The sequence below is a fragment of the Staurois parvus genome, unplaced genomic scaffold (assembly GCF_062004578.1).
Source record: "Staurois parvus isolate SC_StPar_1 unplaced genomic scaffold, SC_StPar_1.0 ptg000811l, whole genome shotgun sequence".
Taxonomy (NCBI): domain Eukaryota; kingdom Metazoa; phylum Chordata; class Amphibia; order Anura; family Ranidae; genus Staurois; species Staurois parvus.
Genome location: NW_028318607.1, coordinates 731220 through 803308, shown reverse-complemented (window position 1 = coordinate 803308; position 72089 = coordinate 731220). Strand labels below are relative to the sequence as shown.

Below are 72089 nucleotides of genomic sequence, written 5' to 3'. Positions count from 1 at the left end.
AGGGCTTTTTTTCTCAGAGGTGCAGGAGCTCCACCCTTCCGAGTCCCCCCTTGTCTCCGCCTCCTATCCACCTCCGAGCACCGTTCCTTGTTTCCACTTCCTACCGACCTCCGAGCACCATTCCTTGGTTCCACTTCCTACCGACCTCCGAGCACCATTCCTTGGTTCCACCCCCTACCCACCTCCGAGCACCGTTCCTTGGTTCCACCTCCTACCAACCTCTGAGCACCGTTCCTTTGTTCCACCTCCTACCCACGTCCGAGCACCGTTCCTTGGTTCCACCTCCTACCCACCTCTGAGCACCATTCCTTGGTTCCAACTCCTACCCCCTCCGAGCGCCGTTCCTTGGTTCCACCTCCTACCCACCTCTGAGCACCGTTCCTTTGTTCCACCTCCTACCCACCTCTGAGCACCGTTCCTTTGTTCCACCTCCTACCCACCTCTGAGCACCGTTCCTTGGTTCCACCTCCTACCTACCTCCGAGCACCGTTCCTTGGTTCCACTGCCTACCCACCTCCAAGCACCGTTCCTTGGTTCCACCTCCTACCCACCTCCGAGCACTGTTCCTTGGTTCCACCCCCTACCCACCTTCGAGCACCGTTCCTTGGTTTTCACCTCCTACCCACCTCCGAGCACAGTTCCTTGGTTCCACCTCCTACCCATCTCCGAGCACCGTTCCTTGGGTCCACCTCCTACCCACCTGCGAGCACCGTTCCTTGGTTCCACCTCCTACCCACCTCTGAGCACCATTCTTTGGTTCCACCTCCTACCCACCTCCAAGCACCGTTCCTTGGTTCTACCTCCTACCCACCTCCGAGCACCGTTCCTTGGTTCCACCTCCTACCCACCTCTGAGCACCGTTCCTTGGTTCCATCTCCTACCCACCGCCGAGCACTGTTCCTTGGTTCCACCTGCTACCCACCTCTGAGCACCGTTCCTTTGTTCCACCTCCGAGCACCATTCCTTGGTTCCACCTCCTACCCACCGCAGAGCACCGTTCCTTGGTTCCACCAGCTACCCACCTCTGAGCACCCTTCCTTGGTTCCACCCCCTACCCACCTCTGAGCACGATTCATTTGTTCCACCTCCTACCCACCACCGAGCACCCTTCCTTGGTTCCACCTCCTACCCACCTCTGAGCACCGTTCCTTGGTTCCACCTCCTACCTACCTCCCAGTACCACCCCTTATAGTGAATACAGAGCCAAGTATCATTTTGTGGTGATAAGTCATTTGTATGGGATTTCCTAATGATAACAAGAAAGGCAGTAAAATACCCCCAGCAGCAATATACCCCCAATCCCCTCGTCTCTCCAGCAATAATAGATCTCCCAGCAGCCATAAATCCCTCCCACCCATCAACATAGATTCTCTCCAGACCTCCCCAGCAACAATAGATCCGTTCCAGCAAGAATAGACCCTCAATCCCCCCCATCAACATAGATTCTCCCCAGCAACAATAGACCTCCCCAGCAACAATGAATGCCCCAGTGACAATAGAACTCCCTCAACAACTATGAATCCCTCCCACCCATCAACAAAGATTCTCTTCAGCAATAATGGATCTTCCAGCTGCCAACAAAAATAGACCTCCCCAGCAACAATGAACGCCCCAGTGACAACAGACCCCCCATCAACTATAAATCCCTCCCACCTGACAACATAGATTCTCTCCAGACCCCCCAGCAACAATAGATCCACTCTAGCAACAATAGACTCTCAATCCCCCCTCCCCCGTCAACATAGATTCTCTCCAGCAATAATAAATCCTCCAGCAGCCAGCAACACTAGACCTCCCCAAGCAACAATGAACACCCCAGTGACAATAGACCCCCCCGAACAACTATAAATGCCTCCCACCCATCAACACAGATTTTCTCCAGACCTCCCCAGCAACAATAGATCAACTCTAGCAACAATTGACCCCCAATCCCCCCCTCCCCGTCAACATAGATTCTCTCCAGCAATAATGGATCCTCCAGCAGCCAGCAACAATAGACTTCCCCAGCAACAATGAATGCCCCAGTGACAATAGACGCCCCCAGCAACTATAAATCCCTTCCACCCGTCAACAAAGATTCTCTCCAGACCTCCCCAGTAACAATAGATCCACTCTAGCGACAATAGACCCCAATCCCCCTCTCCCCGGTCAACATAGATTCTCTCCAGCAATAATAGACCCCCAGCAGCCAGCAACAATAGACCTCCCCAGCAACAATGAACGCCCCAGTGACAATAGACCCCCCCCAGCAACTATAAATCCCTCCCATCCATCAACAAAGATTCTCACCAGACCTCCCCAGCAACAATTGATCCCAAAAGCCAGCATCAATAGATTCTCTAGCAGCTAGCAGCAATAGACCCCTCCCAGCAATGATTGATCCCCATCAACATAAGACCCACCCCGGCAAAAATATACCCCCAGCAGCAACAATAGACCTCCCCAGCAACAATAGACCCCCCTGCAAAAATAGATCCCCTCCAGCAGCCAGCATTAATAGACCCTCCGGCACCCCTTATCATTACATACATTCAGTGTTAGAGGTGCTGCTGCGTTCCCCCCTTTTCCCACAGAAGAAAAGCCCTGGTTGAAAGTAAATCTAAAGGAAATTAAACAAGAAAATTGTATAATGTATGGCCAGCTTTAGGAATCAGGAAAGTCCTAAAGATAAAGAGATCTCTGCTGAAGGACTTAGAGTGCCTCCTAGATTCTAAGGTTTTAGAAAGAATGAAGATAGAAGAGAATGGAACACATGGTAAAAGGGGAAGAGGAGGAAACTGAAGACAGGATGATGGATGAAACCAAAGAGTCCTTGGAGGAACGGGAGAAAGGGTAATTATGACCAGCAGTTCTCATTATACAGTATAATAAATATTCATCTCTGAGAAATCAGGGGGACTCCCGAGGGAGATCTGCCTCTCCCTCTTTTTTAGAAAAGAATGCTCCAGGAAGAATCAGAGAAGAATGGATGAGAAAACAAAGAGAAGGAAAGGCAAGAGAGCAGGGAAGGAGTTCCAACAGAAGAACATTCCATTAGGAGAAGGCTTATAGAACTTGATCGGATGGAATTAAATAAAGATGAACTTAATGTTTCGGATAAAGGGTTAAAACTTGCTTTCAAGAAAAATCTGAATACGTTTTAAACATCTTAGTATACAAAAATATTTTCGCACTTTAAACATCAAGAAATATTTCTGAAAAAGATGGTGAATATATAGAAGTCTTCAAGAATTTCCTACTTGATGACATTGAAAAATTTAAAGTCAGAAAAGTAAATGATCCGGACTATATCAGAAGGGGAATAAAGAGCCTGGAAGAGAAAAAATCATAAGACTGACTGATAAGGTGGGGAGGGGGGGATTGTGGTTTTAAAGAGGGAGGATTAAAAAAAAATGGGGGTGATTGTTGGAAGAAGGAGAAACTTATGTTAATATTAACCCCTTGCCTACCGGGCACTTTCATCCCCTTCCTGTCCAGGCCAATTTTCAGCTTTCAGCGCTGTCGCACTCTGAACGACAATTGCGCGGTCATGCAACACTGTACCATATGACATTTTTATCATTTTTTCACACAAATAGAGCTTTCTTTTGGAGGTATTTATTAACCACTGGGGTTTTTATTTTTTGCACCATAAATGCAAATTGTGAAAATTTAAAAAAAAAAAAAGTTTTCTTTGTTTTTACTATAACATTTTGCAAACAGGTACTTATTCTCCTGCACTGATGTGCGATGATGAGGCTGCACTGATAGGCAGCACTGATGGGAATCACTGCTGGGCACTGAAGGGCAGCACTGTTGATCACTGATGGACACTTTTGGGCTGCACTGATAATCAGTGCCCTGATTATCAGTGCAGATGTCTCCTTTGACAGTTGCCGGTTATCGGCAGTACTTTCCTCACGCTGTGATACTACCGATATCTGGCAAGTGTATTTACATGGTGGTCATCTGTGATTGGACACAGCTGATCACGTGGTAAAAGGCCGCTGTGATTGACCTTTTACCATGTCATGTGATTGGCTGTGTCCAAAGGACACAGCTATCATTGACAGTGCCAAGCGCGCACTGCTGGGGGCGCGTTCTGGGAGGAAGCCATATGACTCCCTCCCAAAACTGGACGACTGCGCTGTAGCCGTCATTCAACTATAGAGCGGTAAGGAAGTGGTTTAAGAAAAGAAAAACCTTCATTGTGTTTCAAGAAAGAACTAAAGAAGCTTATAAAAAGGGGAACCAAACTTATATTATTGAAAGAAAAAGAGGCAAAATATTTAATTCCATTGGCTTTTAGAATACCATTTCTCTTCCACCTCCCTAAAATAAACAAAGATAAGGAAAACATCCCAGGGAGCCTATTTGTTAATGGGATAGACAGGATTTGCACATGGCCGGCGCAATATATAGTTTTTTTATTGATTTATAGATAGACAGCCCCTGGTGGAACAGATGGAAGTGTATTTGAGGGATACCATACATCTGATCCAGATTTTAATTGACTTACAATGGGGGGGCTAATGTATCTTGGCTACAGCTGACGAAAATTCACTTTATATAATTATTAACCATGATGATGCCATTAGATCGGTAATGTGGGCTTTAGATAACTTCTCTAACCTTAGGAGGAAACATAAGAGGTTCATTTCTGAATGCTTACAATTCTGCCTTAGTCAGACCTGTTGTTGATATGATGCACAATTTTACAAGGAATTAATTGGCATTGCCATGGGGGCCAAATTTGCTTCCAGCAGTGTGGCAAACACTTTCATGTCGCATGGAGAGGTGGAGTATATCCAGGGCTGGATTTACATCTCAGCAGCCTATAGGCAGAGAATTCTGAAGTGCCCCCCCCCCCCAAACAAATAAAATAACAATAAAACAGCACTAATCAACACACTCACCCCTAAGCATAAATTGCTTCTGCAAGTTAAAATTCTCCCCAAACAAAAATGCAAAAACTCCTCATCCTCACAGTAGAAATCCCCCTCCCAGCACATATATTTGCCCCCCAATCCCATCTTCCAGCTCAAATCTCCCCCCAATTCCCCACAAATCACCCCTTCTAGCACACATCTTATTTCCTTCAAAAATCCCTTCTTCTAGCATAAATTCTCCCCCCAATCCCCACTCCTAGCACAAATCCTCTCCCCCAAATATTCCCTTCTAGCTCAAATCCTCCTCCCAAATCCCCAGTCCTAGCAAAAACCCTCCCCTAAAATCACCACTACTAGCTTAAATCCTTTCCCCAAATCCCCCCTCCTAGTGTAAGTTCTCCCCACAAATCCCCCCTCCTAGTGTAAGTTCTCCCCACAAATCCCCCTCCTAGTGTAAATTTTCCCTACAAATCCCGCTTCCTAGTGTACATTTTCCCCACAAATCCCCCCTCCTAGTGTAAGTTCTCCCCACAAATCCCCCTCCTAGTGTAAATTTTCCCTACAAATCCCGCTTCCTAGTGTACATTTTCCCCACAAATCCACCCTCCTAGTGTAAGTTCTCCCCACAATTCCCCCTCCTAGTGTAAATTTTCCCCACTACTAGCTTAAATCCTTTCCCCAAATCCCCAATCCTACTGTAAGTTCTCCCCACAAATCCCCAATCCTAGTGTAAGTTCTCCCCACAAATCCCCCTCCTAGTGTAAATTTTCCCTACAAATCCCCCTTCCTAGTGTAAGTTCTCCCCACAAATCCCCCCTCTTAGTGTAAATTGTCCCCACAAATCCCCCCTCCTAGTGTAGGTTCTCCTTACAAATCCCTTCTCCTAGTGTAAGTTCTCCCCACAATTCCCCCTCCTAGTGTAAATTTTCCCCACAAATCCCCCCTCCTAGTGTAAGTTCTCCCCACAAATCCCCCCTCCTAGTGTACATATTCCCCACAAATCCCCCCTCCTAGTGTAAGTTCTCCCCACAATTCCCCCCTCCTAGTGTAAAATTTCCCCACAAATCCCCCCTCCTACTGTAAGTTCTCCCCACGAATCCCCCCTCCTAGTGTAAGTTCTCCCTACAAATCCCCCCTCCTAGTATAAGTTATCCCCACAAATCCCCCCTGCTAGTATAAGTTCTCCCCACAAACCCCCCCTCCTAGCACAAATCCTCCCCCCTAAATATCCACTCCTAGCGTAAATCCTTTCCCCAAATCCCCCCTCCTACTGTAAGTTCTCCCCACAAATCCCCCCTCCTAGTGTAAGTTCTCCCCACAAATCCCCCTCCTAGTGTACATTTTCCCTACAAATCCCCCTTCCTAGTGTAAGTTCTCCCCACAAATCCCCCCTCCTAGTGTAAGTTCTCCCCACAAATCCCCCTCCTAGTGTAAGTTCTCCCCACAAATCCCCCCCTCTTAATGTAAATTTTCCCCACAAATCCACCCTCCTAGTGTAAGTTCTCCCCACAAATACCTCCTCCTAGTGTAAGTTCTCCCCACAAATCCCCCCTCCTAGTGTACATATTCCCCACAAATCCCCCCTCCTAGTGTAAGTTCTCCCCACAATTCCCCCCTCCTAGTGTAAAATTTCCCCACAAATCCCCCCTCCTAGTATACATTCTCCCCACAAATCCCCCGTCCTAGTGTAAGTTCTCCCCACAAATCCCCCCTCCTAGTATAAGTTCTCCCCACAAATCCCCCTCCTAGTGTAAGTTCTCCCCACAAATCCCCCCCTCTTAATGTAAATTTTCCCCACAAATCCACCCTCCTAGTGTAAGTTCTCCCCACAAATACCTCCTCCTAGTGTAAGTTCTCCCCACAAATCCCCCCTCCTAGTGTACATATTCCCCACAAATCCCCCCTCCTAGTGTAAGTTCTCCCCACAATTCCCCCCTCCTAGTGTAAATTTTCTCCACAAATCCCCCCTCCTACTGTAAGTTCTCCCCACAAATCCCCCCTCCTAGTGTAAGTTCTCCCCACAAATATCCCCTCCTAGTATAAGTTCTCCCCACAAATCCCCCCTGCTAGTATAAGTTCTCCCCACAAACCCCCCCCTCCGAGCACAAATCCTCCCCCCTAAATATCCACTCCTAGCATAAACCCTTCGGCCGAATCCCCACCCCTAGTGTGAACCCTCCCCCTTCCCCCTCTTAGCACAACCCCCTCAAAATTATCCTTCCCAGCTACAAATCTCTGACCCTCCCAGTTCTATCTTCCCAGCACAAATCTCAAATTCTGCCATCTAACACATACGCTCTCCCCTCCCCCATTCCTCCTTCTAGCACAAATACCCCCCTCCCCCCATTACACTTCCCCTCCCAACATAACAGTCCCCCTCCTCCAATCTTACAAAAATAGTGCAGAAGTGTAGACTCTTTGTGCCCCCCCCCCCAAGGCCAGCCCCCTTGAACATTGTACCCATGCCCGCTGCAAGTCCAGACGGAACTGTTAGCGAGGAAAAAGCTGCCTGGGATAACAGTGCTCCTCCACACAGCGGATTGCACAGGATCCTCTTAGATCGGACAGAATATGGCTTGATTACCCATCCCCTTCCTCCTCCAAGGACTGCTCATCTTCGGGAAATGTGGGTAGGGGGCGGGTAATTAAGCCATGTACCGTCTGATCTAAGAGGATCCTGTGTAATCCACTATGTGAAGGAGCACTCCACTGACCGGACCGGGGCGAGCATGGAGAGCCCACACCTCCTTCCAGCTCTCTTTTTGCTGACAATTCACTTGTCCGGACTTGCTGCAGGCGTGGGTACAATGCTCATAGGGGGCCTTGGGGGACCTGAGGGAGGGCAACTGAAATCTAGAGGGGTGCAGCCCAAATCAGTAGCACCCCCCTAGGCCTGGACATGTACAGACAGGTGCCCCTCAAGGAAAGGCACCTGTAGGCATATGCCTATAGTGCCTAATGAAAAATCTGTTCCTAAGTATATCAAGAAAGTTTGTCCACCTCAATGTTATCATAGATGCATTGATGACATCATGATTGTATGGGAAGGAGATGAAAACTCTTTGGAATCCTTTCAAATGAAAATGAACAAGAATGAGAAGATTGTAAAATTATCCTGGAAACAATATGTCAAAACCACAGACTTTTTGGAATTGGTCATTGAATGTCAGGGAAGTTCTTATATATAAATATAAATTATTATGATGCTAGAGCTTATTTCAAACCTTTTAATAGGAATGGATACATTCTGCAAGATAGTTGTCATCACAATTTATGGCTGCTAAATATTCCAAGAGGACAATTTATAAGGATGAAGAGAAATTGTATAAGAATGGCCATTTATCTGGAACATTTCAGCAGTAGTTTTACCCTAAAAGGATATGGAGAAGAATTTATTAATGAGGCAATTGTGAAAGTGAAAAATAGAGAGAGAAAACCTCATCAGGGATAAAGCAAAAGAGAGTAAGTGGAAAGTTAGTGAGTGTTGGAATATAATTTTCAACATAAGAAAAAATTTAAATTATTAGAACGCACTGGAAAGTACAAACCAAGGATAAGGTTTTAAAGGCCATGTCCCCAAACTTCCAAAGTTTGTTTATAAGAAACCACTAAACAGCTCATCCACTCCCTCATCATATTACGACTCGACTACTGCAACTCCCTCCTCACTGGCCTGCCTCGCCGCTGGCTATCCCCGCTTCAGTCCATCCTGAATACGGCTGCCAGACTCATTCACCTTTCCAACCGCTCCATTTCCGCCACCCCCCTCTGCCAATCCCTCCACTGGCTTCCGATTGCGCAACGGATCAAATTCAAAATCCTAACACTGACGTACAAAGCCGTCCACCATACTGCCCCGAACTACATCGCCAACCTAATATCCAAGTACCACCCAGCACGCACACTCCGCTCCTCACAAGACCTCCTTCTCTCTAGTTCCCTGGTCTCCTCCTCCCATGCCCACCTCCAGGACTTCTCCAGGGTGTCACCCATCCTCTGGAACTCCCTACCCCAACCCATCAGATTATCACCTACTCTCCTCTCCTTTAGGCGTACCCTGAAAACCCACCTCTTCAGGGAAGCCTACCCCACCCCCTGCTAACTTGCCGACCTCCACCACTCTTCCTACCACTCCATCCCCCACAGCTATCTCCTCCTGTACCACCATCCCCTCCCTCCTAGAGTGTAAGCTCAAAAGAGCAGGACCCTCGATCCCCTCATGTTTTGCATTGTATTGTATTGTTATTGTTCTGTCCCCCATTGTAATGTACAGCGCTGAGTGAACTATTGGCGCTTTATAAATACTGTATAATAATAATAATAATAATAAGAGGGCTCCCATAGAGATAGATTCGTGAAATTAGTTCTGGATCCTCCAAACAGCCCTCCTTTTTATTTTCTAGCCAGGTTGGATCCTTTGCTTGTGTGTAGTAAAATAAAGGAAATAATGAGAACAGAAAGAAAGAGTTTGTAGTATCAGCAATGGGGAAAAAGCATGTTATGAAATATTTTGTTTCTTGCTGCACAGAAGGTGTAGTATGCATGCTTCAATGTCCATGCGGTTTCAATATGTTGGACGCACATCTAGATAGCTGTCCACACATGAGAGAACATATATACAACATCAGTTAAGAATTTTGAAAGCACAGTGTCTCTAAACATTTCAGAATCCACCATAATAAAGACCCAACAGGATTGCAGTTTTGGGCTTTAGAAAGGGTAAAGAGGCACTGGAGAGGTGGGGATTTTATAAGGCAGTTGAGTAAGAGGGAATCTTGGTGGATTTATAATACCAAGGTTTTGGTTTCAATGGCATTCATAAGTTAATTTGATCTCAACTGCTTTATTAATGATTCCTAATGAAGCTGTAGTATTTTTTTCTATTTGTACCTGTGTCCCACAACAATATTGAGAGTCTATATTAATTTTTAGTCTTAGTTTTTAAATAAAAATAATAAAAAAAAAATATTAAAAAATGTCTCTCTATATTTTAATTGTCAATAATATATGTTTAAACATTTTCTATTAGTATATTTTATATATATATATGTTTTTATAACATTTATTGAGAGGTGTGTAACACCCTGCATTAATACTGGTTGCAGGATGTTAATTAAACACAAGATGTAAGTGTTCTGCGGTTCAGTTATGCAGACTCTATTGAAGTAAAGCCTTGTTGGACTTGTATGCTGGTAGCAGGACTTATGCACTCAGACAAAAAGTGAACAGACTACATTTCCCAGGAGAGCAGGCAAAGGGACGGGGGCAAAAATATTGAGAAGCCCAGGAACTTTACAGGAAGGAAGTGGATGGTGAGAGGCATAGGATGGATGTGTGTAGAGAAGGTCATGTGGGACCCCGGAGATCTGGGCTAGATCAGGCAGAGAAGTACAGAAGGACTGCAGATTGCTGGTATTGCTGACAAGCAGGACAGTCAATCCTGCTGGCAGGTGGATCGTAGTGCTGTTATTGGCATTGCTCCTTAACTAGCTGCCGACTGCAGATAGCCGAATGACGGCTGCACTGTGGACGTCATATGACGTCCTCCCAGAACGCGCTCTCCTGCGCGCCCCAGGGGAGGGGGACGGACACAGCTGATCACGTGATGTGGTAAAAGGCCAATCACAGCGGCCTTTTACCACGTGATCAGCGGTGTCCAATGACACGCTGATCAGAGGGAAATGCAAGTGCCGGTTCTCGGCTGCACTTTCCTCACACTGTCAGATCGTGAGGAAAGTACTGCCGAGAACCGGCAGTTGTCAGAGCGGATGATCAGTGCCCTGATGATCAGTGCCCAGCAGTGCCACCCGCAAGTTCCGCCCACCTGTGCCCAGCAGTGCGCCCACTAGCTCCGCCCACCCGTGCCCAGCAGATCACCCACCCGTGCCCAGCAGTGCACCCACCTGTGCCCAGCAGTGCACCCACCTGTGCCACTCTGCAGTGCCACCTACCTGTGCCCAGAACTGCCACCTACCTGTGCCCAGCAGTGCCACCCACCTGTGCCCACCCACCTGTGCTGCCCACCAGTGCCACCCACCAGTGCAGCCCAGCAGTGCTGCCAGTCAGTGCCACCAGTCAGTGCCCAGGGGTTGTGCCAGTCAGTGCCGCCAGTCAGTGCCCAGCAGTGATGCCAGTCAGTGCCGTCTATCAGTACCCATAATCAGTGTCACCTATCAGTGCCACCTATCAGTGCTGCATATTAGTGCCGCCTATCCGTGACACCTCATTAGTGCTGTCTATCAGTGCCGCCTATCCGTGCCACCTCATTAGTACTGCCTATCAGTGCCCTTTAGTGCTGCCTATCAGTGCCCATCAGTGCCGCCTATCAGTGCCCATCAGTGCTGCCTCATCAACGCACATCAGTGAAGGAGAAAAAATACCTGTTTGAAAAATTTTATAAAAGAAACAAAGAAACTTTTTTTTCAAATTTTTTGCAATTTTTTTATTTATAGCGCAAAAAGTAAAGCGCCCAGTGGCGATTAAATACCACCAAAAGAAAGCTCTATTTGTGAGAAAAAAATTATCAAAATTTCATATGGGTACAATGTTGCATGACCGCGCAATTGTCAATCAAAGTGCGGCAGCGCTGAAAGCTGAAAATTGGCCTGGTAAATAAGGAGGTATAAGTGCCTGGTAGGCAAGTGGTTAATGGAGGGACCAAAAAAATACCCCCTCCCCAACTGCGACTACCTCTTATGCTGTAAAGGCTACAGATTGGGTGAGAGGGTACCATACCCAGATCATCACAAGTTGCAAGTGACTGTGTTAATTTCAGTTGATTAGTTCAGTACACCTTACACCGCAGCTTATCACACCGAGGCCCAGACTGTTTAGCAGCCTATTGCTTTAGTGCCTCACTAATATCCTGAAACTGCAGGACTCTGGCTATAGCACATGCCCCCTGTGGACAGGATTACACTAGTATCCCATTCCAAGCCTATTTCAATCCCAAAGGAATCTGCTTCACCAGACTAGTTCACCATTTTTAGTGTGTCAACCTCTGCCGAAGTCTGCTTCCGCCCATTTCTACAATCTTACCTAATTCTTGCCTTCCTTCTTTTGTGTTAAAGAGACTTTACCCAAATTCAACATCACACAAAGGGGGAATCTTTCTGAGATTATACCATTTTAAGGAAATCTTGCTCTTACACAAGGAAGGATCTAAACCCTAATGTGTACCAACTAGGGCCCCATCAAGTGCGCAGAAGATTTGCCATCCTTACTTAAAGAGGTACAAAAAGTGGACACTATTGCTTATAACAAAAGTATTAATCTTCAATGTTAAACCCAGTTACCAGCAACTGAGAACCCAAAAGTGAGTTGGCTTGACAGCTTGAGTTCGCTCCAGCTGACTTGGGGAGAGACATCCCAGAAACTGGAATTGATGTTTACATTCAGATCCTGCAGGACATTTGTGGTTGTTTCAAGTGATACTGTGTTTTAATACTTTGTTGAACCTTTTAGAGTGTTTAACTTTTCTTTTATGCACATCTACTTTCATTCTTTTTGTGCTTGCATTATTTATATTCTGACCTCAATATAACCAGAATATTTGCTCACTTTATACTGTGTGTGTTTTTTTATGGTTCAAAGCTAGGGAGTCCTCTTGGTCAAAGATTCTCAGGAACCCAAAAATATTCAGCGGCTCTCAAGGGGGTAGCATTATAGGTGTATATATGAAATAAAATGTAGCGTGTAGCATCCTCCCACATAAGTGCTAGCAGCAGATAGATTTGATTCTGGCTCACTGTATCCAATGGAACTGTAATTTTTGCTTGTAAATTTACTTGCCCAACTATAATCAGTGTGGCTGCAATTTCTGGGTTAGACAAATTGGGCTCTAGCTCATTGTAGTCAGTGCAGCTGCATATGATTGAGTAGGTCTGTTCTGTGTCTCACAGGCTGCAGGTTTAATTGCTCTCTGCATGTATTTTCAGCACCCTTTGGACAGTTCTGGACAGGGGCAAACTGACCATTTGGAAACTCGGCACTGACGTTACACAAATATGCAGCCTCACAGAACTTGGCTTCTTGCCTTGGGGCCGCATATTTGTGTACCTGTTTTTCTGCTGGGAACACGCCACACAGTGTGCTCCCAGCACAAAGACCACGGTATCACTGAGAGCACCGGGTCCCCATCTAGCGATCGGGACCCGGGACTTCCGATTCTGAGTCACATGATCTCTGTGATAGCCTCTGATTGGCTATCACAGTGATCAGTCTCTGTACAGCCCGGCCCCCTTGTTTTTTTTCTCTCTATGAATGGAGGAGAGAGATACATTGTATCTCTCTAACTCCTGGCATAGAGGGAAAAAAATGTTTGTAAAAAAAAAAAAAAGATAAATAACTAAATATTAAATAAAATAAAAAATAAAGAAAAACTACCTAGATCAAGGTTTGATCTAGTTCAGTGCCAGGGTACGTGTTTGGGTCAAGGTCAGGGTCAAAGGTCAAGGTAAAAAGGTCAGGGTCAAAGATCAGGATTTTTTTTTTTCATTTGGTATCAATGTCCGTTAGTGTCAGTGTCAGTGTGTTTTAGGTAAAAAAAAAAGACAAAAACAAAATGCGCACTATTGTTTCTGGGCTGTACTATGGGTAGAAACAACAAATAACATATACATACATGGTATTGCTGTGATCGCAAGAGCTGGAGAATTTATTTTGGGTTGTTCTTTGGTGGTAGGTTATGGTCGTAACAAGAAACGCACAGCTAAATTAAAAAAAATATTTTTTATTTACTATTTCGGGCCAGTTTTCCTTTGATAATAAAAAAAAAATCAGGAGATATCCATTACCATTTACCACTGATCATCAAGTGCCGTGACTATCAGTGTAGATGTCTCCTTTCACATTTGCCAGTTACTGGCTCTCCTCTCCTCAAGCTGTGGAAAGGAACAGCTAGTATCCGGTAAGTGTGTTTACAGCATGATCAGCCGTGATTGGATACAGCTGACCATATGGTAAAGGGCCGCTGTGATTGGCCCTTTACCTCTCTCTGGGATCAATGTTTACAGAGCACGCCATGTGTGGCATGGGGGGGGGGGGTAGTGTTGAGCGTGGTACTGGGAGGATGTCAATAGAATTCCACCCAGAACTAGAAAACCTCGCTGTAGCCATCATTCAGCTATAACACAGTGGGTAAGAGGTTAAACAATGTTGACTCTAATGCAAGAAGGATAGCAGCAGCACAGTCACTGGGGTCTCTTGCACCGGCCTGTACTCACTAATGTCATTTAATAATTGAATGCCTCCTTCCAATATCTTCCAGACACCACTCTTGTCCTTAGACCAGATCCCCCTAGTTGATCAAGGCACGGTGCTGTTTGATGATCAGCCCTTGATTCAGGTTTGTGCTGACTTTACCAGAGTTTGAGAGCAGCAGAGTTTAGAGGCAGTTAAATGTTCCTCTTCTGAATGCAGAATAATCACGTTCAGGAGAGGAATGTTTTGGCCAAAAGAAGCAGCATGGTATTTCTCCATGTCAGTGGAAAATGCTCTGGTTAATCAAATGAATAAATGTCCAAGCACTAAACTCTTTGTCCAGTATTCTTAAAGCCCAGTACACACTATAAGAAAATGGGGCAATCGATCGTCCGTCTGGTTTTCCTCGATGTTTCACAGCAGGTCGAAACTGAAGAGGTCACTAACTGTACGAAAATTCTCGTATGGCAAAGGCTTTTTTATGTTGTTTGTTGTTTCTGATTATGTGCAGTAGTTTGTATTCGATTTTTCTCGTACAAAAACCGCACACATTAAATCATTAGTTCTGTTCACGTAGTAGAAAAATTTTGTCCCTTTTAAAGCTTTGTTTTCAAAGTCTGAATCAGGTCTCAAATGCCATATGCACACTATACGAAAATCGAACAATTCATGCCATGTATGGAATTTTTCTTCCGATTTTCTCATATTGTGTACCCCACTTAAGGGTCCATGAACAATGGCTTAAAAAAATGCTGCTCCTACAGGAATGTTGCGTTTTGCCTGCAGAAGCAGCTCAATGTTATCCTACGTGTCCATGAACATTAGGAAATTTAGACTCCATGCATACTGGCTTGAAAAAAACCACCAGTGCTATGCTGATTTTGAGCATTTTTTGTACTAGTGTTTAGCGTTTTTATTTCTGTCAGAAAAACGCTCTCAAAAAAAGCAAAGGACAAGGCTTTTTTTTTTCTGGCTGCTGAGCTTACCCCTTCATGCCGGCGCCTCCCGGCCCTTTAAGGGTTTCAGAAGCTGGGAGGCGGGGCGGGGTTTAGGGTCATGTGACCACCGTGACATGCCGTCACAGTGGTCACATGATCGGGAAAGGTCCCGATCGAAAGAGGAGATCGGGACCTTTCCGTGAGTACCGAACATGTGTGCTTAGAGCGCGCAGGGCGCACGCTCTCAGCACATATGTTCTTTTTTAATAGAACGCAAATGTGCAGCCGCTCGGTGTCTAGGCCCAAATGCCGGGAGGCCACACATTTGCGTTCGGCCGGCGTGAAGAGGTTAAAAAACACCTCTGCTACCTAATGGACACATAGGATAGCATTAGTTGCTTCTACAGGCAAAACCATAATTTTTTTAAGCCAGTGTGCATGGAGCCTGAGAGGCATGTTTTAGGTCTTATGTACACATGAACTCACCTAGTCGTTAAAAAAAAACGCTAAACACGGCAAAAACGCGTGTAAACCGGTACAGCATTTAGTGCTTGGACGTTTATTCATTTGATTGACCAGGATAAACACCCAATCGCTAAATTTGGCTAGCGTTTAGCCGCATTTACACGCGTTTTTGCCGGGGTTTTTTTTGGCCAAAATGTTCCTCTCTTGAACTCTATTATTCTGTGTAACAGAAGAGGAACGTATAACTGCCTCTGAACTCTGCTGCTCCTCAACTCTGGTAAAAGCCTATGTGTACATGGACACAATGGACACAATGGTTTTCATTGAGTTGAGTTCAGGGGCTTTGGCAAAAAAATGCCCAAAGCTCCTAAACTTACGTTTAGGAGCAGCAGTGTACATGAGGCCTTACGCTCAGCGTTTAGATGCAGAAAAAAACCTTCTGCTTTGTTTTTATTGGCAGAAAAAAATGTTGAATGCTCCTAAACTCCTGTACAAAAATGCTCTATATTCTTTTCTGCCGAGGGAACTGTTTTTTTAAGACCAGTGAGCATGGACACTTGGTTGCTATGACTTTTTTCCTACCATTAGTATGGCTCATGTGGAATCTCTGGTATGGTTGTTGGACTCAGCTTATTTCTTTAAGCACTTCTTAGCCCGTCCACAACAGGTGCTATTGGATTGTGTTAACGCAGTATGTTCTCTAGTTACACAAGGAAAGTGTAAACCGAGTTTTGTTCAACCCCTACTACAAGGCTGGTTAGACATATTACACCCAGCCTCAGTCAGCCTGCTCCAACCCATTCCTGCTGCCAGAAACCAGCTTGCAAAAGTATTTTCCTCTCTGTCACTCATAGTAACTACAGTTGCAGCCCATTATATTTTGCTTCTTACTTTGTCAGTACTCTGTCTCCACTAGCTGCACTTCTCAAGCCTTTAACCCACTGAAGATTCCCCTTTCTACTCCTTGACCCTTGGCAACCCCTCAGAAATCCTCCTCCCTCCTTTTCATCACCTCTCAGTTCTACTCCTTCTTCAGCTGCACACCATGCTCAGAGCCCTGCAATCACTTGCAGAACTTCAGTGTCTAAACCTAAAAAGAAACTGAAGTTTTTCCAAACTCGCAGAATTCTGCCAGTATCCACTCCAGCCTCTACACCTGCCGATCCATTCCAGTCTGCCTCTAAGCCTGCCAATCTAGTCAAGTTTGCATCTCTATCTGCTGATCCAGGCCCATTCTGCCTCTACATTTGCCGATCCTGTCCAGTCTGCCTCTACACGTGCCGATCCTGTCCAGTCTGCCTCTACGCGTGCCGATCCTGTCCAGTCTGCCTCTACGTGTGCCGATCCTGTCCAGTCTGCCTCTACGTGTGCCGATCCTGTCCAGTCTGCCTCTACGTGTGCCGATCCTGTCCAGACTGCCTCTACACGTGCCGATCCTGTCCAGTCTGCCTCTACGCGTGCCGATCCTGTCCAGTCTGCCTCTACGTGTGCCGATCCTGTCCAGTCTGCCTCTACGCATGCCGATCCTGTCCAGTCTGCCTCTACGCATGTCGATCCTGTCCAGTCTGCCTCCACGCGTGCCGATCCTGTCCAGTCTGCCTCTACGTGTGCCGATCCTATCCAGTTTGCCTCTACATCCATAATTTTGGTCAAGCCTGCCACCATGCCTGTTACTCTGTCCAAGCCCATGCCAACTGAACCTTCTGCTTTTTCATATTCAGAACTTTCAGTAACTTGGCCTTACCCTACTGCAAGTATATCTGCTCAAGCATATCTACGAAGTTGCATCCATCTATTGGATAAACTGCCTCATTCGGCCAAGTGGAGTCCTCAATCATTTTCCAAAGCCACTATGCATCAAGTCCATGTTCCAACCTCCCAGTCTGACCTTATTGAGCTTAGACCTGCTACCCATATCCAGTGTGGTTCAGCTGATCCCCTGCTTACCATCCAGTCTGATCCCATTGATACTGTGCCTTACTTTGCTGATCTTCCGCCTCCTGCCCAGCCTAATGGTTCCGTGCCTGCTACCAAACCTGATGGTTCCGTGCCTACTGTCAAGCCTGATGGTTCCGTGCCTGTTGCCCAGCCTGATGGTCTGCTGCCCAATGCCTGGCCTGCCTCTGATGGTCTGCTGCCTGATGCCTGGCTTGCCTCTGACGATCTGCTGCCCAGCTGCATCTGATGATCTGCTGCCAGGCCTGCCCCTGAATGTCCACTGCCTGGCCTTCCTCTGATGGTCCGATGCCTGATGTTCAGCCTGACCATATCAAGCCTCTACTTCCTGCCCAGGTTGATTCTGCTGACTCTATGCCTGCTGCTTGCCTGGATTCTAGTTAGGCTTCCACCTGCTGATGGGTCTGAAGCTTCTGAGTTTTCATTATTGTCCTGTGCATTTTGTGGGTTGCCTGTTTGGCCTGAGATTCCTTTTATAGTCACATTGTTTAGGTCCCTTTTGCAGCATGTTGCTCCTCTGGCACCAAAACCTGGTCGTCTGGATATATCCTCTGTAATTAATAGCTGCATTTTCCTTCCCGACCCTGGTAGTGGTAAGCTCCCAGGGAGTAGCAGAGTACCATTTGTGCCTTGCCATGACTTGGATGCAATAGCTACAATTCCAGGTGCACTAGGGGACTTGGGTGGGGTAACCAGTGTCTTGGAAAGACCCAGGTGGCTGCTGAAGTGCAGAATAAGTCCTAGGAACCAAGCAAGCTATGCGGTTGTAACAAGACACTCTGGTGTCAGAGTTGCAGTGTTTTCAAATTACCCCATGGCTAAGGTTGCAGACAATCTGTGGTACTCCAGCATTGGGGTGCTGTTGTCTTGAGGGACTTAAAGTATTGAATTTTGCACCTCTCCAAGAATCTGGCTAACAAGACATCCAGCCAGTTACTAAAACCCACTATTGGGGGTATCCAGTCAGTTGTCACTGACCAGTTTCTTTTGAACGGGCATGCTGGAAAACCAGCAGCCGATCGCGATCGGCATCCGATCAGTGCTCTCAGCCAATGGCTGTGAGTGCTGACCATTGTGTTTTGGCGGAGGGCAGTCCTCCTGTCAGAATACAATAGCACAGCAGGGGGATAGCTGTACTAACATTTCTGCTTTTTTTTTTTTATTCAGCCCACTGGGGTGAACGAAAATAACTTAACGTGTACCAGGCATTATCCAGCCATCTGTACAGAGTTAGCTTAGCTAGTTTGTTTAGGTAGTTTATTGTGATCACTCTCCCATCCATTGGGGTCACTGGCTTAGGTTCATGGGGTTTTGGTAATCTTGATGTATTAGATGTGTGTTTATTTTGTTACTTACTGGCATTGTTATAAATAACATTTTTGCGCCTGGTGTCTCTCTGTGGGAGTCCATATGTTTCTGGTCAGTACTTGGTATGTCTTACATTATGTGATCACTATAAAGAAAATAAATATTTATAATGTTTATATATATATATATATATATATATATATATATATAAACACACTCACTGGCCTCTTTATTAGGTACACCTGTTCAATTGCTTGATAACACATGGCAGCAACTCCATGCATTTAGGCATCTAGACGTGGTGAAGAACACTTGCTGAAGTTCAAACCGAGCATCAGAATGGGGAAGAAAGGGGATTTAAGTGACTTTGAAAGTGGCATGGTTGTTGGTGCCAGATGGGCTACTCTGAGTATTTAAAACACTGCTGATCTACTGGGATTTTCACATGCAATCATCTCTGCCATCTCATCACGCCTGCCAGTACATTTGTGAAGCATCACCATAGACTTAAATGGGAGGCATTGAAAGGCTTCAAACTGCTCCTGACTCGACATCAGGCTTCAATTTTGAAGCATCGCAAACGCTTCATGTTTTGATAATGTGAACAGCACTGTGTGCTGCCCATAGTATCATTTGCATAAGCGATTGAGGAACATTAATAACGTCCCTTAAACCCCTGCTTTCAATGCCAGTAGAAACTAGGCCTTTCGCACAAACCAATTACAATACAGTTATTAGGATTTTTTTTATTTACCAAAGTCATGTAGCAGAATACATTTTGACCTAAATTTATAAAGAAATTTTATTTTTATTGGATATGTTTTATAACAGAAAGTCGAAAATATTGTCTTTATTAAAAATGAATAAACCCAATGGGGAGTAAATGTCACCAATGGAAAACTCTATTTCTGAGAAAAAAATGATATAAATTCCTTTTGTATAGTGTTGCATGACTAAGCAATTGCCAGTTAAAGTAGCACAGTGCCAAATAGCAAAAAAAAGGTCTGGTCATGAAGCCTTTTTTTCTTCCTTCCTAAAAAAGTACTAGAAAGTTAGTAGTCCCTATCTGCATACAGTATTTGTTACAGGTCTCAGAAAATCAGCATGCCAGTCAAGCAATTAGACATTTTTAGAATAGAAATAACAGCTTTTTTTTTTTTTTTTTGCTTTTTTTTTTAGGTTTCCTTTAAGCCTGTTTTTGTACTTTCTCTGCAGCACAGCCCTCACCATGCTGTTCTCTCTACCTTTACATGACTATTCTTGATTTCCCAGTAGCCTCATTGGTATACATAGCTTTGCTATTCCTGCATAAGGTGTTTGAAGCATTTCCCCTGCCTTGGTCTAAATTAGTCCCTGTGACTTCGGTTTTATTTAGACATTTGTATTGGCCTTGTCTCTTGTCTTGCTGCATGTATTGTTTGGTCAGTGCTGTTTATTGTCTCACACCATGACTACTGGTATGCTTCCTGCTTAGGAAACATAGCAGTACACTTGCTTGCTATCTGTGTCCCCTTTAAAGTCATAGCTGCCCAGTGTGTTTTGTATTGTTGACCTTGGTTATCTCTCCTTGTCTTTCATCCTGGTTCACTTTTTTTGTTGCTTTTTTTTTATCACGTTTTGGCACTGTACTCTGTTGTTCCTGGGTACGGACTTGTTTTTCATCTGTCTGTGGTTTCCAGGCAAACCTGAGGGCCTGTTATGGTGCGCCCTGGCAGGTTCCACAGACTCTTACGAGGTGTGAAGTCTACTTGGATGTTGGTCTTCACAATAGCTCCTGATGGTGGAGATGGCTAGGAACCATGGTGGTCTCATGGTTGTGACCCTCAGGATAGCCTGGCAGGGGGGTGGCTGGAACAGAAAGGCTAAATTGCCTGTTTGCAGGGCAGTAGACAGGAGAGTGGTCAGGTCAGGCAGATGTCTTGGCACAGTACGTGGTAGGGTACTCAGGCCCAGGCAGGGGTTGAGGCAGGCAGCAGGCGAGACATTAGTCATGTCCAGGCAGGGGCTTTGGAAGGTGGCAGGGGAGAGAGTAGTCAGGTTGAGGCAGGAGTCTTGGCAGGTGACAAGGGAGACAGTAGTCAGGTCCAGGCAGGGCTCATGACAGGTGACAGGGCAGAGAGTAGTCAGGACGAGGAAGGGGTCTTGGCAGGTGGCAGGGGAGAGAGTAGTCAGGTTGAGACAGAGATCTTGGCAGGTGACAAGGGAGACAGTAGTCAGGTTCAGGCAGGGGTCTTGGCAGGTGGCAGGCAAGAGAATAGTCAGATCAAGACAGAAGTCTTGGCAGGTGACAAGGGAGACAGTAGTCAGGTCCAGGGAGGGGTCTTGGCAGGTGGCAAGGGAGAGAGTAGTCAGATTGAGGCAGGCGAGACAGTAGTCAGGTCCAGGGAGGGGTCTTGGCAGGTGGCAAGGGAGAGAGTAGTCAGATTGAGGCAGGCGAGAGAGTAGTCAGGTCCAGGCAGCAGGCGAGAGAGTAGTCACATCTGGGTCAGTAACAAACAGGCAACTGACAGGTAAGAAATATAGCATGTTTAGTTCTCAAGTAGCTGGTGATAAGACAGACACCCTTGTGGATAGAGGACACACCCAGAATCAATATTGGTCTAACGCAACCCTTGTAAGGACCACTTGTATTTTTGCCCAGGTGTACCCTTTCTCATCCCCACAGCCAGACACACGGTATTATTCACAGCCAGGCACACACACATTTTTGCTTGTTGTCTTCAATGACCAGTCTAGAGGATGTTTATTTTTTTTGGAGTTTGATTGTAGAGCTGGGGATAGGGATGGGGAATGTAGTAGGATACTCCAAAATTAGAACTGAGGACATCTAGCTGATCTCTTAGTTGAGCACTGTTGAAGCCCTGGCTGAAAGCAGATAGCAGATTTCCCTTTACATTGTAGCAGCAAGTAGTTTAGGAATGAGCAAAGTTCCTTTTTGCAGTAGTAGTGGTAAAAAGGCTGAGCTCCTCATGATTAAGCCAGTTATGACAGGCTGCAACAGCCCAAAGGTAACGTAGCTGAGCAAAGTCCTTTGCAGTGGGACAAGCTCTTCAGAACACTAGCCAGTGTTCCCTTTCCTTTCCAGATCCACACTTACTATCAAGCACGCAGAATCCCCAAATTCCTCAATGTCTGTATTCAAAAGGCCCAAGGACAGAATGGCTGCCTCTTTCCAATCTTCGAAGTGAAACCCTCCAGTAATACCAAACAAAGCTTTGGCAGACAGCTCCCTTCAGCCAGCTTACTGTAGAATCAGGGTCAATCTCTCTAACGTCAGGCCCTCAGGTTGACCCACCTAGGGCCACATAGCAGCCAGTGTCAAGCAATGCAACCTTGCCTCCAGCCTGGCTTGGTTCAGTCCTCTCCCGGGAAAGACTCTGAACCCATGTGCTCACAGAACATAAATACCACTCCCAGCATGCAATGGGACTGCCCTCACCTGCAATTGGCCCAGGCTGTATCTATATTCGTGCTGTTTATTTGCCTAGCCCCTACCCATGTTCCGGAAGGCTCTCCTGAAGGCGGGCAGAACTAAGACAAACTCCGACAACACCAGAGCAGCATGAGCAGACCTAACTAATCCATCACAGCACTCTGTTAGGCAGAGAGCCCAATTAGATTTTCCTAACAGTCTCTCTGTTAAAGCGGAGTTGCACGCACCTGTCAAAAAATATACAAAAACTGTAGCTGCTGACTTTTAAAAAACAGCCACTTACCTGTCCCTCAGTCCCGCAGTGTGTCCCCCACATCCCGTTTCACCAGATGTTCTGTATTCCAGGAGGCCGGCATCTTCAGTGTGGGCACCCGGCTGTGATAGCTTGCGACTTCACAGTTGGGTACCCACTACGCATACCCGTGTAGCGCTGCGTTTCCTGAATTGTCCTGTAGTCTTCTGGGACCTGTCATGTGTCCCAAAAGACTACAGGGAGGGAGGATACCTTCCTCTTCCGATCGCCTAGGCGATTGGACCAGAAGTGGGAGCGGGTACCTGTCAAATTCGGGTACCCGCTCCCCCCACCCCCCAAAGGTGCCAATCCTTAATGGGGAGTGGGGGAGCAGTCCTTAAAGCGGAACGTCCCCTTTTTGGTGGAGCTCCGCTTTAAGCAGAGAAACACAGCTATACTTACCCTAACTATACAAATTCTAGAACTTTACTAGGAGGGTGCTACACTCACCCCCCACCAAAAATAGGCCATATCTCCACTGGCCTGGCAGCCCCCCTACAAAAATCTTTGTACAAAAATCTAGCAGAGTATCCCACAAACTTGAAGGGGGGAAAGGGAAGTAACATATGTATACACCCAATAAAGGGAAATAAATTAGCAGTGCAAAAACAAAGTATCTGCTGTACACATATATACACAAATTTTAGGTAGTGCCCTACCGAGTGCAACTTTTATGTGCAGCTCCCGCTAAAAATGAAAGTAATTGGTGGGGTGAAATAATCACATGCCTAACTATACCGTAAATTATCTAATACAATTTTTTTTACAGTATCAGCAACGTAGAATATATTACAGTAGAGTAACTTGGTTGTGGCGGAGTAGTTCCATGCAGTCCTGCAGGGAAAGGGAAAAAGAAACACATATGTTATAAACGATATAGGGTCTGAGATTAAAAATCCCATTTCAGCCTTTGCAGATGACACCAAGCTGTGCCGTGGAATAACGTCCTTACAGGATGTCTCCAATTTGCAAGCCGACCTCAATGCTCTGTGTAATTGGGGGACTATGGGGCCAATGAGGTTTAATGTTGATAAATGTAAGGTTCTGCACTTGGGGGCTAAGAATATGCATGCATCATACATACTAGGGGGGTACAACTGGGGGAATCAATGGTGGAGAAGGATCTGGGGGTTCTGGTAGATCACAAGCTTAATAATGACAGCAATGCCAAGCTGCAGGTTCTAAAGGGTTCTAAATCCTCTCTTGTATTAAAAGAGGTATACATTCCAGAGAGAGAGAGATATCATTCCCCCGGTACAAATCATTAGTAATACCTCATTTGGAATATGCAGTTCAGTTTTGGGCACAAATTTACAAAAAGAACATTGGGGAACTGGAGAAGTACAGAGAAGGGCAACCAAACTGATAAGAGGCATGGAGGAGCTCAGCTATGAGGAAAGATTAGAGGAACTGAATTTATTCTCTCTTGAGAAGAGGAGATTAAGGGGGGATATGATCACCATGTATAATACATAAGGGGGATATGATCTCCATGTATAATACATAAGGGGGGGATATGATCTCCATGTATAATACATAAGGGGGGATATGATCTCCATGTATAATACATAAGGGGGGGATATGATCTCCATGTATAATACATAAGGGGGGGATATGATCTCCATGTATAATACATAATGGGGGATATGATCTCCATGTATAATACATAAGGGGGGATATGATCTCCATGTATAATACATAAGGGGGGATATGATCTCCATGTATAATACATAAGGGGGGGATATGATCTCCATGTATAATACATAAGGGGGATATGATCTCCATGTATAATACATAAGGGGGGATATGATCTTCATGTATAATACATAAGGGGGGATATGATCTCCATGTATAATACATAAGGGGGGGATATGATCTCCATGTATAATACATAAGGGGGGATATGATCACCATGTATAATACATAAGGGAGGATATGATCTCCATGTATAATACATAAGGGGGATATGATCACCATGTATAATACATAAGGGGGGATATGATCTCCATGTATAATACATAAGGGGGGGATATGATCTCCATGTATAATACATAAGGGGGATATGATCTCCATGTATAATACATAAGGGGGGATATGATCTCCATGTATAATACATAAGGGGGGATATGATCTCCATGTATAATACATAAGGGGGGATATGATCTCCACGTATAATACTTAAGGGGGGATATGATCTCCATGTATAATACATAAGGGGGGATATGATCTCCATGTATAATACATAAGGGGGGGATATGATCTCCATGTATAATACATAAGGGGGGATATGATTTCCATGTATAATACATAAGGGGGGATATGATCTCCATGTATAATACATAAGAGGGATATGATCTCCATGTATAATACATAAGGGGGGATATGATTTCCATGTATAATACATAAGGGGGGATATGATCTCCATGTATAATACATAAGAGGGATATGATCTCCATGTATAATACATAAGGGGGGGGGGGGGATATGATCTCCATGTATAATACATAAGGGGGGATATGATCTCCATGTACAATACTTTAGGGGGATATGATCTCCATGTATAATACATAAGGGGGGATATGATCTCCATGTATAATACATAAGGGTGATATGATCTCCATGTATAATACATAAGGGGGGATATGATCACCATGTATAATACATAAGGGGGGATATGATCTCCATGTATAATACATAAGGGGGGATATGATCTCCATGTATAATACATAAGGGGGATATGATCTCCATGTATAATACATAAGGGGGGATATGATATCCATGTATAATACATATGGGGAGATATGATCACCATATATAATACATAAGGGGGGATATGATCACCATGTATAATACATAAGGGGGGATATGATCACCATGTATAATACATAAGGGGGGATATGATCACCATATATAATACATAAGGGGGGATATGATCACCATGTATAATACATAAGGGGGGATATGATCTCCATGTATAATACATAGGGGGTAATGATCTCCATGTATAATACATAAGGGGGATATGATCTCCATGTAGAGTTATTCACCCTGAGGTCATCAAAGAGGACAAGGGGGCGCTCTTTACGTCTGGAGGAAAAGAAAACACAGAGGATTGGGAGCTTAGGTCTCCCTGCATGCAGCACACCATTTCTTGCAGTATCAAGAACAGCCGCCCCCACCCCCACAATGTCAGTAAGGCCTCTGTTCCTGGGCTTCTACATTTATATGCCTTCGCCCACACGCCAACTCTTCTGGGAAATGTAGTCCTCTAGTTAGCAGCCTTTTAACAAAGTCTTGCAGTTCAGCCTACAAAATCCATAACGCTTTTCACCAGGATGTGTGCGTCCTGCAGGACACTTTGTGTCTCTTTTAACATCCTGCAATCTGAATAATAGGGTGTTACATTTAAAATCGATTCAACTGCAAATAATTTTTTTTAATTTAATTTGTTTTATTGCTATTTGATTCATTTCTAAACTGCTGTTTTATATATGAAAAAAAATCTATATTTGTCCCAACAGTTTCTGAAAAGTTGCCAGTAGGATGGTTTCCTTTATCAAGGATAATTCCTGTTGTTAGCAATGGTTGCAGCCTCCTGGCACTGAGTACATCCTGTGTTGAAAAATGTGTTCCTACCAGAAGGATTGCTCATCTAGTTTAAAGAGGACCTTGCTGAAAATGCAAGGTGTGCGTACTGCGTAGCACTCCCCCCAGCCAAAAAAATTAAAACAAATAATTTCGAAAAATATAAACATCAGGGGAAAAAAATAAAACGTTCCTTTATTTCTGGTAGGCATTCTTCTGGAATCTTGGAAAAGCCGACGATCCCAAATTCTGCAACATTGCATTCCTAAACTGTGAGATTTGTCATCCTCAGCTTTTCTAGGTGAGAAGACTGAGTGATGTCACCACCACCTTATGCACAATGGAACCCAGAGTGTAAGGTAAGTATTTTGTTCTTTTTTTTTTTCAATTCTTTATTTATATTCTTGAACAAGAGGATTTGTATTTTTTCTTATTTTCTCCTTATATTTATACATATTTAATTAAAAACATTAAAAAGATTAAAGTTTGGTTTCCACCTTTACAAAATTTAAAAAAATTGAATATGTATTTTTTGTTATATATTTTAAATATTTGTTTTGCTTCATGCTTGTTTAACTTATTTCTTTTGGATGGGATGGATAACACAGAATCTTTACTGTTGGGTACTGAAACAGCAACAGAGGGCAAAACGTCTGATAGAGACACCTGTTCTAGTGACAACTGTCTAAAGCCGGGTACTCATGGATATAAATTCGGCTGGTTTAGCAAGAACTTGGCTAAATGTCTGTGTCAGTAGACACAGGCAGCGCAGCTCAGGATCTAGCCGGCAGGTCTTCCTAATGGTGGCATACCAAGAAGAGGAGAAGCCAGGAGCACTGGAGGGGGGGGGGGGGGGGTGGCTAAAAAGAAGATCAGGTCCACTCTGTAAAGGTAAATACACTATATCATATATATATATTTTTTTTAATGACTTTCCAATGATTTTAACAGCAGTTGCTGAACAGCAACGGAGACATATAAGTAAAATGGTCCGTAATTGTATCTCAATTCCATGTTTTGACTGCACAAAAAAATAATAGCAGCTAGTCGTAACTAACTTTTGTAATTTTGTAATAAATTCAATTAAATCCTTAGGATTTTCTATTTCCTTGTTGGCTATCCGTGTGTAAAGAAAAAGCAAGCTAATGACACCTTTTAAGAATGATGAGGATTGATGATTTCGACAGGAAGGGGGTAAAGGGACATAATGAGCAATAAATTTGGGGAGGGGTGTAATATAAAAAGAAAGATTAAGAACCCCTATTCTATTAACTCCTTACTCTATTAAGACGGAAAAAAAATTGGTTTTAGATACACCTGAATTTTTTTGTTAAAAAAAAATGTATATGAAAAAAAAATTATAAATCACATCAGCCTTAAAACTTTAAAAATGATCAAAACCCATTATTCTTTCTCTTTAATTACTTATATTTTTATTCATAATATATTCTTTAAAAAAAAAAAATCAGTGAGTGCCAGCCCAGTTGATGTAACTTTAACTTGCACAGAGCCAGTGTTTCACTGAAAATCCAGCATTGAAAGAGCCGCCCTCTTCAGTTCAGCCAGGGATGTGATACCAGACGCACACACACAATACTCTTCAAGGTTTCCTCATCTCCACACTTGCTCCACACAGGAATTAATCATGTCTGGAATAACCACTGGGGATTTCCATGTTTATAAGGTACTGTATACACATTTTCTCCTAATAATAGCAATAGTCATATTTCTGTAATGAGAGGAAATAATGTGATAGGTACAAACAAAAAAAATAACTTAAATGCAACATCACAGCAGCTGGATAACAGATGTGTTTAATTATGTTCAGATTATAAGTGGGAGAGATTCCCTTCTAAGTGTTCTTGGCCGTGATGTCAGGAGAAGCTTTCAAAACCTTAAAATTGTTTTTGGACTTCTCTTATACGCTTATGAAGTTTGGGTGTTTTTTTATCTCTGTATTTAAATTCGCTGGATTTATTACCAGCAGGCTTGTTGCCTGAGGCTACGATGGTGTGTTCGTTGTAGAAGCATATTGGAACCAAACACGTTTTATTTTACTGAAGTCGGGGCACTCGAAAGGGAATTCTGCTCTACTGTAATAGGTTAAGGGTTGTATGTTGCTCAATGCCTTAGAAAAGTCAGCCTGGTATATATAATGTGCCTCATTTCATCTATATAGAAGACACCTTCTCCTGTGGACCACTACAAGCCTTTTAAAGCCCAATCCAGGACATGTGCATACTGCCTGCCCCAAAGTAACAATGCATTACTGCAGGCTCAAGAGTGATCCTTATGTCCTAATCACCTTTACGTATGCCCTATCACCTTTACGTATGCCCTATCACCTTTATTCATGCCCTATCATCTTTACGTATGCCCTGTCATCTTTACATATGCCCTGTCACCTTACGCATGCCCTATCATCTTTACATATGCCCTATTACCTTTACGTATGCCCTATCACCTTTACATATGTCCTGTTATCTTTACGTATGCCCTATCACCTTACTCATGCCCTATCATCTTTACGTATGCCCTGTCATCTTTACGTATGCCCTATCATCTTTACGTATGCCCTATCACCTTTATGTATGCCCTATCATCTTTATGTATGCCCTATCACCTTTATGTATGCCCTATCATCTTTACGTATGCCCTATCATCTTTACGTATGCCCTATCACCTTTACGTATGCCCTATCATCTTTACGTATGCCCTATCACCTTTACGTATGCCCTATCACCTTTATGTATGCCCTATCATCTTTACGTATGCCCTATCACCTTTATGTATGCCCTATCATCTTTACGTATGCCCTATCACCTTTATGTATGCCCTATCATCTTTACGTATGCCCTATCACCTTTATGTATGCCCTATCATCTTTACGTATGCCCTATCACCTTTACGTATGCCCTATCACCTTTATGTATGCCCTATCATCTTTACGTATGCCCTATCACCTTTATGTATGCCCTATCATCTTTACGTATGCCCTATCATCTTTATGTATGCCCTATCATCTTTACGTATGCCCTATCACCTTTATGTATGCCCTATCATCTTTACGTATGCCCTATCACCTTTATGTATGCCCTATCATCTTTACGTATGCCCTATCACCTTTATGTATGCCCTATCATCTTTACGTATGCCCTATCACCTTTACGTATGCCCTATCACCTTTACGTATGCCCTATCACCTTTACGTATGTCCTATCATCTTTACGTATGCCCTATCACCTTTATGTATGCCCCATAACCTTATGCATGCCCTATCATCTTTACGTATGCCCTATCACCTTTGTGCATGTCCTATCACCTTACGCAAGCACCATTCATCTTTACGTATGCCCTATCACCTTTACATATGTCCTATCACCTTATGTATGCCCTATCACCTTTATTTATGCCTTATCTCCTTTACGCATGCCCTGTCACCTTTACGTATGCCCTATCATCTTTATGTATGCCCTATAACCTTATACATGCCCTATCAAATTTACGTATTCCCTATCACCTTGCGCATGCCCTATCACCTTTACGTATGCCCTGTCATCTTTACGTATGCCCTGTCACCATTACATATGCCCTATCATCTTTAGCATGCCCTATCATCTTTACGCATGCCCTATCACCTTTACGCATACCCTATCACCTTTACGTATGCCCTGTCATCTTTACGTATGCCCTATCACCTTTACGTATGCCCTATCACCTTTATGTATGCCCTATCATCTTTACGCATGCCCTATCACCTTTACGCATGCCCTATCACCTTTACGTATGCCCTATCACCTTTATGTATGCCCTATCATCTTTACATATGCCCTGTCACCTTTAAATTTGACATATCACCTTCACTGTTGAAAATACCGTTCCTCACTAGGGTGCAGCTTGGGTCAGTCTCTACCCAGGAGTTGGTTGCCATTACTGAGTCAATGAGCTGTGGGTGGTAGATTCCCCCCGACCGTGGCTGCATGTATACAAAGTGTTGGGGACACATGGTCATATTAGGTCAATGATGTCACAAGCACTCCCATCCCTTTGTGTAAATTGGCTGTAGGACAGGAAATCTTCTGCCTGCAGCTCATTGGTCCAGCAATGACAGCCAGCTTCTTGGTTCCGATATGCTTGGGATTGGACTGAACCCATGCTCATCACTATTCCTCACCGTACAATATACTGTGTAACACCTTTAACAATAGCTACATCAGAGTATACCTCCAAACAAAACAGGGATTACATTACTATTAATATTATACAGGATTTATATGGCGCCAACAGTTTGCTCAGCGCTTTACAATATAATGGGAGGCAATACAGCAACAATACAGTTCAATACAAGAGGGATAGGAGGGCCCTGATCCTTGGAGCTTACAATCTACATGGTATGTTTCACTACTGGTGAAATATTTTTTAAAAAGGTTAAAAGCACCTGGCAGTACTCGGGTCGTTGGTTCAAAACCCAACCACGGCACTATTTGCCTGGAGTTTGAATGTTCTCCCTATGCCTGCATGGGTTTCCTCTGGGTATTCCGGTTTCCTCCCACACTCCAAAGACATGCTGGTAGGGTAATTGGATCCTGTCTAAATTGTCCCTAGTATGTGTATGTATGAATGTGAGTTAGGGACCTTAGATTGTACACCCCTTGAGGGTTAGGGACCTTAGATTGTACACCCCTTGAGGGTTAGGGACTGATGTAAATGTACTATATATATGTAAAGCGCTGCGTAAATTGATGGCACTATATAAGTGTAATAAATAAATAAAACAAGGTAGCTACCTTAGTAATATTACTTATAAGTCCGGGTCAATTTATTATTTAAGGCTAAAGTTGAATTGATAGAGCTGAGAATCTATCTTGAAGCATCCAATTTCCATGAGAGGTTGGTGTTGACAGAGCTTTACCACAATCCCCTGTTGGGGACCATTTGTACTACACATGGAGTACGCTCACCCTCCTTCCACTAAGTCCTCAGGCACACGGAAGGTTGTGATAATGCTGGTAACATTAGCTGTGTAAAGTCACATTAAAAAGTGAGTTTTTCAGCTTTTTTTAGCGTTTTTGCATTAGCGTTTATCGGCGTTTTGCCACGATTAGCAGCGTTTTGCTGTGTTATTCAGCATTTGAGTTTTTTAGCGTTTTTTTTACAAAAAAAAAATTTGGGGGGATAAAAAAGTCCAAAAATGCCAGTTTGTGGCGTTTTACCACGTTTTTCACCATTTGGAGCATTTTTACAGCTAAAAAAACTCCTCTAAAAACCCAACGTCCCTGCCAAAAAACGTTGATTACAGTCTATGTGTGCATGGACACATTATTATTATTATTATACAGTATTTATAAAGCGCCAATAGTTCGCTCAGCGCTGTACATTACAAAGGGGGACAGAACATGTGACAGAACAATAACAATACAATGCAAAACATGAGGGGATCGAGGGCCCTGCTCTTTTGAGCTTACAATCTAGGAGGGAGGGGATGGTGGCACAGGAGGAGATAGCTGTGGGGGATGGAGTGGTAGGAAGAGTGGAGGAGGTTGGCAAGTTAGCAGGGGGTGGGGTAGGCTTCCCTGTAGAGATGGGATTTCAGGGTGCGCCTAAAGGAGAGGAGAGTAGGTGATAATCTGATGGGTTGGGGCAGGGAGTTCCAGAGGATGGGTGACAACCTGGAGAAGTCCTGGAGGCGGGCATGGGAGGAGGAGACCAGGGAACTAGAGAGAAGGAGGTCTTGTGAGGAGCGGAGAGTGCGTGTTGGGTGGTACTTGGATATTAGGTCGGTGATGTAGTTCGGGGCAGTATGGTGGACGGCTTTGTACGTCAGTGTTAGGATTTTGAATTTGATCCGTTGTGCAATCGGAAGCCAGTGGAGGGATTGGCAGAGGGGGGTGGCGGATACAGAGCGGTTGGAAAGGTGAATGAGTCTGGCAGCCGTATTCAGGATCGACTGAAGCAGGGATAGCCAGCGGCGAGGCAGGCCAGTGAGGAGGGAGTTGCAGTAGTCACATAGGATAACATGCTGGGGGGTTTACTGCCTGTAGGTAAAAATGTCAAAAGCTAAAAACAGCCGCTGTAAAAATGTCCCATGAGCATGATGCTAAGCAGGGGTGGACTGACAACTCATGGGCCCCCCAGGCAATAGGGGATCATGGGGCCCCTGTGTCCTTGCCCAAATTCAAAAAAGCCTATGAAAAAGGTACCAGGGGCATCTCATGGGGCCCCCTACTGACCCCGGGCCCTCGGGCAGCGCTCGAGTTTCCAAATGGCCAGTCCGCCCCTGATGCTAAGTATGCTTGGTTTCAGTGAGCAGACTCTGCCTGCAGCACAAACCTGTTTATCCCATATGAACGGTCCAATATAAAGGGATAGATGAATGAAGGAATGAGAAAAAGATTGTTTAGTTTTGGGAAAATGTTTTTAGTATGTTTTATTATGTTTGTTTTACTATTTGAAGCATTTGTAAAAAGAAAAATTGCATAGCTGTTCGTCCAGGGAAACTGCCGGTAGACCTATGCAAAGGGGGCAAAATCAAATTTCTCCTTCTATTTCCCACACAGGCAGAATATCAGTATAAGAAATGGAATGGATTGGGGAAATACCACCGCTAGATGGAGCTGAGGATAATAGGAAATAAATACTGATCCTCAGTATCTTCTAGTAGTCATAATGCAGTATTTTCCCAAACCACTCTTTTATGAATGAGTTGAATTTGACCTGTAGAGAAAATAGCCTGAGAACATTAATATTTGCCCCATTCACACTGAACAAATGTACCACCAGTAGTTTTAATAGACAAAATGCAACTTTTTTTTTTTTTTTAATAAATACTTGCCTATGTGTTTTTATTTTTTGAAAAAATACGCCTGCTAGTGAATAAAGAACATGTAGTCACTGTTTTTTTCTTTGATGTAGATGCATGCTGTGATATAGTGATTGTTAAAGGTGTAACAGTAAATATTCTAAGGTGATTAAGCTGACCCTTCCCCCCCCCAAATACAAAAAAGCTTGAAAAAACCTTAAACCTATTTAAGTGATATTTAAAATTAAGGCATTAAATGTCAATTTACATTTTTTCCCCACTTCCTGCTATTCAGTAGGTACTGGTGACGTAGCCAGGAACTCAAAGCTGCCCAGTGGGAAGACTACGTCAACCAGGGGCGGACTGACAACTCATGGGGCCCCCCCGGGCAATATGGGATCATGGGCCCCTGTGTCCTTGCCCACACTCAAAGCACACCCAAAAAAGCCTATAAAAAGTACCAGGGGCATTTCATGGGGACCTTACTGACCCCGGGCCCTCGGGCAGTGCCCGAGTGTTCGAATGGTCAGTCCGCCCCTGGCGTCAACTGTACCTTCCTGGGAGATCTTGGGAGTAAACTGCGAGATCTCATGAGATCTTGAGATATCTCACAAAATCTCTCTTGGAAAAGGCACTTCTTTCCCAGCAGATGAAGTTAAAGTGTCACTAAACCCCAGACCCCGCATTCACTATATCCTGTCTCCCCAGACCCTGCATTCACTATATCCGGTCTCCCCGGACCCCGCATTCACTATATCCTGTCTCCCCAGACCCTGCATTCACTATATTTGGTCTCCCCAGACCCTGCATTCACTGTATCTGGTGTCCCCGGACCCTGCATTCACTATATCTGGTCTCCCAGGACCCTGCATTCACTATATCTGATCTCCCCGGACCCTGCATTCACTATATCTGGTCTCCCCGGGCCCTGCATTCACTATATTTGGTCTCCCCAGACCCTGCATTCACTATATCTGGTCTCCCTGGACCCTGAATTCACTATATCCGGTCTCCCCGGACCCTGCATTCACATATCCGGTCTCCCCGGACCCTGCATTCACTATATTTGGTCTCCCAGGACCCTGCATTCACTGTATCTGGTGTCCCCGGACCCTGCATTCACTATATCTGGTCTCCACGGGCCCTGCATTCACTATATTTGGTCTCCCCAGACCCTGCATTCACTATATCTGGTCTCCCTGGACCCTGAATTCACTATATCTGGTGTCCCCGGACCCTGTATTCACTATATCTGGTCTCCCCGGACCCTGCATTCACTATATCCGGTCTCCCCGGACCCTGCATTCACTATATCCGGTCTCCCCGGAACCTGCATTCATTATATCCGGTCTCCCCAGACCCTGCATTCACTATATCCGGTCTCCCCGGACCCTGCATTCACTATATCCGGTCTCCCCGGACCCTGCATTCACTATATCTGGTCTCCCCGGACCCTGCATTCACTATATCTGGTCTCCCCGGACCACGCATTCACTATATCCGGCCTCCCCGGACCCTGTATTCACTATATCCGGTCTCCCCGGACCCTGCATTCACTATATCTGGTCTCCCAGGACCCTGCATTCACTATGTTTGGTCTCCCCGGACCCTGTATTCACTATGTGTGGTCTCCCCGGACCCTGCATTCACTATAACACACCAAACTGAGCATGAGCGATATGTCTTATCAGGAGATAAGAGGGGGACACTGGAAGAAGGGGAGGATCAGAGAAGACAGGATCAAACAGCCTTTTTACACAATTCAGAGGATTAACCCCTTAAGGTTCAGAGTGAGTATAACAAGCATGCTTTACTGCATATACAGACTGATTGTACTGTTGGGGGTTTAGTAACACCTTCATGTCACATGTGCCAGGGTAGAGCACTGAGTGTGCAGGAGCGGAATCTTCCTTGCTCATCATTATGGTGGAGCTGCAACAATTCCAGGATGTATAGGAAAGAGAATCCTCAACCATGGCAGAAAATTGCCACTGGGGTCAGAGCGACGAGTTAAGATCACAAACATACTAAAGGAAACAGAAGCCCGGAGTCCAACGTTTTTTTAGTTTAATTGCCATTTTAAAATGTTTCATAATGTGTCTTTAGTTTAATTGGACAATTCAGGTGAATGTCAGCTTTAAATTGTATAAAGACACCTTTGCGCTCACAACAAACATTATCCCAGTTTTCCTGGAAGTGGCATAAAATATAAATATTTATATAAAATAGCATAACTCCCACCTTTCTTAGGGTTTGTACAAACTGGCATTACTTCACAGCATAATTATAATGATGTAAACAAAGTTTTCTGAGGTTCTGTCTGGACCGGAGCTGATAATGCAATTCAATTGGAATGTTAAAAAAAAGCCCAGAAATTACACACATGTGTTTCTTCAGTTATCTGTGATTTTTGCAGCCCTTTTACTTTGGCTGCTATCAGAAAAGCTTAAAAATGCATAAAAAGACACATGTTAAAGCTATATAATTCTTAAAGTGTTGCTAAACCCCGGACCCTGCATTCACTATATCTAGTCTCATCGGACCCTGCATTCACTATATCCGGTCTCCCCGGACCCTGCATTCACTATATCTAGTCTCATCGGACCCTGCATTCACTATATCTAGTCTCATCGGACCCTGCATTCACTATATCTGGTCTCCCCGGACCCCGCATTCACTATATCTGGTCTCCCCGGACCCCGCATTCACTATATCTAGTCTCATCGGACCCTGCATTCACTATATCTGGTCTCCCCGGACCCTGCATTCACTATATCCGGTCTCCCCGGACCCTGCATTCACTATATCCGGTCTCCCCGGACCCTGCATTCACTATATCTAGTCTCATCGGACCCTGCATTCACTATATCCGGTCTCCCCGGACCCTGCATTCACTATATCTGGTCTCCCCGGACCCTGCATTCACTATATCCGGTCTCCCCGGACCCTGCATTCACTATATCTAGTCTCATCGGACCCTGCATTCACTATATCTGGTCTCCCCGGACCCTGCATTCACTATATCTGGTCTCCCCGGACCCTGCATTCACTATATCCGCTCTCCCCGGACCCTGCATTCACTATATCTTGTCTCCCCGGACCCTGCATTCACTATATCTGGTCTCCCCGGGCCCTGCACTCACTATATCTGGTCTCTCCGGACCCTGCATTCACTATATCTGGTCTCCCTGGACCCCGCATTCACTATATCTGGTCTCCCCGGACCCTGCATTCACTATAATATGGTCTCCCCAGGCCCTGCATTCACTATATCCAGTCTCCCCTGACCCCGCATTCATTATATCTGGTCTCCCAGGACCCTGCATTCACTATATCTGGTCTCCCCGTACCCTGTATTCACTATATTTGCTCTCCCAGGACCGTGCATTCACAATATCTGGTCTCCCAGGACCCTGCATTCACTATATATGGTCTCCCCGGACCCCGCATTCACTGTATCTGGTCTCCCCGGACCCTGCATTCACTATATCTGGTCTCCCAGGACCCTGCATTCACTATATATGGTCTCCCAGGACCCTGCACTCACTGTATCCGGTCTCCCCAGACCCTGCATTCACTATATCCGTTCTCCCCGGACCCTGCATTCACTATATCTGGTCTCCCCGGACCCTGCATTCACTATATCCGGTCTCCCCAGATCCTGCATTCACTATATCCGGTCTCCCCAAACCCTGCATTCACTATATCTGGTCTCCCAGGACCCTGCATTCTCTCTATCTGGTCTCCCACAGTACACAGAACATGGAAATGCATTTTTTTGTAGTAAATATAAACTGCTAAATACCTTTTTTCATCAGCAGTATATAGCAGTCTTGTGACTTCTATCAGTGTTCAGCAGAGCACTGGTTAAGAAGGAGTTTTCATTTTTCTCTAGGAGGATGCAGGACCCCTGACCCTCTGTCTGATGATTGGCCCCTGTGCTGATCACATGCACTTTCCTAAGTAAAAAAAAACAAAAACAACTCTCTAGCAATACACACCAAACTGAGCATGTGCAGAGTGACTCCACACGATATGTCTTATCAGGATACTATCAGCAGATGAATTGGGGACAGTAGAAGAAGGGGATGATCAGAGAAGACAGGATCAAACAGCCTTTTTACACAATGCAGAGGATTAACCTCGTAGGTTCCACAGTGAGTATAACAAGCATGCTTTACTGCATATACAGACTGATTTCACTGTTGTGGGTTTAGTAACACTTTAACAAGCTTTAAAAAAAAATTTTTTTTATATAAATGTCTAAATATAAGCCATTATACTAGAAAGAAGGACACCTTTGATCACAAAGCGTGCAGACAAACAACACCCCCCTTGCCCTGCATCAGCGGACTGACCATTTGGAAACTCGGGCACTGCCTGAGGGCCCGGGGTCAGTAGGGGGCCCCATGAGATGCCCCTGGTACCTTTTTCATAGGCTTTTTTGAGTTTGGGCAAGGACACAGGGGCCCCATGATCCCCTATTGCCCGGGGGCCCCATGAGTTGTCAGTCCGCCCCTGATCAGCTTACAAAGATAATGTTAAGAATTAATACACAAATACAATTGATCTGCCAGTTATAAACCAAAGGTACATAAGCAGTATCCAAAAAAAGTCATCAAAATGTCGGGCATAACCTCGTACACTCATGGCATCCTCTCCCACCAATCCTGATTAAATCCTCTCTATGTCTCTGCATGACTGAACAAAGTATGAAAATAGTGATTGCAGGTGTCATTCATAAATACATTGTGACAATATAGTTAACATCTATTTTGCCTAAAATGTTACTAAACCCGCAACAGTACAATCAGTCTGTATATGCAGTAAAGCATGCTTGTTATACTCACTGTGGGACCTAAGGGGTTAATCTTTTGCATTGTGTAAAAAGGCCTTCTCTGATCCTCCTCTTCTCCTACTGTCCCCAATTAATCTGCTGATAGTACAGAGCTCTAGGAGTCACTCTGCACATGCTCAGTTTAGTATGTATGGCTAGAGAGTTTTTTTTTCTTTGTGATTAGCACAGGGCCAATCAGTACTTTCCAGGCAGAGGGTCAGGGGTTATGCAGCCTGATAGGACAGTCAGAGGAGAATGAAAACTCCTCCTACAAGCTTTACCAGTGCTCTGCTGGACACTGATAGAAGTCACAAGACTGCTATATACTGCTGATGAGAAAAGGTATTTAGCAGTTTATATTTACTAACATAATTGCATTTCCATTTCCTGTGTACTGTGGAATACCAGATAGAGTGAATGCTGGTTCCTGGGTTTAGTAACACGTGAAGTTCTTTATCAGTGATTCCAAGATATCCAGGAAAAAAGATGTTCACTTGATTGGGAACCACTCTGACTGGTTCATCAATGGGGACCCCAACTGTCAATATTAGTTGAAATTGACAGCCACCAGCCTAGCGAAATCTTGACTGTTGGCTCCCAATGAGAGGATGTTTATTAACATAAACCCAGCACATTGATCCTAATAAACAGCTTGTCTTTTGATATGCACATAATGTGGGCTCCAGCAACCTTGGAAAAAAAATCAAACAAAAGACTGGCCATGTGTAAATAATTTTTTTCATTCGACCAATGGGTTCGGTACAATATACCCATACATAAATTGTCCGGTTCCTGCTGAACCCATGTATGGCTGCCATAACTTTTATTAGAGATAACCCTATTATCACTACTAATTCATTTCTTCCACCCCGTCCTTTATTTCTTTTTTTCTATTGTGGGGTTTTTTGTTTTTTTTTACTTTCCATGCCTAAACGTTTTCCGTTTTTGTTCTATTATTGCTCATTTTTGCTGAACTGTATTTTTTTAAAGGTTTATTTAAAAAATAATGTTCATTTTGCTTGCAAAAAAAAAAACAAATTTGCCCTGATTTATGCCAAAAACAGAGGTTTCCTATTATAAATAAAAAAGACAAACCAAAAAAAATACATTTTGTAATTTAATTTAATTTTAGCATAATTTAATGTACAGTAGCACTCGTTTTTTTTCTAACTAGCATTGGTAAAACTTGGCATCCTGTATCTTTCTTTTTTTTTATTTTGTCCTGGAAGACAATATCTCAAAAAAGGAATTTGTTCCCCAAAAAATGGTATGTGGTATGTATTACTTCGGCATCACGAATAATGACTAGACTTCTGCAGAAGCCCATAGAGGAAATGTACAATTGCTCTGATCCATAAGAGATATACAGATGTGGGGCTAAAGATTATTTGTAAAGATCTATAGATCAGTCTAAATCAGGGGTCACCAAACCCTTCAAACAAAGGGACAGTTAACAGTCCTTCAGACTTTAGGTGGGCCAGATTGTTACCAGTGGAGGTAGAAAATGTCCCATGCCCAGCATCAGTGAGAATAGACATGGCTGAAGGGTTGGTGGTCAGCAGAAGGAGTAGTGCCCCATCATTGGTGTCAGTGGGAGGAATAGTGCCCCATCATTGGTGTCAGTGGGATGAATAGTGCCCCATCATTGGTGCCAGTGGGAGGAATAGTGCCCCATCATTGGTGTCAGTGGGAGGAATAGTGCCCCATCATTATTATTAGTGGGGGGAATAGTGCCCTATCATTGTTATTAGTGGAGGAATAGTGCCCCTTCATTGGTATTAGTGGGGTCAGAGGCAGCATTCCTCCTCCTCCAAACACGGCGAGTTGAGTTGATGCCAAAGAGCTGGATTTTGGTCTCATCTGACCACAACACTTTCACCCAGTCCTCCTCTGCATCATTCAGATGTTCAGTGGCAAACTTCAGAGGGGCCTGGACATGTGCTTTCTTGAGGAGAGGACCTTGCGGGCACTGCAGGATTTCAATCCTTGTCGGCGTAGTGTGTTACCAATTGTTTTCTTGGTGACTGTGGTCCCAGCTGTCTGGAGATCATTGACAAGATCCTCACGTGTAGTTCTGGGATGATTCCTCACTGTTCTCATAAACATTGACACTCCACCAGGTGAGATCTTGCATGGTGCACCAGACCTAGGGAGACTGACACTTGTTTTGTGTTTCTTTCTTTTGCGAATGATTGTACCAACTGTTGTCACCTTCTCACCAAGCTGCTTGGCGAAAGTTTTGTAGCCCAATCCAGCCTTGTGTAGGTCTACAATCTTGTCCCTGACATCCTTGGACAGCTCTTTGGTCTTTGACATGGTGGAGAGTTTGGAATCTGATTGTTTGATTGCTCCTGTGGACAGGTGTCTTTTATACAGGTAACAAAATGAGATTAGCAGCACTCACTTTAACCTCCCTGGCGGTATTCCTGAGTGTAGCTCGGGGTAAAGTTTCAGTACCACAAGCGGTAACCCCTGAGCTACACTCGGGAATACCATGCGGCGCTGCTCCGCGATCCATCGATCACTTACCTTGTCCTGCGCTCCTGCGGTGTCCCTCCTGCAGTGTCCCCGGCAATGTAATCCGGCGGATGCCTGTCATCTGGGTTCCGTCCCCTGTGAGCGTCGGGACGGAACGGCGGAAAATTTGAAAATGACAAAAAGTGACATTCACTAAATACACTACAATCACATAGTATTCCATTACTGTATCAAACCATTTCACATACATTTTATCCCGAGTGTTTTGTCCGGCGCCCTGCCTGCATTTTTACTGTTCTGCCTGGAAACTGAGAAACTTCCATGGCGTCCAAAAAGCGTCCCTTTAGGTCAAAAGCGGGTTTAGACCGGCTAGAGAACAGCGATAGTAAATCAGAACCACTTGCAGAATTGAGTGATAATGATTCGTGGGGGAAATTCCTCATCAGACACTGAAAACAATTTTGCGACTTTGCTCAGCGATGTGCGAACTTGGCGCTATATTTCAAATTTCAGTGTTTTTGGTTTGATTATATTATTGAATTAAATTTATTCTTATTATATTATTATTTTTTATGATTATTTATTAAATTATAATTTATGATTTCGTGTTTCAAGTTTTATCATACCCAGGATGTTTACTAGACTCTTGTTCGGACAGATTTCAGTGAGTTATTCCTAAGAATTACAGACCTACAATATAAAATGCCAAATTTCCATGCAAAATAATGGTACCGCTTTCAGCACCAAAAATCTGAAATAATCATACCGCCAGGGAAGTTAAGAGACTGCTTCTAATCTCAGCTTGTCACCTGTATGAAAGGTACCTGGTAGCCAGAAATCCTTCTGAATGATAGGGGATAAAATACTTATTTCCCTCATGAACATGCAAATCAGTCATCATTTGTTAGCCATGCATTTCTTTTGAAAGTTTTGTTGCTATTCTGTCTCTCAGTGTTACAATACACTGAACATTCGATTTTTAGACTGATCATTTCTTTGTGAACGGGCAAACATTCAAAATCAGCAGGGGAGCAAATACTTCTTTCCTTCACTGTACATCTTGCTTGTTTACTTGTACTATACCCTATTATCTTAAGTGACATTAGACTCAGTCACACAGCTTATCATATACAGTATGAATGACTGGCAAAACCTGTAGCTGTAACATCCTACTGAGGAAGCTACGAGTCCCTGTAGCGTAACGCATAGGGGAGGGGCGGTGACGTCATCACGCATCCACAGAGGAACGGCGAGTATGCACATTGAGGGCAGACACACCTATAAGGCTGACCCTATCGTGGTCTGGATACATTTTATACAAAGCGCAATTGTATCTTTAATAATGTGAGTGTAAAATCAGCGCACATTAAAATATCTTTAATCCCGGATAAGACACTATGTTTCTTTTCCCTTCTCTTCATGTTCCATCTATGGAGGATAAAGTCAAGCAGCTAGCTGAGAATGATCTAATGAAGCGGCTGTGCTGAGGAGAGAGAGGCTCACGCTGTTAACTCAGATCCATGGTGCAGCTTTGTTTGAACATTACTATCTAATCCACCAAAGAGGAGGAATATCTTGTGGTATATTGAATGCTGTACCCATCTGGGTGATTAACACTACATTACAGAAAAGGAAAAATATTTTTCTTCCCACATATTTTTTAGCACTAATGGTGCAACTTTATTTGAAAACAATTCTCTAATCCATCACAGAGGAGGAACATTTTGTGGTATATTGTATACTGTATTCATTTGGGTGATTATAGAAAGGAATTTTTTCCACATATATTTTAGCACTAATGAATATATTTTTTTGATGATATATATTTTTTTGATGATTTGTGGTATATACAGTTGCAAGAAAAAGTATGTGAACCCCTTTGGATTACGTGGAGTTTTGCATGAATTGGGCATAAAATGTGCTCTGAACGTCATCTAAGTCACAACAATAGAAGAACACAGTCTGCTGAACATAATACTACACAAACATTAGATGTTGCCATGGTTTAATTGCACATAACATGTAAACATTCACAGTGCAGGGAGGAAAAAGTATGTGAACCTTTGGACTTAATAACTGCTTGACCCTCCTTTGGCAGCAATAACCTCAACCAAACGTTTCCTGTAGTTGCAGATCAGACCTGCACAACAATCTGGAGTCATTTTGGACCACTCCTCTTCACAAAACTGTTTCAGTGTAGCAATATTCTTGGGATGTCTGGTGTGAATTGCTCTCTTAATGTCATGCCACAGCATTTCAATCGGGTTGAGGTCAGGACTCTGACTGGGCCACTCCAGAAGGCGTATTCTGTGCTGTTGCAGCCATTGTTTTGTTGAATTACTTGTATGCTTTGGGTCATTGTCCTGTTGCATCCCCCATCCTCTGCGGAGCTTCAGTTGGCGGACAGATGGTTGTACGTTTTCCTGCATAATGTCTTGCTAAACTCTGGAATTCATTTTCCCAACAATGACAACAATCCGTCCAGGCCCTGTGGCAGCAAAGCAGCCCCAAACCATGATGCTCCCTCCGCCATGTTTTACAGTGGGGATGAGGCTTTGATGTTGGTGTGCTGTGCCTTTTTTTCTCCACACATAGTGTTGTGTGTTCTTCCCAAACAACTCAATCTTGGTTTCATCTGTCCACAGTATATTTTGCCAGTAGTGCTGTGGAACATCCAGGTGCTCTTTTGCAAACTTCAAACGTGCTGCAATATTCTTTTTGGACAGCAATGGCTTCCTCCGTGGTGTCCTCCCATGTACTCCATTCTTGTTTAATGTTTTCCTTATTGTAGATGTGTCAACAAAAATGTTAGCATGTGCCAGAGATTTCTGTAGGTCTTTAGCTGACACTCTGGGATTCTTCTTTACCTCATGCAGCATTCTGCGCTGTGCTCTTGCAGTCATTTTTACAGGACGACCACGCCTAGGGAGAGTAGCAACAGTGCTAAACTTTCTCCATTTGTAGACAGTCTGTCTTACCGTGGACACATGAACATCAAGGCTTTTGGAGATACTTTTGTAACCCTTTCCAGCTTCATGCAAGTCAACAATTCTTGATCGTAGGTCTTCTGAGAGCTCTTTTCTGAGAGGCATGGTTCACATCAGACAGTGCTTCTTGAAACCAGTAAACCCAAAACAGGTGTGTGTTTTTTAAGGGCAGGACAGCTGTCAGCAACACATCCAATATCATCACACTGATTGGAGTCAAGGTTGGCTCACTCCTGGCTCCAATTAGCTCTGGGAGAAGTCATTAAGCTAGGGCCTCACATACTTTTTCCTCCCTGCACTGTGAATGTTTACATGTTATGTGCAATTAAACCATGGAAACATCTAATGTTTGTGTAGTATTATGTTCAGCAGACTGTGTTCTTCTATTGTTGTGACTTAGATGATGTTCAGAGCACATTTTATGCCCAATTCATGCAAAACTCCACGTAATCCCAAGGGGTTCACATACTTTTTCTTGCAACTGTATATATAGAAGTTTTTCATAGAATTGATATATGTGGTAGGATTTATTGGAGCGCGGTACTATATTGGAATATATTGTCAACTCATACACACCTAGAGAGGGTGAACCAAGTACCCAGTGATCTAATATAATTATATAATACACTAAATTACACTATATTATATTTTTGATGTAAGTAAGCACCTTTCTAGTGGCTCACGAGTATTAATTAATTTTTTTTTTAAAAATCCTACTGGAAGCGTTCCAAAAGACCAAGCCATCTAGAAAACATATTGATGCTATTTGAACTTTTCTAATGGGTCTAATTTAAAACCTTCTTTCAGCGTCCTATTAATAGCAGAGGTCTCAGCTGTATCTGAAAACATTGACAGCAGCCACACACCACTGGCAAGGTGCCATTACCAAGTGTAGTTCTACTGAAATCTATAGTAGCATAAAAACCGTGCCAAAAAAAAAAGAAAGTAGTAAATTGGAAGCATAGGTTACCAGGAGGTTTCCCCATTCCTCTAGAGGGGTATTAAACCAGCTGAAGGTAGCTCTGCAGCACCATTAAAGGTCTCCAGATAGTCAGATATTTGAAGACAAATAAAACAAATTATTTTTATTATTTCTTTGTATTGTTTGTAGCCAATAAAATAAATATCCATTAGGCAACATTTTTCTACCCTATTATCACATCTGAACTTAATACACAACAGAAAATAAGCTAGAAAAATTCAAATACAGACAGATATAAAATGAAATCTTCATTAACACGTCATTAAATGTATTTTTAGCTTCAAGCACTGACATGGTATCAGCCTCTTGCAGACCCTGTAGAACAGAATTTGCAGAGGGGGAGGGAGAAGCAATACAAAAGCCAATCAGTTGTGCTGCAGTGCAAGAAACATGCTCATAGGTGATAAGAGCAGAGAGATGACCTCATAGGTCTGCTGATTCTCATTTTGCTGTCCAATCACAGACTGGGGAGAGGGACAAGCTATTTAAGTGTTTAGTAACAGAAGCACAAAAAAGGACTTGCTTTGCCAGACAGGGCTTTGTTGTGTGACAGAGCTGTGTAAATATCAGGACTGGATGGACAGAAATACAAATCCTTTGGCAGGTAAAACAGCTGCTATACACTCACCGGCCACTTTATTAGGTCCACCTTGCTAATGCCAAGAAAATATCCCCTACACCATTACACCACCATCACTGAACCGTTGATACAAGGCAGGATCCATGCTTTACACCAAATTCTGACCTTACCATCTGAATGTTGCAGCAACCAGTCTGCCCATTCTCCTCTGACAGCAACAAGGCATTTTCCTCCACACAACTGCCGCTCACTGGATATTTTCCATTTTTCTCTGTAAACCCTAGAGATGGTTGTGCGTAAAAACCCCAGTAGATCATCGTTTTTTTAAATACTCAGATCAGCTCATTTGGCACTGACAACCATGCCACATTCAAAGTCACTTAAATTCCCTTTCTTCCCCAATCTGATGCTCAGTTTGAACTTTGGAAAGTCGTCTTCACCAGGTCTAGATGCCTAAATGCATTGATTTGCTGCCATGTGATTGGCTGATTAGCAATTTGTGTTACCAAGCAATTGAACAGGTGTACCTAATAAAGTGGCCCATGAGTGTAGATGTAATTTATCTTTGTATTTAGCTGTACGCCTAGCGTTCAGTATGGGATGGCGGTATGTTGCCAGATGGGAAGTGTTTTATGTGTAAAGATGGCCATACATGGATTGAAATTCTGCAGGTTCAGCAGGGACTGAACTATGTTTGGGCAGGGAGGTTCTACAGAAGTCAATCTATAGATCCAATTCTGTACAACTGCCCTGACTTTTTTGTTGCTTAACCTCTTGGTGCTGGCCGTACGCAAATGTGTGGCCTCCTGGCGTCTGGGCCTTGCGGCCACACATTTGCCTGCAATTAAGAAAATCGTATGTGCTGAGAGCACGCGCCCTGCGCATTCCCAACACACATGTCCGGTACTCACGGAAAGGTCCCGATCTCCTCTTTCGATCGGGACCTTTCCCTATCATGTGACCGCTGTGACAGCACATCACGGCGGTCACATGACCTGAAAACCCCGCCCCGCCCCACCTCCTGGCTTCTGAAACCCTTAAAGGGCCAGGAGGCACCGGCGCCAAGGGGTTAATCAGCGTCACCAGCTATGGCTGGCAGCGCTGATCAGTGTATTTTGATGGTGTGGCAAGTCTCCTTGCTGTCAGGATACAATAGCTCAGCAGGCAGGATTCCCCCATCCTGACCATCCACTCTGAGTGTCTTGATGGGGAAATAGAGTTTTTTTGTTGTTGGAAAAAAAAATGATGCATGTTTGGGCTTGTTAACTCTACAGCAAGATGCCAACATATTCATTTACAACAGCTGTAAAGTGATTAATGAAGTGCTACTTGTAAAGTAATGGTGCCAAATGAGTATGGTGTTGTTATTTTTGTGGGTAGTTAAACCACAGAAGAGAAAAAAAAAGAGTAAATAAAGTAAATAAAAAAAATTGACATTTACGGCTCCATGCCAACTGTGTGTTTGAAAAAAAAAACAGCCATGAGAGCTAAAGGACCCACTGAGAAAGGTCTTGATCCCCAAATACACACTTTGTCTGATGCAGAGGAACACCTTCTTAACATTGACTCCTAACCTGAAGGATTTCACCTTATTGTTGGACTCAAGTAGGTAGTGAAGGGTAGGTGCATACATACAACACAGACACATTTGCCATGTAAAAACCAAATCACCCATTTCAAAACACCAACCCACCATGTATAAAGATGTAAATATTACATAGATATATAGAAGTATCAATATCATTTGGGTCAGATGTCTTTATCTCAATAGAAACCCTTATCCTAAAAACAGTTATTAATATTGTTAGTAAAACCAAAATCAATAATAATCCTCAAAGTGACTTTACCTTGTAGGACGTGTAGGGCCCATTTATTTTCGATAGGTTACCTTACACGTGAGAATCGCAGAAAAAAACTTCCTGACACTTTTCCAAAACGCACCATACCAAACTGCAGTTTGTAGTGCGTTTGCAGATGCATGGGGGTGCCATTAACAACTAATGTTAAAATAATTGATTGGAGGTTTTATTTGGTTACCTTTTCGGTGTATCAGCTGCTCAGTAATATTATCTGTGTATACGCTTTTGTGTACATACATTTATACATTTTTTGGCATTTAAGTCGCGCTCACTATAACATCTTATATTACAATTAACAACTAATGGCATCGCCAAGCGTCCGCTAAAGAGAAGCGCATTTCTCTGCGTGTTGGGAAAGTGCACAATGTTGCAGTTGTATACTGCAATGTTGCCATGCACAGGCAATGTCAATGTATACCCTTCATTGTGGTGTGTAAATATATACTGCTCAATACTGTACCTTTTACAGTACAGTGATTATTTGACAAAAACACTGCTTTATCCAAAAAATCTGCTTCCCTCTGTCCCTTCCTGTCAATGACAGACAGAGAGAACAAGTGCCCTATAGGGCCAAAAGTTTTTGAATATCTGACCATCACACCTACAGTAATTAGTAAATAGAGTCCACCTGTGTGTAAGCCCTCAGAGGTTTGTTAGAGAACATTAGTGAACAAACAGTATCATGAAGGCCAAGGAACAGGTCACGGATAAAGTTGTGGAGAAGTTGAAAGCAAGGTTAGGTTATAAAAAAAATCCCAAGCTTTGAACTTCTCACAGAGTACTGTTCAATCCATTATCCGAAAATGGAAAGAGTATGGCATAACTGCAAACCTACCAAGACATGGCCGTCCACCTAAACTGACAGGCCGGGCAAAGAGAGCATTCATCAGAGAAGCAGCCAAGAGACCCGTGGTAACTCTGGAGGAGCTGCAGAGTTCCACAGCTCAGGTGGGAGAATCTGTCCACAGGACAACTATTAGTCGTGCACTCCACAAATCTGGCCTTTATGGAAGAGTGGCAAGAAGAAAGACATTGTTGAAAGAAAGCCAAAAGAAGTCCCATTTGCAGTTTGCGAGAAGCCATGTGGGGGACACAGCAAACATGTGGAAGAAGGTGCTCTGGTCAGATGAGACCAAAATTGAACTTTTTGGCCTAAAAGAAAAACGCTACGTGTGGCAAAAAACTAACACTGCACATCACCCTGAACACACCATCCCCACCGTGAAACATGGTGGTGGGAGTATCATGTTCCCTGTCCCTGCTTTTCTTCAGCAGGGACAGGGAAGCTGGCCAGAGTTATTGGGAAGATGGATGGAGCCAAATACAGGGCAGTTTTAGAAGAAAATCTGTTAGAGTCTGCAAAACGCTTCAGACTGGGGCGGAGGTTCACCTTCCAGCAAGACAACGACCCAAAACATCCAGCCAAAGCTACAATGGAATGGTTTAGATCAAAGCATATTCATGTGTTAGAATGGCCCAGTCAAAGTTCAGACCTAAATCCAATTGAAAATCTGTGACAAGACTTGAAAATTGCTGTTCACAGCCGCTCTCCATCCAATCTGATAGAGCTTGAGCTATTTTACAAAGAAGAATGGGCAAACATTTTACTCTGTAGATATGCAAAGCTGGTAGAGACATCCCCAAAAAGACTTGCAGCTGTAATTACAGTGAAAGGTGGTTCTACAAAGTATTGACTCCGGAGGGCTGAACACAAATGCTGCCACACTTTTCAGATATTTATTTGTAAAAAAATTTGAAAATCATTTATTGTTTTCCTACCACTTCACAATTATGTGCCACTTTGTGTTGGTCTATCACATAAAATCATAATAAAATACATTTACGTTTTTTGTTGTAACATGATAAAATGTGTAAAATTTCAAGGGGTATGAATACTTTTTCAAGGCACTGTACATGAGTTTGTCGGACTTCCCATTCCAAAACCATGGGCATTAATATGCGAGTTGACCCTTTTGGGACCATTGCAGCCTTCACTCTGCTGGGAAGACTTTCCACAACAGTGTAGAGTGTGTCCATGGGGGCATTGTGTCCATTGAGACAAAAGAACATTAGTAAGGTTGAATAAAGAGACTTGGCTCCCAACTGGTGTTCCCATTTATCCCAAAGGTAGGGTTGGGGTCAGGGTTTTGAGCAGGCCACTTGAGTTCCTCCACACCAAGCTCATCAAGCCATGTCTTTATGGAGCTTCCTCTATACAAAGGGGTACATTCATGCTGGAACAGAAAAGGGCCTTCACCAAACTGTTACTACAAGGTTGGAAGCGTGCAATTGTCTAAACTGTATTTGTATGGTGTAGTGTTAACAGAACCCTTCACTGAAAATCCTGAAGCTCAATATCTTGGAAGGGTGTCCACACACAGCTGGCCATATAAGTAGGTTTGAAGATCAGGTATGTACAGACAGTTGTCTATTTAGTGTGCATTGGGGTTTATTTACTAAAGCTGGAGAGTGGAAAATCAGGCTCACTTCTGCATGGAAGCCTTAGGTTTTGCAGGAAGTCTTTCAGGTTTTATCACCAAAGCTGAACTGACGCTGAGGTTAGAAGCTGATTGGTTTCTATGCAGAAATGAGCCTGATTTTGCACTCTCCAGCTTTAGTAAATAAAACTTATTGTGTCTGTACACTTTTTAGCTGACCAAGAAAAAAGGAAAAAAAAAAAGAAAAACATTTTATCAACAAAATATACAGGTTGACCTCCTAAAAATGGTACGTATCTGGTCACCTTGAACTTCAATCTATTTTAACCAAGCAAAATAAGCAAATAGGCAGCAGTGAACCTCCAAGTGGAGTCAGAACTCCATTCTGAGGAACTATTTCTGGTCTGTGACTGAAGCCATAAGTAAAAAAAAAAAAGTGCTCTGGAATGATTGAGGAGGAGGAGTAAGCACTTAGCACCAATGTCACCCCTCACCTACCACTTAGCACCAATGTCACCCCTCACCTCCCACTTAGCACCAATGCCCCCCTCCACTTAGCACCAATGTCACCCCTCACCTCCCACTTAGCACCAACGTCACCCCTCACCTCCCATTTAGCACCAATGGCTCCCCTCTCCCCCCACTTAGCACCAATGTTCCCCATCTTCCCCCAACTCAGCACCAATATGCCCCCTCTCCCCCCACTTAGTACCAATGGCCTTCCCCACTTGGCACCAATGTCACCCCTTTCCCCCCAATGTCCCACCACTTAGCACCAATGCCCCCCCCACTTAGCACCAATGGCTCCCCTCTCCCCCCACTTAGCACCAATGTTCCCCATCTTCCCCCAACTCAGCACCAATATGCCCCCTCTCCCCCCACTTAGTACCAATGGCTTTCCCCACTTAGCACCAATATCACCCCTTTCCCCCCAATGTCCCACCACTTAGCACCAATGGCTCCCCTCTCTCCCCACTTAGCACCAATATCACCCCTCTCCCCCCACTAATCCCCAATTTTCCCCACTTAGCATCAATTGTTCCCCATTTATCACCAATGCCCCCTCCCCCCACTTAGCACCAATGTCCCCCCTTTCCTCCCACATACCACCAGTGGTTCCCCACTCCCCCCACTTAGCACCAATGCTAACTCTCACCCCACGTAGCACCAATGTTCCCCCTCTACCCCCACTGATCCTCAATGTCCCGCCTCTCCCCCCACTTAGCATCAATTCTCCCCTCCCCCCACTTAGCATCAATGTTCCCCCTTTCCCCCAAATTAGCACATTGCCCCCCCCCATTTATCACCAATGAATCCCCCCCCCCCACTTGGCACCAATGTGCCCCTCTCCCCCACATAGCACTAATGGCTCCCCTCCCCCAACTTAACACCAATAGCTGCCCTCTCCCACCCCCACTTAGCACCAATGGCTCCCCTCATCTAACATTAATACCTCCCCTCACTTAGCACCATTGTCTCCCATCTCCCTTCACTTAGCAACAGTGTTCCCCCTACCTAACTCACTCCTGAATTCTGTACTCTGTACACAGCACACTCTTGAACGCTGCAATCTGTATGTAGCACACTCCTGAACTACTAAAACTGGAGAGTGCAAGACCTGATTCAGCTGTGCATAGAAACCAATCAGCTTCCAGTTTTTTGTTTTTTTTTCTCAAAGCTTAATTGAACAAGCAGAAGATAGAAGCTGATTGGCTACAATGCACAACTGCACCAGATTTCTGCACTCCAGTTTTAGTAAATCTTCCCCAAAATGTCAGACACACCGATTCCCAAATTTCCTGCTGAAGAAAAAGTCGGGGTCATTATTCCATTTTCTGTAGAAATTTTGAGAGCTTTTCATTTTAAAACACTATCTTTCCTACACTGGATATTAATTTCGAATTTAATTTTTCCCAATTTATTTTTTGTAGGTGGAAGTTTTTAAATGCATCATCATGCAAAAATAAACAAATCAACGATGGCAGAATAAAATTTTTCCTTTTCTTCTGGATATTTGTTATAAATGGTCACGCACCGATTTGACCGCTGTAATTGTGGACAGTAGGGTGCGACTTGGCATGCGATTTGCAAGTCGCCTGGCATGCATTATTGCATGCCAAATCGCACCTGATGTGACCGGGGGCTAAGACACGTTTACATCTGTCAAGTGTTTTTTTTGCCAAAAGGCTGCTGCTCCTGAACACACTGGCCATGAGTTTTTACTTCCTGCTGGTAAATGCTACTGTTACTACTGCATAGGATAACATGGAGGGCAGTTTGGAAGCAGTAAAGAAAAACGCCTGACACGCCTAAAAGTGGCTGCAAAAATGCCCTGTGTGCATGAGGCCCTAAAATGGATCACAGCAGGAGCAAAAGTATACTCACAGATATCCAACAGGTGCAAGCGAAGAGATTAATCCCTATAATTCTCCCCTGCTGCGACCCCATCTAAGAATAAACTACAGTGGATATAAAAAGTCTACACACCCCTGTTAAAATGTCAGGTTTCTGTGATATACAAAAATGAGACAAAGATAAATCATTTCAGAACTTTTTGCACCTTTAATGTGACCTATAAACTGTACAACTCAGTTGAAGAACAAACTGAAATATTTTAGGTGGAGGGAAGTAAAAATTAAAAACTAAAATAATACGGTTGCATAAGTGTGCACGCCCTTAAACTAATACTTGGTTGAAGCCCCTTTTGATGTGATTCCAGCACTCAGTCTTTTTGGGGATGAGTCTATCAGCATGGCACATCTTGACTTGGCAATATTTGCCCACTCTTCCTTGCAAAAACACTCCAAATCTGTCCGACTGCGAGGACATCTCCTGTGCACAGCCCTCCTCGGAGCACCCCACAGATTTTCGAACGGATTCAGGTCTGGGCTCTGGCTGGGCCATTCCAAAACTTTCATCTTCTTCTGGTGAAGCCATTCCTTTGATGATTTGGATGTATGCTTTGGGTCGTTGTCATGCTGAAAGACGAAGTTCCTCTTCATGTTCAGCTTTCTAGCAGAAGCCTGAAGGTTTTGTGCCAATATTGACTGGTATTTGGAATTGTTCATAATTCCCTCTACCTTGACTAAGGCCCCAGTTCCAGCTGAAGAAAAACAGCCCCAAAGCATGATGCTGCCACCACCATGCTTCACGGTGGGTATGGTGTTCTTCTAGTGATGTGGAGTGTTGTTTTTGCGCCAAAGATATCTTTTGGAATTATGGCCAAAAAGTTCAACCTTGGTTTCATCAGACCATAACACATTTTCCCACATGCTTTTGGGAGGCTTCAGATGTGTTTTTGCAAAATTTAGCCGGGCTTGGATGTTTTTCTTTGTGAGAAAAGGCTTCCAACTTGCCACTCTACCCCATAGCCCAGACATATGACGAATACGGGAGATTGTTGTCACATGTACCACACAGCTAGTACTTACCAGATATTCCTTCAGCTTCTTTAATGTTGCTGTAGGCCTCTTGGCAGCCTCCCAGACCAGTTTTCTTCTTGTCTTTTTAGCAATTTTGGAGGGACGTCCAGTTCTTGGTAATGTCACTGTTGCACTGTTGGGGGGTTGTACCATAGTGGGGGGCTGGGGGAGGAGAGGATGGTTTGGGATATGTGCATTGTTAGAACATATGACATGTTTTTACTGTTATGTCCATAATAAATTTATGCCGCTTATTAGCCTTTTAGGTGCTTTATCTTTTTGTGGGTTTTTTTCTTGATTGTACTGATTTTGGATGCACCTCCCCCTTTGATTGGGGTTGGGCATTGTCAGATATACCACTCCCGGGACAGGCTCTTGGCCGTGAGGGTTTTTCTCAATGTCACTGATGCGCCATATTTTCTCCACTTGATGATGACTGTCTTCACTGTGTTCCATGGCCTTTGAAATTCTTTTGTACCCTTCTCCTGACTGATACCTTTTACCAATGAGATCCCTCTGATGCTTTGGAAGCTCTCTGCGGACCATGGCTTTTGCTGTAGGCTGCGACTAAGAAAATGTCAGGAAAGACCCACTAGAACAGCTGAACTTTATTTGGGGTTAATCAGAGGCACTTTAATTGATGGCGGGTGTGTACTGACTCCTATTTAACACAATTTTGAATGTGATTGCTTAAATCTGAACACAGCGACATCCCCAGTTATAAGAGGGTGTGCACACTTACGCAACCACGTTATTTTAGTTTTTAATGTTTACTCCCCCCCGAAAAAAAAAAGATTTCAGTTTGTTTTTCAATTGAGGAGTACAGTTTATAGGTCACATTAAAGGTGGAAAAAGTTCTGAAATGATTTATTTTTGACTCATTGTTTTACATTACAGAAACCTGACATTTTAACAGGGGTGTGTAGACTTTTTATATTCACTGTATAAGGGGGCATTGCTGTAGTAAGTGATCACATTGTCACTGGAGACATTGAAGAGTGGAGTAGAGAGTGGTGACAGTAATTTTGGAATGTTTGCCTCTCCTAGTAGTTTTGAACAGTCGCCAGAGACTCCTCCTAAAACCGGTCAGCTTTCCAGCTTGCTGAAATGGAAAATACATCAATGACTGTAGCCAGTGGAAGAGTGTTTATGTCAGATGAGGTTCTCCTTGAAGTGGCTGTCACTGGCTTAACAATAAAATTCATTGTGAGTTAATGCTGAGTGGGAGTCTTCCTTTAGGACCATGCACCTGCCACTGCTACTCTTTCCTTTAAAGAGTCTCTAAACCCAGAAACAAATATTATAATAAGTCTTTGAAATCTTACCAGTCATTAGATATAATGGCTGCATTCTTTTCTTTTTCTAGATTTGTTATGTATTTTTATGAAGCTGATCCGTCTAGTAATACACTTCCCGTCCTACAGTAATACTCATGCACTATATCTATGGAAAAGCAGTGTTTTCACCCTAGTGTGGTCTCCTGATTGGACTACAAATAACTTTCTAGGGCGTAGATGTTCCTGATGTAGTTCCCCCTTCTGGTGGTACCAGAGTTTATAGAATAGGGTAGCTTCAGGACCATTTGGATTGATAGGCAAGAGGTTGGTACCTTAGGAGCCACTAGAGGTCCCCATAGGTAGAATGCCAGTGATAGGCAGAGGGATATACCAGCTCTGCATCTGTCAACAGTTGGGCACCCTGGATGGTAGGCGATAATATAAATAGTTTTGGAAGAGGGCTGCCAGGGTTTGGTCTCGATCAGAAGCACTGAGGAGCAACTTACAACAGGATGTGGGCTGTAAGGGTCCATCTCAGAGCTCCCCCTTAGCAAGCAAGGAAAAGGGCAGGACTTTTTTGGATTTTTGTCATCCCTGGCTAGGGATTTAGAACTCTGGGCAACCCCAGGTACAGGCTTCTCCTCAACTCACTGTCTCTGCATTGTTCAGAACTAAGGAATTGGCCATCACCCGGGGGGCCGACCACCATTATACAACACCTCCTCCTCTCCTCATTCCCATAACATAGGGGAAAGCTTTCAGTGGTTCACAAAATATAAGAGATAATGCTGATAACATTGTTTGAGACTTTAGATCAATACAAAGAAAGTTATGAGAACACTAAATTTCTTTCAAGATCAACAGGAATTCTGAATGTGCTCAGCCTGAAAAAAAGAATGAATCCATGTCTAAAGATTTGCAAAATGCAATATATTAATTTTTTGGAGGGATGGGGTTATATCATTTATTTATTACAGATACCTATATAGCGCTATCTATGTGTGTACTCACCTACCGTCAATCCACTCTGATGGTCACATGATCCTCTGGCTTCCCTGTGTCAGTAGGCGGATTCTGCAGGGGAGATGAGGACGCGCCAACAATGCCAGGGCCATGGGAGCCTATGGGGGACATCTCGGCACCAGGGATTCACAGCCGTTGTCAAGCGCTCTATTACAAAGCGCTGCAGGATTATATGACCAGACCAGAGTGGATTGAAAAAAGATTCTTTTTATACAGGTTAGGCAGGATAGATAGAAGGAAGGGGGGGGGGATTTTTAAGAATAGTTATAGTTAGGGGGGTTCCTTCCGCTTTACATTCCAGGAATGTTCTAACAAAATCAAGCTATAATTTTAGAAAGGTGACTCTTTGTTAGGTTGCTAGGTAAATTTAGTTTTTGGCTCCTTCTACAATCAGAGGAGCAGAGATTGTTTGGTTTGGTCTGTTCAGGGTTTCACATTCTTGGAGTTTGATGGCTTTCCACTGCCTCTAGAAGAAGTTTCTAGATTGTACAGAGGGAGAATTCAAATAACCACCCTGAATATTGATCAGGGCTTAGCCAGTCCCTGGAGAGATGCGCTCAGATGGGGGTTGGGCAGGTGATAAACAGTCTAAAGCTCTGGAGAGATTGTCTTTCCTCAGGAACAACAGTTCCCACCATTAGAGAGGCTATTGCCCCTGAGGCAGCTCAAGAATTGGGTTGCTGTTCTACAAGGTACATGGCCCCATGAGTTGTCAGTCCGCCCCTGCTGTACCCCCTCTATCTACCCCCTCATTAGAAGGCAGAAGATGCCCCGTGTTTCTGGTAGCCCCCCAGATAATATTTCTCTTCCATTCCCTATCCCCTCTCCCCTTTCTCTCTCTTCCTCTTTCTCCCTCTCTCTTTCCTCCTCGGTCTCCCTCTCTCTTTGATAATCTCTCTCTCTCCCTCCTCACATATCCCTTTATCTTACTTTTTCTCTCATCCTCTCTCCTTCCTTTGTTTCCATCTCTGCCTCTTTCTCTCTCTACATCCTCCTCTCTTTCTCTCTATCTGCTCCTTTTCTTTTCCTCCACTTTCCCTTCTGTCTCTCTTGCTCACTCCTTTGTGACTTCTCAGTTGGGACACGGTACTGAGTAGGAGGAATATTTTTGAACTTTTTGAATGTCTACTTTCGCATAGTGGATGAATACTGAAACCTCTAACCAATAAGGGACTTATTGCCTTGCTCCTCTGTCTAAAGGACTCTAAGGTGGCCAATCTGAGCAAGTGATCACTCACTGGCAGGAGAACTGAGATCCAGCATGGAGCTTAGGGTAGATAAACTGTACATTCTGCCCCCCACCCCTTCCAAAATGGCAGGAAAGGGAAGCAACCTGTTTCTTTTATAGACTGTAAGGGACCCTTCCTCAATTTATGAGTGATACCACTTGCTCAACCTTTGCCTCAAGTACTGTGTCTGAAGAAAAGGAAGATGCTTCTGCAGTGGTAGTCAGAGTAGACAATCATTGAATTAGAAAGTTGCCCTTGTGCACAGGAAAATGTCCACCATTGTGGGCTCCAGACACCATTTGGTAGTGTCTGTGAACTGTCTTGTATAACTTATATACAATGTCCAAGCAGCAATGTTCCACCAAGCTTGGGCCTCCCTAAGAGGCTGGGCCATGGGACTCTGGATTTTTTCCCTCTTCTCCTCAAGCCTGATCATTGCAAGGGAAAGCATTATTGAAACAGCTAAGCATACTCTACACCAGGGGTGGGTAATTCATTTTACCAAGGGGCCACATGAGAAACTGAAATTGTTTTGGAATTAATAATTCTGCTCATTATTAATTATGATCAAGGGAAGGCCTGTAATTATGTAAACGTATAGAAAACAATCATGTGGCACTGGCTGAAAGGAGAGAGTCTGAGATGGGTACAGCAGGGATTTCTAACCTAGAGTGAAGATCCGGTGCTAGGCTCCTGGGGCTTGCAGCATGCAAGTGCTAACACAAAAAGAACTTTTTGCCAGGTAGCAGAGTACTGGGAGAGCATTGGGAAATCTTTTAGGCAATGCTCTCCCACCAGAATCAAACCTCCCCGTTTTACCAATCACCTCTTTCCTCTCCACATGGACATCTGTCAGCGTGCCCCTTTGAGCCTGTCAGCTTCCTTAGGGTGGAAGCTGACAGGCTCAGAGAGGCATGCTGGCAGTGGAGACATCAAGGGCTTGATAAGGACAGCCAATTGGCCCGATGTGACCCTTGGCCGCAGTTTGCCCAGGTCTGCTATATACTAGTCAGACCTTAAAAAGTCACCCTAACAAGCCTCCCTTACAATAGTTGTCATGCCCCTGAACACAAATGGAAACATCTGCAATAGACCTTTCAGATTATGGTAGACTGGAATTCAAAGTGGACATTACGTTTTCTCCTTGGAGCTGCTTTCAAAACCAAGATACAGACAGGGCTAGCTTTGGCAGCTATTTTACATCTTTCTTGTGGTTTTCCTTATACTATATATTTCACTAATTGTTAAAAGAAGACTAATAGTATCCTTTTAGTAGAAGATGAATGGCTGTGGGAATGGAGAGGAGATGTGTTCTAAGTGAGGACAGGCTGTACTTGATCTGTAGTTTGTGATATGGTTCACAATGGTCCTGCTTTCCAAGCATGACAATCAGAATTCTGTACAATGCAAAGAACTACCATCCTTCATCTCTAATGAATGCACAGGTACCAGTGTGTGCAGGATCCTCGAAATCTAACCAGTGGAAAGAGCGTAACGCCACAAAGTTTAAAGTCCTTCTGGCTCCCAGTATGTACAACGTTCGTCATTCCAACAAAAGGATTTGTGAGACCAATGATAGCAACTGATGTGTAAAGAAGCGTTTAGCATGAACTACATGACATGTCTTGGCACTGAACGAAAAAACATAAATAACTGCATCTGCATGTAGACAGAAAAGGGCATGATTCAGGAAATCATGAAAAGAGAAGTGGTTTGTTGTAATAGTTTTTTTTACATTGGATCACGCTGTCTTTGGATGTTCACCAGGGAAATGATTTTGCATCTTTAAAGTGCATCTAAAGCCCACGTCCTTTAATTTGAGTAGAGTAGGGTTGCCTTCACTTCATGTCCTGTAGCTTTTTATTTAAATTTTTTAATAAAATTTTCTATTTACTTTCCCCCAATGGTAAGTCGACCCCTTCTTGTACTCACCCAGAGGTGCCTCCTGTCCTTCGCCACAAAACAGAGTTTCAATTTTTCATCCCAAAAGATGAACCACATGTAGCCAGGTGCTGGCTATATCATTATGCCTTTCAGGGACATTTACAGATGAGACCACAGTTACACCTGTTCCCCCCTAGTGCCCAGTACTGAGACAGCTACATCACTTTCTGTTAGCAGAATGGATCCAGTTCTTCTTACAGCAAAGGATCTTGGAACCTGTAGTCCTATAGCCAATACATACTGTATTTCTGAGTGCTGATTGAACTACTGAATTAGATAAGGACTAAAATGTCCGGTGATTATCTGCTCCTGTCCAAATTAATCATTCTAGCTAGCTTTGCAATGTGCGCACACTGGAAGAGACTCACGCTGACACACAAGTTCAGTCTATGAACACTTCTAGTTTATTATAGTGAGAAAGTGAGCTTATATATGCAAAATGATGCAAGAGTCATGTGAGCGCTGCATAAGCATTATATTAGTCTTTGATTGGTCATTTCCACACGAAAACAATCTTCGTCAGAGTATAAGCGTGATCTTCTTCTAAGTCTTATCTATAGAAAGAAAAATATGTCTTTGTCTTCAGATCCACACGATGGGAGGGGGTTGGTGCATGTGAGCAGACATTTCTTGAGCAAGGATTTCTTAGAAAATATACATACAACATATATATATATTCATACAAAACATTTAGAAATATAAAAAAAGTATTAAAGTATAAAAGTAGATATGTATAAAATGTATAGAAATATGTAAATGTTCAATAGGAAACCAAATAGGCATTTTACCATATCCATCACACTACAACTACCAGAGAGCTGGCAAACAAGAAGGATGCTTGGAGAGCAGATATATTCTACAGCAAGGGACTGGCTTGCTCTCTCTTGGTGCGGGAATCAGAGCTGAACACAGGGGTCTGACATTCTCCTCCAGAGAGAGATTGTTGGCCTACTGCTGTGGGACTCTGCACATCAGTTCAGCACAGCGATGACACTGAATCACCGCACCGGGATCGCATCAGCTTCTCTGCATCAAGACTGTCGCTGTCCAGTCTTCACACAGACATCGCTGCTCGCAGCACTGACAGGGGGTTACTCAGCACTTCCCTGCAAACAGCCAAGAGCCTGGGCAATAACCCAAGCCTCTTTCTGTTGTCACTCTAGAGACACTGCATGCAGACACCATTACGCCTCAGTATCAGATCTTTGCTTTGAGCAGTACCACAGATTATCTGTTTAACTTCCTTGAGTTACCACTATTCACTACTCTTTATGGGCCCCACCATTACTAGCAAAAGACAACAGGCACCACCATATCAGAAACTTTAAACATCACAGGACTCAAGTTGCAATCTCTAGTTAAAGGGACCTTTTCTTTTCCAAGGCCAATGTTATTCAAATTAGCATACTTCTTATGTCGGAGTATGCATTTATATAATTCTCTGCAGCCATCATTGCGGTGCCAGGAGGCCAGGAGGCCTAGTCTTGTAATTGAAGCTTACTACTCATGACTGTATAATTTGTTAAATGTTGCTAATTAATTATTCCTATTTTACTATTGTTCTATTTAATTGTGTTAACTGGTGTTGTATTTTATAAACCCTTTATTCTTGTGTTCTACTCTTTTGAACAAGTCTAATATAGAGGTGTTACTAAAGAATTGTGTGTCTTGTATTATTATCCTATATCGTTGAAATATGTCTGAACCCAGAGTGTCAGAGATGTTGGAAGGCTTGCAAGGTCAGGGCAACCACTGGGGACAAGCATTATCAAGCGGCCCCTGTGGCGGTAGCGCTACACACATTTCGGGACAGCATCACTACATCCCAATCAGACATACAGTATTTAGCGGCTCCTGTTAAGAGCCATCACCTTAGAGGGTGCCCAGAAAGAAGCCGATTTTGGCATCCAGTCCAGTTTGTAAGCAGGTGCTTCCAGGTGTGTGTTGATAATAAAGTTGGCTTTATTTTTACTGTTCTGGTTAAAGGAACATGAAATATTTATTGTTACACCTGCTGTTCTTATATGGGTGTCTATCCCAATGTACTTTGTTCAATAATGTGTTAGTGAGTTAGCAGGCTGCCCAGGAGCTAGGAAAGGGTTACGTCTGCCCACTCCCAGGTGATTATGGCACTGCCCCCCTGTGGTGGGCTATAAATACAAGGGAAGGCAGCCTAAAGAGAGGGGACCTCCTCAACCGTAAAGAAGGGATTCTGCAAGAAGTAACTGACCTCCCTTTTGGAGTATCCAGTCGGGGTGCCAGAAGAGGAAGGCAGACCTAACAGAGGGGATTCTCTTTATTTTAGACGTATGAACTGGGTGGTCTGTGTCGGCCTGAACTGATCAGAGCTATATAAGGAGGAAGATGTGCAAGACTCTGGCAAGGGAGGGTTAAAATCCCTGTCAGATATTTTTTCACCATCTGTGTCCCATTGTAGAGATTTTTCCTTTCACTTCCTGTCCCATAGCCAAACAGAAAGTGAGACAAAATCCCTGAAGATTAAGGCAATTTCTTGGGGCCCCCCCAGGTCACCAGAACTAGTGTCCCCATTGGACGATTTCCCCTCTATTACTTTTCTTGGGACAACCCAACATTTGGGATTTTCTTGTACTTTCACTTTCAATGATAATGGTAAACAGGACACATAGAGAGGGTGAATCTCCTTAAAAGGGGCACAAACAGCAATAAAAACTGACAGGAGTTCTAATCCCTCTCCACTCCATCCAAAACTAAAATAAAAGTTTTGCCTTTAGTTATACTTTAATCAGGGGTGGACTGACCATTTGGAAACTCAGGCACTGCCCGAGGGCCTGGGGTCAGTAGAGGGCCCCATGAGATGCCCCTGGTACCTTTTTCATAGGCTTTTTTGAGTTTGGGCAAGGACACAGGGGCCCCATGATCCCCTATTGCCCGGGTGCCCCATGAGTTGTCAATCCGCTCCTGACTTTAATTCTGTATCAGCAAGAAGTCTAAAAATGCTGGTCTGAAGTTCTTACAAATGGATGCAAGCAAGGCGTATCCAAAAGAACAGGGCTTACATTCGGGGATAGACAGTACTGAAGGTTAATGAGTGGTAAAGGCCACAATCAGAAGATGAATGGTCGTGGCCAGGAGTAACCAAGAAGTCTGGAGGAGAATGTATATCAGCCAGCCAGAAGGAAGTAGTACCTAGACATGGGAGATGGTAACCCTGGTAGTGAGGGGGTCAGTTAGCCAACCTTCTCCCTAGCAACCTGTGTCCCATACATCAGACTGATATCATGACACAGGGAACGTATGCACCTAGCCTGGATGGGGAACGGAGAAAAAGAGTAGCATACTCAAACAACGGTCAAGTCGTCTGCTGCAGAGGTCCTCTTGGTGTAAATGGTGGGATCCTCTCATTGTCACTGGGAGTGAGGTGGCAATTGGAGCTGGTGGAACTGGAGCGGGACACAGGGGGCACTCTTTACGTCTGGAGGAACAGAAATTTAATCTCCAAACATGGAAAAGTTTCTTCACGATGAGAGCTGTGAAAATGTGGAATAGACTCCCTCAAGAGTTGGTTCTGGCCAGCTCAGTGGATTGCTATAAAAAAGGCCTGGATTCTTTCTTGGATACACAGAATATAACTGGATATAACATTTATAGGTAAAGTTGATCCAGGGAATATCCAATTGCCTCTCGGGGGGTCAGGAAGGAACTTTTTTCCCTGCAGGAGCAAATTCAGTCATGCTTTGCTGTGTTTTTTTGCCTTCCTCTGGATCAACTGTGGGTGTAGGATTATGACTTTTTTTTTTTCTTTAATGGTTGAAATGGATGGACTTTTTTCAGCCAGACTAACTATGTAACTATGTAATAGGCCCTTAGAAATGCTACTTTTGTAGAAGTGGAGAAGCTGTGCAAAGACACAGGAAGAGAAAAGCTCAGTGTACAAAGTGGAATTGTGCAGGGTGAATGGCTTGCTTCTAAATTGGGGTGCCGCTTTAATGCTGATTCTGGCAGGATTGCGGCCCCCTGTGCCTGTGTTCCTGGGCATTAGCAAGAGTGTTTGTGAAGGTCCCCACACATCAGGCAATAAGCTAGAGAGCACTACCAGAGCCAGCATTCACACAGCTAATGACAGCGACCTGTAGTTTTTGGCAGCGATAAGTATATGTATGGTGGGAAGTGATCCAGCTTTAACTACAAGAGCTTCATTAAGTAGCTCAACTGTGATGGAAGATATACAAATTGCACTTAATGAGTGTTATCCTGTCAATATTTCAATAAATGAGTCTACTACTGAGAAGCTAATTCTGCCTTCATGTTGGCTTGATGTTCTGGGTGTCTGCAAGCAAAAGGTAGCATTGATTGTAAACCCCCAAATGATTAACATAATAAACATGTCATGTTTTTGTTTAGTTTTGGATGGAGTGGAAAGGGATTAGAACACCTGCTCTGTGTAATGGTTTTGCACAGAGCAACCCTGATTCTCCTCCTCTTGCTCCTGGTGCTTGCTATGGGGGCACTTGTGCATGCTCGCTCCCGAGCCGGCTGTGTGTGTGTCCATAGACACCCACAGCGCAGCTTGATCCCACCCCCACGCTCACTCCTTATGGCTGTGATTGACAGCAGCTGGAGCCAGTGGCTCTCTCTGAGCCTATGAGGAGGGAGAGAGTGGAGAGAGCCATTGCTCTCATGCACAGTGGTGTATTTAGGTGTTGTGCTACCCTAGGCAACACAAAAATCATCTGCCCCCATGGACACTGACCAACACTACCCCCCCTTCCTGCGGACAGAGCCTGACATTGACCTACAACACCCCTGCCCCCCACCTGGGAGAGCCTTCCATCACCCCCCCCCCCCCCCCTCAGCGATAGAGAGAAAGACACTCATCTTCACAGCTCCAGACATCCCCGGGAACAAGAGTCAGGCTCTACATACACCATCGAGCAGCCCACAGCCTCTCTCGGCTCCCACCTGGTTCCCATGGTGCGCGTATCCCTTCTTTCATCCCTTCTTCTGGGAGGAGGTACTGCCCCCCTAAAAAATGCCGCCGTAGGCAAGTGCCTTGTGGTAAATATGCCCCTGTTCATGCACAGTGCTGGATCAAGAATGAGCTCAGGTAAGTATAAGGGGGAGCTGCACTTTACAACCACTTTAAAGTCACAGGCTGCAGTAGGGCTGATCTATGTCAGACAATTGGTGAACATCACCAAGAACTGCATAGATACTGGGATTTACATTATTGTGTCACCTCTGAAGATTACTAGTTTATAAACTGTTCAATATTATGCTTTTGCTGGACTACAAAACACAACCTCCCTTTTTGTTCTGTAGATGAAGAGAGCGGGCTGTGTTTTGTAGTCCAGCAGAAGATAACTGGTTCGGCTGACAGCACTGCATGTGTGTTGTCAGCCTAAAAAGTAAGTTAGGAGTACACTGGACTTCGGGAAGATCAACAGGTATTGTTCTATACTTGCAGAAAAATGGGGCACGTGGGAAATGTACATATATCGAGTTGTACTGGAAATGTTTTTACATTACGAATAAACATATAATACAGGATCACCTGACCCCTGGAAGGTTCATGCCTAGGGCATTTTTTGCTATTTAGCACTGCGCTACTTTAACTGGAAATTGCTTGGCCATGCAACACTAATGAAAATGAAATTTATATAGTTTTTTCACACAAATAGAGCTTTCGTTTGGTGGTATTTAAGGACCACTGGGTTTCTTACTTTTTGCTATATAAATGAAAAAAAAATACCAAACATTTTGAAAAAAAGCACATTTTCTGTTTTTCTGTTCTAAAATGTTGCAAACAAATAATCTTTCATCGTAAATTTAGGTCAAAATGTATTCTGCTACATTTCTTTTGGTAAAAATAACCCCAAATCAGTGTACATTATGTATTCTGTGTGAAATTTATAGAGTCTACAAACTATGGCATATACTGTATATTTGAAAAGTGATCAATCCTGATGTACTGGTAGCCTATCTCATTTTTTTTTTTGAGGCCCTAAAATGCCAGAACAGTAAAAATATCCCACAAATGACCCCTTTTTGGAAGGTAGACAGTCCAAGCTATTTAGTAAAAGGTGTGGCAAATTTTTTTGAAGTTGTAATGTTTTTGAAAATGAAATAAATTTTATTTAAAAACATTTTTTTTTACACACTGTCACCAGTGCAGTACAGCGTTGTCCTATGACTGGTGTGACGGTGATCAGGGTTACTGACTGGTGACAGTATGTAAAAAAAAAAAAAGTTAAATATATATGGATTTTCATTCATGACAGCTTAATTACTGTTGTGATATTGTGATTGGCTACAGCTAATCACATGGTACAGGGTGCCAAGTATCATGTGATAGCTGTGTGCCAATGACAGCCTCACAACAATAAGCGGGCTGTTCATGAATGAAAGCCATTCATAACAGTTTGCTTACATAATATCATGTAATCGCTATGACCAATCACAGTGATCACATGATACCTCGGCTGTTCACAGCGGCCGGGTACCGAACGCCGTGATCTGTTATGTCCATCGGACAAAGTGGTCACAGGATTGCGCCGCTGCACCAAGGGGCACTAGTGCACATGTGCCAGGTGACGTACCAGTACATCACCTGGCCAGGCTGTACCACCCACCTGCAGTAAATGTACTGTGGGTGGGTGGCAAGTGATTGTTTGATTTAAAAAAAAAAAAATCATTATACTTACCTGCGCTATGCAGTAGTTTTGCACACAGCAGCCCCGATCCTCCTCTTCTCAGATTCACCACCGGCACTCCTGGCTCCTCCTCCCCCACCAAGTGCCCCCATAGGAAGCCACTCATGTGTGCTAAGTTCCAAGCTGGGCTGCTTGTGTCTATTCAGTCACATTCCCTGGCTGGGCCAGATAAACCCTTTTCTGTTAGAAGAGAGAAAAGGGTTGTGTCCCTCCTCAGTTATTCAGTAGGCTGTGAAATCTAATCTGTCCTGCTCTTCAGGTCAATTGACTGTGGGGCAACAAAGAATTTAGATCAAAAAATATTAGCCACTTGCTGCCCTGCCACTGTAGATATACGGCGGCAGGGCGGCACTGGCAGGCAAAACCACGTTTTAAAACGTGTGTTTTGTAAACAGCTAGGGGGCGCGCGCGAGGCGCGCCGCCGCCCTATCTGTCCTGCCGATCACCGCCGCAGATGTGAGTCGCCGGGTCACAGCCGGTCCTTATCGGCTATCTCCCAGTGATTGGCGGCAAACAGTGACAGACAGCACAGCTGCAGTAGCTGTGCTGTCTGTCACTTCCCTGTCAGCTCGAGGATGAGCTGATCGAGAAAGAACAGTTTCTCTTTCTCGATCAGCCTTGTCCTGCCCAGTACACACCCCCGCCCCCTAGTAAAACACTCCCCTCACTCCTATAACTCTTCCCTGCAAAATAAAGTTAACCCCTTCCTCCCCAGTGCCATTAGTACAGTGTCAGTTTTTTTTTTTTTTGCACTGATCACTGTATTAGTGTTTTTGGGGATGTCAGTGACCCCAAGTCAGTACCCCCCCCAATGTCAGAATGTCCGCCGCAGTCCCGCAGTCCCGCCATAAGTCGCTGGTCACTGCCATAAGTCCCTCATTGCCGCCATAATTCGCTGATTGCCGCCATTATTAGTATAAAAAAAAACCTAAAAATCCCAGTATCTTTCCCGCCATTTATAAACGCTATAACTTTCACATAAATCAATTAATTTACAGGTATTGGATTTTTTTTTTAGAAAAGACATGTCGCAGAATGCATTTTGGCAGAAATTTATGACTAAAATTGGATTTTTGCATTTTTTTTTACTGGACATGTTTTATAGCAAAAAGTCCAAAATATTGTTTTTTTTCCTCAAAATTGTCAGACTTTTTTTATAGCGCAAAAAATAAAAACCGCACAGGCAATCAAATACCACCAAAAGAAAGCTCAATTTGTGGAGAAAAAAAGGATGTAAATTTCATTTATGTATCGTATTGCATGACCGCGCAATTGTCCGTTAAACTAGCGCTGAAAAATGGTGTAAATTGCAGTATCTATACCATAGTTTGTAGACGCTATAACTTCCACACAAAGCAATCAATATACACTTATTGGGATTTTTTTTTACCAAAAACATGGAGCAGAATACATTTTGGCCTAAATTTATAACCAACTTTGAGTTTACTATATATTTTTTATAGCTGAAAGTAAAAAATATTGTTTTTCTTCAAAATCTTTTGCCTTTTTTTGTTTATAGCGTGAAAAATAAAAAGCGCACAGGTGATCAAATTACACCGAAAGAAAGCTCTATTTGTGTGAAAAAAGGACGTAAATTTCGTTTGGGTGCAGCATTGCATGACCGCGCAATTATCAGTTGAATTAGTGCAGCGCCGAGTAGCAAAAAGAGGCGGGGTCATTAAGGGGGGTAAATCCTCTGGAGGTCAAGTGGTTAAGGCCAGCTAAAAGCTTACATAACATCCAATAACTCTAGTTTTGTTTTTTTTCCCACAGGAGCCAGTCACCCCTCTCACAATGTCTGGAAATTCCACATTTTCAAATGAGTCCTGTTTTTCCATTGAAGGCTTTCGATGGCTTTTGGACTACCAACCAATCTACATGTGGTTCATCTTCATCTTGGGATTCATAGAAAATGCATTCGTCATTTCAGTCTTTTTGCTTCATAAAAGTCGTTGCACTGTGGCAGAGATCTATCTGGGGAACATGGCAGCCGCAGACTTGGTTTTCGTCAGTGGCCTACCCTTTTTTGCTATTTCTATTTCTAGAGGGTTCTGCTGGCAGTTTGGTAATTTCCTATGTGTTGCAGTGAACACCTTGATCATGTTAAACCTCTTTGCCAGCATCTACTTTTTATTGATGGTCAGCATCGATCGATATTTGGCTTTAGTGAAGACCATGTCTTTTGGACGGATGAGAAGACCTTGGTGGGCCAAAGTGATCTGCGCCATGATTTGGACCTTTGCAATAGTTGTGAGTTTACCTAAAATTGTTTTCCGAAGAATTGTCTACATCGCAGAGTTAAACATCACTGGATGTATCATAGAATATCCATCGGACGAATGGATTATTTTAAACAATATCATCTTAAATGTTATTGGTTTCTTGATACCTGTAATAGTCATTGGATATTGCTCCTTCCAGATTGTAAATGTCCTGAGAAATAACACCATGAATAAATTTAAGGAAATGAAAAACGAAAAGAGAGCCACGTGGTTGGTTTTATCAGTGCTGCTGGTGTTCGTAGCCTGTTGGCTTCCATTCCAAATATCGACTTTTATAGACACGTTGCTGAATTTTAAAGTCTTCCCTTTGTGTTCTGTAAAACAACCCAATGAAATCTTTAACCAAATATCGACCTACATCGGTTTCAGTAACAGCTGCATCAATCCACTCCTGTATGTAATAGTCGGGAACAATTTTAGAAAGAAAGCAAAAGAGGTCTATAGGCCACTGGTGCCAGCAAGGCTCAGGCCGAGGAGCTCTTCCGTGCAAACAAATTATTCCATGGAGACAACACAATCTTCCTTTTACCTGGATTGTCAGAAAAAGAAGTCCATCTCTTGAGTGCACCAATCAGGAGTTGTGCTTTAAAGAGATTTTCTCAGTGATCCAATAAACTCATTGGAGGGTTGATCCCTTTGGACCTCTAACATTGCAAAGAGAGGTTTAATACAAAACAGTAACAATGCATCAGTTCTGTACGCCCATGCCGTGATCATTCGGTACTGCAACTTTTTCTGCTCTTTAAAGTACAGTGTATGTAAATCCAAAATCTATTTGTTAATTTGTTTGTTATCATAGCTTACTGCAGACAATTTTCTCCTCCAAATTATTTTTTGTAAATTTGTGCACAATATTCCTCACTTGGAGATTCTGACAGCGATGGCACTTTCTGTTTCAGACAGATTTATAAGGAGGCAAAGGGGATAACTGCCAATGGCCCCCTTGAGAGAAGGGCCCCACCCCTTTATATAAAAATAATATAAAACAAGCAAAAAAATATATATAATGTAATAAAACATAAATAATATAAAATAATAAAATTACTTTCTATCATTAAATGTATCTCGGGAAGTAATATTTTACCTGCCATATTCTGTAAAAGTTTTTACTCTAGACTGGTATATTATATCTGTTTTTTTTTAAAGAATTTTGGCAGCTTAAGTGATCCACACATAGGTGTAGATTTACTAAAGATGGAGCACCCAGAATCTGATGTAGCTGTGCATGGTAGCCAATCAGCTTCCAACTTCAGCTTTGACAATAAAACCTGGAAGCTGATTGGTTTCTGGTGCACCAGATTTTTCTCATTCCAGCTTTAGTAATTCTCTTCCATAGAGAGCTTACACTCTTAACCCTTTGGTACCAGCTGCTTCCCTACCCTTTAGGGTTCTAAAAGTTGGGAAGACGGGCCTTTGGATCATGTGACCGCTGTGATTGGCTGTCACGGTTACATGAACAGAAAGCTCACGATTGCATTGGAGCTTACCAATCAGCACCGGCTACCGTGCTGGGATCATGCAGGGACCGCACGGTGTGGCCACTAGGTGCTAAGGCCCACATGCCGAGCAGCTGCATGTATGCGCACTGAGAGGTTAAGGAAGGTAGTCTATGATGGCATGTTTGTGTGTAAGGGTGACCTCAGAATGATGTTGTGTCATGCATTTTTAAAATGTGTGAATGTCATTGAGATTGTAAACCGACTCTGTGTATGACGAGCCCCCCAAACCTGAAGTACCCCAGGCCCCCAAGGTCTAAATCTGGCCCTGGTTGCAGACTGCCAATGCTTAGCCACTACCACGCCTAGCTGCAGCATTGTCTGGTTGCCATGTGCACTCCTATAAATGGCCGTTGGGTTGGCTGTCAGGCCCACCAGAGAGCCCAACAGCCAACTGAAGGAGCCTACATGGCTGGCTGACAACGTTAATGTCTTTCAAGGGAGTGGCTTAGCATTGTCACCCTGCAACAAAAAGTGCTGCTTCTGGGGGCATCTCCAGGTATTAAACTTTGTTATAGAGAACTGTATACGGAGAGGCATGATGCAGAGGAAACTGAAAAATTGACACTTTAAAAGCCCAACGCCAGCAAATAAATTTTTTTGTACAGTGTTGAACCTTAAGAAGGTTCTAGGAAGGTCCCAGATCAGGGGCGGATTGACCATTTGGAAACTCGGGCGCTGCCCGAGGTCAGTAGGGGGCCCCATGAGATGCCCCTGAAACCTTTTTCATAGGCTTTTTTGAGTTTGGGCAAGGACACAGGGGCCCCATGATCCCCTATTGCCCGGGGGCCCCATGAGTTGTCAGTCCACCCCTGGCCTATCTCCTACCAATGTCCTTCAGACAACAACACAGGTCTGAACCTGACCTATTGTTCTGCCAGTCTACAAAGCTCCTGCTCCCTGCTGGTTGGGGAGCTCTAGCTTTGACTCAGCAGGGGCATGTCGGAGCTCTGCAGAGAGACTACTACTTCCACACAGAGAGCAAGGGTCCCTCTCTGTGGCCTTGTTCACACTAGCTTTGTTTTCTGGAGAGCCTTCTTTGTTTGGATTGCTCTTTGGAGAGTGTTTGACAGGCAGTGAGGAGGTTTTGTATCTCTTCCTCACTGTCTCCTTTAACTCCTTGAACCCCTTAGTTGCACACTGCAACTGCTCACAATATACACAGTTGCAGAACGACCCTTTTACTTGGGGGTATAATTCCAGCTAAGTGCACCCTCTACCTATGCAGCTACAGGAGGTAGCAGCTGGGGGGGTTGGGCATTCAAAGCTCATTACGGCTCAACCAAAGGGTTTTACTGCCCCCCCAACTACTAATGGGAATAAGGCCTAAAGCATGCTGGAAAGGGACAGACTTTTCTACTTGGCTGTGGCTGAACTGTAATACTTTACCTTTTTTATACGCCAAGAACATTTAGCTTAGGCAGACTGAAAGCTCAGTTGGAATTTAAATACAGTTTGAATAGCTCATTCAAGTAGGGCCTTGCATAACAAAGGTTTCATAAATGTAAAGAAAATTGTACAGTAAGATTGTAACGTGTATGGCCAGTTGAATGGAGGAAGGCAGGGTCTACAGAAGCAAAATCCCACCTATGCATGGATTGGATGAGACTGAAAGGATTTATTTCTTTATTATGTAAGAAAAGACCCTTCAAGAGCGGCTGTCACCTGGACATTTGGTGACTGGAACCATTCCTTGAAGATGGCAGCCTGTGGGGCATAAAAGAATAAAGTAAGAAGTTTACAGCTGGACACGCACACAAACGAATCCCGCCTTTCTCCTCATAGGTGACCCAGCTGAGCGGATTTTAATCAAGCTCCTGTGTTTTCAGCCAAGTAGAAATACATTTTATAAATCTAAGATCCAAAAACGTATTCAGAAGTGATTTCCAGTCTTGTACAGAATGGCTATTTTCAATATTACTGTTTGTTAAAGTGGAAATTTAGTCACTAACTAACTTAAAGTGTTACTAAACCCACAACAGTGAAATCAGTCTGTAGATGCAGTAAAGCATGCTTGTTATACTCATTGTGGAACCTAAGGGGTTAATCCTCTGCATTGTGTAAAAAGACTGTTTGATCCTGTCTGCTGTGTTCCTCCCCTTTTTCAAGCAACCACCTCTTATCTCCTGATAAGACAGACTGAACCGTAGCCATTCTGCGCATGCTCAGTTTAGTGTGTATTGCTAAAGAGGTTTTTTTTTTTTTCTTGGGAGAGTACATGTAATCAGCAAAGGGCCAATCACCACTGGTAGGACAGTGGTCAGGGGTTTGCATCCTCCTAGAGCAGAAAGCTCCTCCTACAAGCTTTTAGCTAGTGACAACCTCACAACTTGTTGAGATGAGAACAAGGGACACCTATTAGCAACTGCCTGTAGACATAGGAAACAGCCCCTGCCACGCCCCCTTAAAGGACAGTTAGACACAAAAAAAAACATTAGTTAAACCTAAATACTTTTTTTTTTACCGCTACTATTCCTTTATACTGGCTTGTGATATTTATAAATGCAACAATTTAGAAATTAGATTAAAAGTTTAGCACTGGGAAACACTTTTTGAAAGATAAATAGTGCAATTTATATACAACTATATAGATTGGACCAAAATGAGGGACAAATGAGGAGGAAGAAGGGACAGAGGGACTTTGTTCCAAATCAGGGACAGTCCCTCGAAATCAGGGACAGTCACTCGAAATCAGGGAGAGTTGGGAGGTATGATTTTACTGCTTTTCTTGTTGTCATTAACAAATTTCATATAAATGACATAGCACCACAAAATGATACTTGGCTATGTATTCTCTAAAAGGAGCGGTGCTGGGAGGTGGGTGGGGGTTGACCCAAGGGACTGTGCTCAGAGGTGGGTAGGGGGACGGGTACAAGAAGTGATTCAGAAAGGTGGAGTATCTGCACCTATTCTCTAAGAGAAAGGCCCTGTACTTAAATATTCTGAGGGCGCTCCAGTCCGGTCACATGATTGGGTCCCAATGCCGGTTTCAGTGTAGAGGATGGTGTGCTGACAACAGATGCCCTATATTCAGCCGATGGGTGACGTCATTGCGCAGGCTCTGCGGCTGTTGTTGGCGATCTTTCCTCTTGACTGAAACCGGCGATGGGGCCCAATCTTGTGACCGGAGCACCCTCAGCATAGTTAAGCTTGCAGATCGTTCTTTTACAGGGTAATAGAATAGACGTAGAATGGGGGTGGGAGTAACTTTAAGTATAGTTACAGTGGTTGTAAACTCTTACATATGCCCAGTGAAGTGACTGACCTCAGGTGATACACAGAAATGAAACCAATCCTTCTACATAAGTTGTACCTGTTTATCTGCAGTCTTCTCTTCTCTACATCCATTCAAAATGTTGAATTTAAAAAACTTGTCTGAGCTTCTAGAAAGCAGGCAGTGGAGAGATTATTAGAGGGAAAGATGTTAATTAAGATGGAAAATTGTTGTTAAAAGTTAATTTCCCACTCTACCCTGACAACTTCTATCCACAGCTCTGGTCCCCTCCTGCTACCTGTCCTAGAGGAAGACATATTTTAAAAGAGAAGTATGGGAATTAAAAAAAATAAACACATGCACACTCACCTAGGTGGATGCAGCATTGGTCTGATGCTGCATTCTTCTGCCACTGTCTCTAGGACAGAGAAATGAGTGATCAAAGACCGCTGATCGCTCAGTTCTCGGTTTTCAGTGAGCAGGGAGTGATGACTGTCAGTCCCT

At 43.7% G+C, this 72089-nt stretch overlaps 1 protein-coding gene across 1 annotated transcript; it reads left to right on the top strand.

The window, feature by feature from the left end:
* The first annotated feature begins 27574 nt into the window (after positions 1 to 27574).
* LOC149444174 (B2 bradykinin receptor-like) lies at positions 27575 to 67934 on the top strand. Its single transcript, XM_089654864.1, has 2 exons — positions 27575 to 27730; positions 66367 to 67934. The coding sequence occupies exons 1-2, from the start codon at positions 27692 to 27694 to the stop codon at positions 67435 to 67437; spliced, it is 1110 nt and encodes a 369-aa protein (XP_089510990.1). The 5' UTR covers positions 27575 to 27691; the 3' UTR covers positions 67438 to 67934.
* Positions 67935 to 72089: the final 4155 nt, after the last annotated feature.

Excerpts from the sequence above, each read along its gene's own strand:
- LOC149444174 (XM_089654864.1), top strand. The coding sequence starts at position 27,692 with ATGTCTGGAATAACCACTGGGGATTTCCATGTTTATAAG. Across the intron at positions 27,731-66,366 it reads GGGATTTCCATGTTTATAAG|GAGCCAGTCACCCCTCTCAC; the intron begins GTACTGTATACA and ends TTTTTCCCACAG.